The sequence below is a fragment of the Pseudophryne corroboree genome, chromosome 2 (assembly GCF_028390025.1).
Source record: "Pseudophryne corroboree isolate aPseCor3 chromosome 2, aPseCor3.hap2, whole genome shotgun sequence".
Taxonomy (NCBI): domain Eukaryota; kingdom Metazoa; phylum Chordata; class Amphibia; order Anura; family Myobatrachidae; genus Pseudophryne; species Pseudophryne corroboree.
Window position 1 is genome coordinate 772,648,480 of NC_086445.1, and position 72,089 is coordinate 772,720,568.

Sequence of the window (72,089 nt, forward strand, 5' to 3'; positions counted from 1 at the left end):
CCCAGGTCGCCTGACCAGTGGTGCAAGTAGAATTTTTTTCTTAGTGGTTCTGATAGCAAAATGGGCGTGGTCACGTGTCATGAAGGGGCATGGTCACATGAAACTAGGGGAGTGGCTACATGACAATAGGAGCATGGTCACATTATGACACACACCGTAATGCCCCTTACACATTATGCCAAACACCGTAATGAGCATTACACATTATGCCACACACTGTAATGCTTATTACATATTATGCCACACACCATAATGTCCATTACACATTATGCCACACACTGTAATGCCTATGACATATTATGCCACACACAGTTATGTCGCTGACATCATTTTACAAAAAGGCCCCTTATAAATTATGCCCCAGCGGTGGGCTGGTGGTACTGCGTACCACCACCATATTTCTTAATGGTACTCTGTACCACCCTGTACCACACTACTTTCAGCACTGCACCTGACCAGGTATTTCAACCTGAGAATAAAGAAAGGTTATTCCCGGGTTATTACTGGGTCAGGTGCTGTGTGAACGGGTTGCTCGGTCGATGTTACCCATTCACAGTATAGGCATCTCCCAGCACCGCATCCGCACCTGCCCCCGATGCTGCCTCTGTCCCTGCCTCCGATGGCAACCTGAATTGGCTTATTGCTAGGTTGGGAAGCCAGTCTGAAAAGGTCCAATATCAGTTCGCACTCGGGAAGGACCTGTTTCCAATTGTGGGAGCGACTCGGCATTTCAATGTGGACGCAGCATAATTGCACTGCAAATTATGCTGAGAAAGAGGATGCAGCTGTCTGGATCTGTAAGGTAAATAAGGACCCTGAATTGACCACTCCTTATGTCAGCCACTTTATGCAGTGCTGTAATGAGGGGTGTGCAACTGGTGCCACTACCAAAGAAAGAAGGCAGTGGGGGCAATGTGGTTGCTGCTGTGACAGAACTCTGGATAGAAACCCCACTATGTAGAAGGGAGCACAGCACATCCTTAATACATGTCCAGGATCCACCTTCCTTCTCCCAGTAGTCCCCGGCATTTCTTGATTGACATCATGACAGGGCTGTAACTAGGGTGGCATGGGTGGTGCTGCACACATAGGAGGTGATTCAGACCCTTCCGCTAATGCAGCTCGCAGTGTAGTTTGCCGATATCGACATCCACAATTTATCCCCTATGGATGCAACCTCAATGTGATTGACAGTGGTAGGTGTTTTTGGGGCAATATTGGGGGTAGGGTGGGGTGGGACGAACAGGGCTGGCCAGGACCATTTTCAGATTGGCTGCATGACGTCACATGCAGATGCTCTGATAAAAATCATGTCTGCTGTCCATCTGCCAGCACAGCCAGGCTGCGCTGCCAGGGGTCAACCCTAGATCCGATGCATTCGCAATTAAATTGCGTACACATTGGGAGGCGGCCCCACACATGCTGTGCAGCCTTGCCCTGTGCTGGATGGCCCTCAGCATGTGCAGAGATGAACACAGAATGGCTGCATATGCAGTGATCTGCATTCATCTCTGAATATCCCCCATAACGCAGATGCCCTGTGGGCAGAACTGGCCATCGCTATCATCTCTAATTGCCAGGTACCTGCTGCAATGTATATTAGTAGCGGTATGCCTGGTTCCTTCTGCTGCCTGGTCCTGAAGTTTACACTGGATGCTAGGTGGGCAGCCACTGTATGTACCTCCTACTTCCATGCTTCCAGCCATGGAACCTATTATGGGAAGAACAGTCTCCCAGCCACAGTCAGGCATAAAACTTGATAATGTGTGGTACAGTATGTGTATGGGACATTACTGTATGGCAGTGGTTCCCAAACTTTTTTGAGTCACGGTGCCCTAGAGTATCTGAATTCTTTTCACGGCACCCTTAGGTCAAAAGTTTCTTATTGAGAAATACAGAAAAAAAATATTAAATAAGTAAATTGTGTTTATAAGTCATCCTTAGTTTTAAGTTATGTGGTGAGTATTTGCTTCTGTTTGTCCACATATTTTATGATTGGCAGAGACCATCACTGGTTTTCTCTATTACATTGACCATAAATAATTTAAATTGGTCCTAGACCACCAACCCAGGGCATCCGTGCAAATAGTCTGAAGCACCCCACAGTGCCACGGCACACAGTTTGAGAACCATTGCTGTATGGCATAATGTGTATAAGGGCATAATATGTAAGGGAAGTACTGTGTGGCATGTGTATAAGGGTCATTACTACTGTGTGGTATTATGTGTATGATGGGCAATACTATTGTGTAGAATAATGTGCTATAAGGGGTACTACTGTGTGGCATAACACAAATAAAAGGTACTACTGTGCAGTGTAATATGAATAGTGTTGCACTACTGTGTGGTGTCATTTGATCTGAAGGCACTGTTGTGTGACCATGCCTCTTCACCCCATTCACCACAAAACCACATCCTTTTTTGTGTGAAATACAGGCCCTGCTATTATATTATCTCAAGTATGTTTTGTGCTGCCTGATATTTGTACATACAGTATATATATATATATATATATATATATATATATATAACCTCTTACAATATTAACAAAGGGGATGCAGTCATTATATTGACATAACAATGTCGACCCCACAATGTCAACAATATGAGAATTTCGACATGTTTACAATGTTGACATATGCAATGTTGACATGTGTAATAAAAAAAAAAAATCAGAAACATTAAGGTTATACACTAGGGGGATAGTTAGGGTTAAGGATTAGGGAGGGTCCTATCTGGAATGCTAAGCCATCAGATGGCTCCACCCATGGGCGTAAATTCATGCCAGGCACCTGGAGGTGAAATAGAAGGTGGTGTTTCCCAAGTGGTTCCAGCTTGCACATGTGCTAACGTCTCAGTAACTTGCCAATGATACATCTGGTTGAATAAAGATTCCTTATTGAAGCTAATTGTGGTGATAAGGCATCTACAGTATATTTTCAGGTGCTGGTTGCCAATGATAATACATGGAGCCCTGCAGAGGGTGGTGGTGGGGTGTTATTACAGCTCATAGAGAGATAAAATTGTGAGAGATAAAGTATCAGTCAATCAGCTTCTGCGTTACATTTCTCATACATCCTAGAGGATGCTGGGGACTCCAAAAGGACCATGGGGTATAGATGGGATCCGCAGGAGACATGGGCACTTTAAGACTTTAAAAGGGGTGTGAACTGGCTCCTCCCTCTATGCCCCTCCTCCAGACCTCAGTTAGATTCTGTGCCCAGAGAGACTGGACACACACTAGGGGAGCTCTCCTGAGTTTCTCTGGAAAATACTTTGTTTAGGTTTATTATTTTTAGGGAGCACTGCTGGCAACAGGCTTCGAGGGGAGAGAAGCAGACCTACTTCTGTGAGTTAACGGCTCAGCTTCTTAGGCTACTGGACACCATTAGCTCCAGAGGGTCTGATCACTTGGTATAGCCTAGCTGCTCATTCCCGGAGCCGCACCGTCGTCCCCCTCACAGAGCCAGAAGAAAGAAACCGGGCGAGTAACCGAAGTACAGAAGACTTCACTAAAGACAGCAGAAGACTTCAGTCTAAGCGGTACCGTGCAGCGGTCGCGCTGCGCGCCATTGCTCCCACACACAAGCGGCACTACAAGGGTGCAGGGCGCCCTGGACAGCAATAATACCTCAAGTTAAGCCTGGTAAAAGTAATATACAGTGCATAGGCACTGTATATAGAACCCCGCCAGTATATAAAAAATAGTAGGACATAAGCGCGCCATTACGGGGGAGGGGCTTGGTCCTCCCAGCTCATATCAGAGCCATTTTCTCTCCACAGTGAGCTGCAATGACGCTGGTCCCGGCCTCCTACACTTCTGTGACAAGTAACAGGGTGCTAAATGGGAAGCACAGCAAATTTGGTGTTGATTATTATTATTTATAAAAAGTGCTGACAGGTCTGGGGCATTATATATACTTTCAGACTGGGATAGGCGCTGGGTGTGAGCTTGCAAACTCCCTCTGTGTTTCTCTAATAGGCCTTATTGTGGGTCTGTCGCCTATAGCCCAGTGTGATAGTGGTGTCGGTACGAGTGTGTCGACATGTCTGAGGCTGAAGGCTCTTCCCAGGAGATGGCTTGAGTGGGGACAGAACAGTGTGGGGTAGTGAATCTGTCGGCACCACGACTGCTGATTGGGTAAATATGTTGAGTGCCTTGAATGCAAATGTGGCTTTATTAAATAAGAGATTGGTTAAATCTGAGGCTCAGCACCAAACATGGAGACTATCCATGGAAGATGCTTTATCCCAAATGCAGGCTCCTTCAGGGTCACAGAAACGGCTGTTTACCCAAATAGCAGACACAGATACCGACACGGATTCGGATTCCAGTGCCGACTATGGTGATGCCAGGTTGAATCCTAAACTGGCTAAGAGCATTCAGTACATGATTGTGGCAATAAAAGAAGTGTTACATATCACGGAAGACCCTGCTGTTCCTGAGACAAGGGTTTGTATGTTTAAAGGAAAGAAACCTGTGGTAACGTTTCCTCCCTCTCATGAACTGAACACACTTTTTGAAAAGGCTTGGGAAATTCCTGACAAAAAGTTGCTGATTCCCAAGAGAATTATTATGGCATACCCGTTCCCCTCTGAGGATAGAAAAAAGTTGGAGTCCACTCTCAATGTGGACAAGGCTCTAGCACGGCTGTCCAAGAAGGTGGCGCTTCCGTCCCCTGACGCGGCGGGCCCTAAAGGATCCAGCGGATCGTAAGCAGGAAACTACTTTGAAATCTATTTATGTCACTTCGGGTATGCTGCTCAGACCTGCCGTGGCATCGGCATGGGTGAGTAGTGCAATTGAAAAGTGGGCAGATAACTTATCATCTGATTTGGACACCCTGGATAGGGATAGTGTTCTTTTGACACTGGGTAATATCAGGGACGCTGCAGTCTATCTAAGGGAGGCTGCGAGAGATATTGGCCTCTTGGGATCAAGGGCCAATGCCATGGCACTCTCGGCTAGCAGAGCATTATGGACTCATCAATGGAATGGTGATGCTGACTCTAAGAAGGCTATGGAGGCTCTGCCGTATAAAGGTGGTGTTTTGTTTGGTGAGAGCCTCGCGGACCTGGTATCTACAGCTACCGTGGGTAAGTCATCTTTTCTACCATATGTCCCTGCACAACAAAAGAAGACACCTCTTTATCAGATGCAGCCCTTTCGGTCTCATAAATTCAAAAAAGGACGAGGGTCCTCCTTCCCTGCTGCTAGAGGTAGGGGAAGGGGAAAAAAGTCGCCGGCTGGGGCAAGCTCCCAAGAGCAGAAGTCCTTCCCGGCCGCTGCCAAATCCACCGCATGACTGCTGGGGCTCCGCACCGGTGGGGGCACGTCTTCAACTCCTTCAGTCTGGTCGGGGCTCGTTCGGCCTTGGATCCTTGGGTGCTGGAAATAGTGATCCAAGGGTACAAACTGGAGTTTCAAGAGGTGCCCACTCACCGATTTTTCAAATCGGCCTTACCAGCTTATCTTCCGGAAAGGGAAGTAGTATGCACTGCGATACAAAAGCTGTGTCTGCAGCAAGTTATTGTCACGGTCCCCACATCACAACGGGGAGACGGCTTTTATTCAAGCCTGTTCGTGGTCCCGAAGCCGGATGGCTCGGTCAGACCGATTCTGGACCCAAAATCCCTCAATTTCTTTCTAAAAAAAAATCAAATTCAAGATGGAATCTCTCCGAGCAGTGATCTCCAGTCTGAAAGGGGGGGATTTTATGGCGTCAGTCGACATAACAGATGCCTACTTACATGTCCCGATATATCCTCCACATCAAGCTTACCTGAGGTTTTCTGTTCAGGATTGTCATTACCAATTTCAGACGTTGCCGTTTGGTCTTTCCACGGCTCCGAGGATTTTCACCAAAGTAATGGCGGAAATGATGGTGCTCCTGCGCAAGCAGGGTGTTACAATTATCCCGTACTTGGACGATCTCCTGATAAAGGCGAGATCAAAGGAGCAGTTACTAAGAAAAGTTGCGCTCTCCCTCACAGTCCTGCAACAACATGGTTGGATCCTAAATTTGCCGAAGTCACAGTTGGTCCCGACAACACGGCTAACTTTCCTGGTGCATGATCCTGGACACGGAACTGCAGAGAGTGTTTCTCCCAGGGAAAAAAGGTCTGGAAATCCAGAACATGGTCAAGGAGATTTTGAAACCGGCAAGAGTGTCGATTCATCAATGCACTCGGGTGCTGTGGAACATGGTGGCAGCCTACGAAGCCATTCCTTGTGGCAGGTTCCATGCCAGGGTGTTTCAGTGGGACCTGTTAGACAAGTGGTCCAGGTCTCACCTGCACATGCACCGGAAAATAAGCCTATCTTCCAGGACCAGAGTATCTCTCCTGTGGTGGCTCCAAAGTTCTCACCTCCTAGAGGGACGCAGGTTCGGGATCCAGGATTGGGTCCTGGTGACCACAGATGCAAGTCTCCGAGGCTGGGAAGCAGTCACACAGGGGGAAAATTTCCAGGGAAAATGGTCAAGCCAGGAAGCTTGTCTGCACATAAACGTTCTGGAATTAAGAGCCATCTACAACGGCCTTCTACAAGTGGAACATCTTCTTTGCGGTCTGCCCGTCCTGATTCAGTCGGACAACATAACAGCAGTGGCATACATAAACCACCAGGGTGGAACAATGAGCAGAGCGGCGATGGCGGAGGCCACAAAAGTTCTCTGCTTGGCGGAAAAACATGCAAGCGCTCTGTCAGCGGTCTTCATTCCGGGCGTGGACAACTGGGAAGCAGACTTCCTCAGCAGACATGATCTCCATCCAGGAGACTGGGGTCTTCATTAAGAAGTCTTTGCAGAAGTGACAAATCTTTGGGGAATTCCTAAAATAGACATGATGGCATCTCGCCTCAATAAGAAGCTTCAGAGATATTGTTCCAGGTCGAGGGACCCTCAAGAAAGTGCAGTGGACGCCCTGGTGACACCGTGGGTGTTTCAGTCGGTATATGTGTTCCCTCCACTTCCACTCATTCTAAAGGAGACAAGGATCATAAGAAGAACAAGGGTTCAGGCGATACTTATTGTTCCAGATTGGCCACTGAGAGCTTGGTATCCGGATCTTCAGGAATTACTCATAGGAGATCCCTGGCCTCTTCCTCTAAGAGAGGACCTGTTGCAGCAAGGGCCGTGCGTGTTCCCAGACTTACCGCGGTTGCGTTTGATGGCGTGACGGTTGAACGCCAAATCCTAGCTCGGAAGGGTATTCCCGGTGAAGTCATCCCCACTCTACTTAAAGCTAGAAAAGAAGTCATGGCGAAGCATTATCACCATATTTGGAGAAAATATGTGTCTTGGTGTGAATCCAAGAAGGCCCCTACGGAAGAATTTCAGCTGGGTCATTTTCTCCATTTTTTGCAAGCAGGTGTAGATGCAGGCCTAAAGTTAGGCTCCATTAAAGTGCAGATTTCGGCCTTGTCAATTTTCTTTCAAAAAGAATTGGCCGCCCTTCCAGAGGTTCAGACTTTCGTGAAAGAAGTGCTGCACATCCAATGTCCGTATGTGCCCCCGGTGGCACCATGGGACCTTAACGTGGTGTTGCAGTTTCTTATGTCAAACTGGTTTGAACCTTTACGAAAGGTTGAGTTAAAATTTCTCACTTGGAAAGTGGTCATGCTATTGGCCTTGGCGTCCGCAAGGCGGGTGTCGGAATTAGCGGCTTTGTCTCACAAGAGCCCCTATTTGATCTTCCATGAGGATAGAGCGGAATTAAGAACTCGTCAACAATTTCTGCCTAAGGTGGTTTCTTCGTTTCACATGAACCAACCTATTGTGGTGCCTGTGGCTACTGAAGCCTTGGCTGATTCAAAGTCTCTCAATGTAGTCAGAGATTTGAAAATGTATGTAGCCAGAATGGCTCGTATTAGGAAAACAGAGACTCTGTTTATCCTGTATGCTCCCAACAAAATTGGGGCTCCTGCTTCTAAGCAGACTATTGCACGCTGGATCTGTGATACGATTCGGCATGCTCATTCTACGGCTGGATTGCCGTTACCGGATTCGGTGAAGGCCCATTCTACTAGGAAGGTGGGCTCATCTTGGGTGGCTGCCCGAGGAGTCTCGGGGGTTCAACTTTGCAGAGCAGCTGCTTGGTCGGGGTCAAACACTTCTGCTAAGTTCCACAAGTTTGATACCCTGGCTGTTGAGGACCTCATGTTTGCTCAATCGGTGTTGCAGAGTCATCCGCACTCTCCCGCCCGGTCTGGAGCTTTGGTATAAACCCCATGGTCCTTTTGGAGTCCCCAGCATCCTCTAGGATGTCTGAGAAAATAGGATTTTAATACCTACCGGTAAATTATTTTCTCTTAGTCCGTAGAGGATGCTGGGCGCCTGTCCCAGTACGGACTCTATATGCAGTACTTGTTGATAGTTGTTGCTTTGGTTACACAAAGGTTGTGTTGTGGTTATGTTCAGCCTGTTGCTGTTTTTGGTTCATGCTGTTAACTGGTATTTCTTAAAAGCCATGTTGTATGGTGTGTTGTGGTGTGAGCTGGTATGTATCTCACCCTTAGTTTAACAAATATCCTTTTCCTCGAAATGTCCGTCTCCCTGCGCACAGTTCCTATAACTGAGGTCTGGAAGAGGGGCATAGAGTGAGGAGCCAGTTCACACCCCTTTTAAAGTCTTAAAGTGCCCATGTCTCCTGCAGATCCCGTCTATACCCCATGGTCCTTTTGGAGTCTCCAGGATCCTCTATGGACTAAGAGAAAAGGATTTACCGGTAGGTATTAAAATCCTATTTCTCTTACGTCCTAGAGGATGCTGGGGACTCCGTAAGGACCATAGGGATAGACGGGCTCCGCAGGAGACATGGGCACTTCAAGAAAGACTTTAAATCTGGGTGTACACTGGCTCCTCCCTCTATGCCCCTCCTCCAGACCTCAGTTTACTACTGTGCCCAGAGGAGAGTGGGTGCATTTCAGGGAGCTCTCCTGAGTTTCCTGTCAGAAAGTGTATTTGTTAGGTTTTTTATGTTCAGGGAGCACTGCTGGCAACAGACTCCCTGCATCGAGGGACTGAGGGGAGAGAAGCAGACCTACTTCTGTGAGTTTCAAGGCTCTGCTTCTTAGGCTACTGGACACCATTAGCTCCAGAGGGAGTCAGAACACAGGTCTCACCCTGGAGTTCGTTCCGGAGCCGCGCCGCCGTCCCCCTCGCAGAGCCGAAAAGATAGAAGCCGGGTGAGTATGAGAAGAAAAGAAGACTTCAGAGGCGGCAGAAGACTTCATGATCTTCACTGCGGTAACGCACAGCACTGCAGCTGTGCGTCATTGCTCCCATACACCTCACACACTGCAGTCACTGCAAGGGTGCAGGGCGCAGGGGGGGGGGCGCCCTGGGCCGCATGTAAACCTCTTTTCTGGCAAAATAGGATATATACAGCTAACCACTGTATATATAAAGAGCCACCGCCAGTGTACAGTAGTATATTTGAGCGGGACAGAAGCCCGCCGTCGAGGGGGCGGGGCTTCTCCCTCAGCACTCACCAGCGCCATTTTTTCTCCACAGCACCGCTGAGAGGAAGCTCCCCGGACTCTCCCCTGCTTATACCACGGTAGAAAAGAGGGTTTTAAAGAAGAGGGGGGGCACATAATTCGGCGCAGATAATATATAACAGCGCTACTGGGTAAAACATTAAATTACTGTGTTTTTTTCCTGGGACATATAGCGCTGGGGTGTGTGCTGGCATACTCTCTTTCTGTCTCTCCGAAGGGCCTTGTGGGGGAACTGTCTTCAGATAAGAGGGTTCCCTGAGTGTGTGGTGTGTCGGTACGCGTGTGTTGACATGTCTGAGTTTTACCTAAGAAGGAGATGGAGCAAATGTGTGTGTGTGGTGTCTCCGTTGACAACGCCGACACCTGACTGGATATGTAGAATTAAGTGCTGAGGTAAATTTATTGCACAAAAGATTAGAGAACAGACAGGGAATCTACCCATGTCTGTCCCTATGTCGCAGGGACCTTCAGAGTCTCAAAACGCCCACTATCCAAAATAATAGACACTGATACCGACACGGAGTCTGACTCCAGTGTCAACTAAGATAATGCAAAGTTACAGCCAAAACTGGCAGAAAAGTATTCAATATATGATTATTGTAATAAAAGATGTTTTGCATATCACTGATGACTCATCTGTCCCTGACACGAGGGTACACATGTTTAAGGGGAAGAAAGCTGAGGTAAATTTCCCTTCTCTCATGAAGAAAAAGAGCGGGAATCTCCAGACAAGAAACTGCAGATTCCCAAAAAGAATTCTCATGGCGTATCCTTTCCCTGCTAGGGCCAGGATACGATGGGAATCTTCCCCTAGGGTGGACAAGGCATTGACACGTTTACCCAAAAGGTAGCGCTGACTTAACAGCTATCCTCAGGGATCCTGCAGATAGCATGCAGTAAAAGTACTTTGAAGTCCATTTACACACATTCTGGTACACTACTCAGACCGGCGATTGTGTCGGCATGGGTTTATAGAGCTGTAGCAGCGTGGACAGATACCTTATCAGCGGAGATTGACACCCTAGATAAGGATACCATGTTATTGACCCTAGGATATATATATATATATGATGTATATATATTAGTGATGTGCACCGGAAATTTTTCGCATTTTGTGTTTTGGTTTTGGGTTCGGTTCCACGGCCGTGTTTTGGATTCGGACACGTTTTGGCAAAACCTCACCGAAATTTTTTTAGTCGGATTCGGGTGTGTTTTGGATTCGGGTGTTTTTTTAAAAAAAACCTAAAAAACAGCTTAAATCATAGAATTTTGGGGTCATTTTGATCCCATAGTATTATTAACCTCAATAACCATAATTTCCACTCATTTCCAGTCTATTCTGAACACCTCACAATATTATTTTTAGTCCTAAAATTTGCACCGAGGTCGCTGGATGGCTAAGCTAAGCGACACAAGTGGCCGACACAAACACCTGGCCCATCTAGGAGTGGCACTGCAGTGTCAGGCAGGATGGCCCTTCAATAAAATAGTCCCCAAACAGCACATGATGCAAAGAAAAATAGAGGCGCACCAAGGTGGCTGTGTGACTAAGCTAAGCGACACAAGTGGCCGACACAAACACCGGGCCCAACTAGGAGTGGCACTGCAGTGTCAATCAAGACAGGATGGCCCTTCCAAAAAATTGTCCCCAAACAGCACATGATGCAAAGAAAAATAGAGGCGCACCAAGGTGGCTGTGTGACTAAGCTAAGCGACACAAGTGGCCGACACAAACACCTGGCTCATCTAGGAGTGGCACTGCAGTGTCAGGCAGGATGGCCCTTCCAAAAAATTGTCCCCAAACAGCACATGATGCAAAGAAAAATGAAAGAAAAAAGAGGTGCAAGATGGAATTGTCCTTGGGCCCTCCCACCCACCCTTATGTTGTATAAACAGGACATGCACACTTTAACCAACCCATCATTTCAGTGACAGGGTCTGCCACACGACTGTGACTGAAATGACTGGTTGGTTTGGGCCCCCACCAAAAAAGAAGCAATCAATCTCTCCTTGCACAAACTGGCTCTACAGAGGCAAGATGTCCACCTCATCATCATCCTCCGATTCCTCACCCCTTTCACTGTGTACATCCCCCTCCTCACAGATTATTAATTCGTCCCCACTGGAATCCACCATCTCAGGTCCCCGTGTACTTTCTGGAGGCAATTGCTGCTGGTGAATGTCTCCACGGAGGAATTGATTATAATTAATTTTAATGAACATCATCTTCTCCACATTTTCTGGAAGTAACCTCGTACGCCGATTGCTGACAAGGTGAGCGGCTGCACTAAACACTCTTTCGGAGTACACACTGGAGGGAGGGCAACCTAGGTAGAATAAAGCCAGTTTCTGCAAGGGCCTCCAAATTGCCTCTTTTTCCTGCCAGTATACGTACGGACTGTCTGACGTGCCTACTTGGATGCGGTCACTCATATAATCCTCCACCATTCTTTCAATGGTGAGAGAATCATATGCAGTGACAGTAGACGACATGTCAGTAATCGTTGCCAGGTCCTTCAGTCCGGACCAGATGTCAGCACTCGCTCCAGACTGCCCTGCATCACCGCCAGCGGGTGGGCTTGGAATTCTTAGCCTTTTCCTCGCACCCCCAGTTGCGGGAGAATGTGAAGGAGGAGATGTTGACGGGTCAGGTTCCGCTTGACTTGACAATTTTCTCACCAGCAGGTCTTTGAACCTCTGCAGACTTGTGTCTGTCGGAAAGAGAGATACAACGTAGGTTTTAAATCTAGGATCGAGCACGGTGGCCAAAATGTAGTGCTCTGATTTCAACAGATTGACCACCCGTGAATCCTGGTTAAGCGAATTAAGGGCTCCATCCACAAGTCCCACATGCCTAGCGGAATCGCTCTGTTTTAGCTCCTCCTTCAATGTCTCCAGCTTCTTCTGTAAAAGCCTGATGAGGGGAATGACCTGACTCAGGCTGGCAGTGTCTGAACTGACTTCACGTGTGGCAAGTTCAAAGGGTTGCAGAACCTTGCACAACGTTGAAATCATTCTCCACTGCGCTTGAGTCAGGTGCATTCCACCTCCTTTGCCTATATCGTGGCCAGATGTATAGGCTTGAATGGCCTTTTGCTGCTCCTCCATCCTCTGAAGCATATAGAGGGTTGAATTCCATCTCGTTACCACCTCTTGCTTCAGATGATGGCAGGGCAGGTTCAGGAATGTTTGGTGGTGCTCCAGTCTTCTGTAGGCGGTGCCAGAATGCCGAAAGTGGCCCGCAATTCTTCTGGCCACCGACAGCATCTCTTGCACGCCCCTGTCGTTTTTTAAATAATTCTGCACCACCAAATTCAAGGTATGTGCAAAACATGGGACGTGCTGGAATTTGCCCAGATGTAATGCACGCACAATATTGCTGGCGTTGTCCGATGCCACAAATCCCCAGGAGAGTCCAATTGGGGTAAGCCATTCTGCGATGATCTTCCTCAGTTGCCGTAAGAGGTTTTCAGCTGTGTGCCTATTCTGGAAAGCGGTGATACAAAGCGTAGCCTGCCTAGGAACGAGTTGGCGTTTGCGAGATGCTGCTACTGGTGCCGCCGCTGCTGTTCTTGCTGCGGGAGGCAATACATCTACCCAGTGGGCTGTCACAGTCATATAGTCCTGAGTCTACCCTGCTCCACTTGTCCACATGTCCGTGGTTAAGTGGACATTGGGTACCACTGCATTTTTTAGGACACTGGTGAGTCTTTTTCTGAGGTCTGTGTACATTTTCGGTATCGCTTGCCTAGAGAAGTGGAACCTAGATGGTATTTGGTACCGGGGACACAGTACCTCAATCAAGTCTCTAGTTGGCTCTGAATTAACGATGGATACCGGAACCACGTTTCTCACCACCCAGGCTGCCAAGGCCTCAGTTATCCGCTTTGCAGCAGGATGACTGCTGTGATATTTCATCTTCCTCGCAAAGGACTGTTGGACAGTCAATTGCTTACTGGAAGTAGTACAAGTGGTCTTCCGACTTCCCCTCTGGGATGACGATCGACTACCAGCAGCAACAACAGCAGCGCCAGCAGCAGTAGGCGTTACACTCAAGGATGCATGGGAGGAATCCCAGGCAGGAGAGGACTCGTCAGACTTGACAGTGACATGGCCTGCAGGACTATTGGCTTTCCTGGGTAAGGAGGAAATTGACACTGAGGGAGTTGGTGGTGTGGTTTGCAGGAGCTTGGTTACAAGAGGAAGGGATTTAGTGGTCAATGAACTGCTTCCGCTGTTACCCAAAGTTTTTGAACTTGTCACTGACTTATGATGAATGCACTACAGGTGACGTATAAGGGAGGATGTTCCGAGGTGGTTAACGTCCTTACCCCTACTTATTACAGCTTGACAAAGGCAACACACGGCTTGACACCTGTTGTCCGCATTTGTGTTGAAATAATTCCACACCGAAGAGCTGATTTTTTTTGTATTTTGACCAGGCATGTCAATGGCCTTATTCATCCCACGGACAACAGGAGTCTCCCCGTGTGCCTTACTTAAACAAACCACCTCACCATCAGAATATTCCTTGTCAATTTCCTCCTCAGCGCCAGCAACACCCATATCCTCATCCTGGTGTACTTCAACAGTGACATCTTAAATTTGACTATCAGGAACTGGACTGCGGGTGCTCCTTCCAGCACTTGCAGGGGGCGTGCAAATGGTGGAAGGCTAAAGCTCTTCCCGTCCAGTATAGCTGGGGGTGTGCTCTGCGCTCCCTATAATGTCTACTTGTGTATTTGAGTACCCGAGCAGCCCAGGTTAGAATAGGAAACTCTTTTCGGTTGTTTCCTTGTTTTACAATATCTAGGAGGAGGGACCAACCTTTGGCGCTACTGGTTAATACTCAGAAATGGTGGTTTATTAAAGTATAGATAGAATGCAGTTTTCTGCAAAAAATTTGTTAAATTATTACAAGTTAATAAAAAATTATTAATAATAAGAAAAATACAGTGAGATTCTGTTGTCAAATTGAGATATATATATAGTTATGCACAGTATATATATAAGTGTAGTAGATAATTAAAGAAGGCAATGGGATGTATCTAAATATAAACTTGTTTATTATGCTAATAATTCGTTTAAAAATGACAATATTAATTTATTAATTTAAACCTTTTTGCTTGAGCGCGCTCTTTGCATTATTAACATACAGTGAGAATAAAAATGAAATAAAAATATGAATAAAAATAAATTTGCAATAAACAATTAACACTTTGTATGTGATTCTAAAAAGTAATGGAGACCGGTCTCCTGCTCTTTAAGGCAACGGTGATTTGTTATGTATGAGTTCCGGCAGGACAGGCTATGTCCGCAAATGGTCCGTTTTTTACTGAGTTCCTGGTTATCCTTAATTCCAGGGTAGAGTAATAAAAGTACTTCTTTTTCAGGTGAGAAAGTTTTTTGGATCGCTTACGTGCCTTCACCCTGTCCAGGGCTGGGGGATCCGTGTGTGTCCTTCGGTGCTGCAGGTGTTTTTCTCCGTAGCCGAGGTTTGTTACAAGCGCCTGTAACCCCGGTTCTCTTGGTGTTTCCTCGCCGGCGTCTTCCAAGAGGTCGGGATCTCTGGGTTTCGGGTGAAAGAAGGGGGCGTGGTTCAACGCGTTTCACTCGGCCAATGATGCCGTGCTTCGTCAGGGACAATGTGGTGACGTGTGCCTCGGGCTCTCTTAAGTAGTGTTGAGTTTGCTGTGATTGGTCCGTGGTAGCAAATATCAATTTTAAAACGACTGTTTGTTTGGAGTTCTATCTTTAGTTTTATTAGCAGTGGTAATAGTCTAATTCTATCTTCGTCTTTTCATATATAAAGCTTTGTTAAATCAAAAAACGGAAGGAAGAGGGAAGAAAAGTTTTTTGATACATTCTGTTTTTCCGAAACATAGTGTCTAATAAGCCTTTGTGTGCAGTTACTATTTTCTAACTTCCACAGAGGTGTTTGTAATCATAATTTGCTGCATATTTGGACGACTATTGTATATAAGGAAAGGGATGAAAGAAGATGAAGAGAAGATGATTCAAATTATAAGCAGATAAAAAAATTAATAAATAAAATAAAATAGAAATAGATAAATGATATTTTATGCAGATGGGAAAATATTGTAAATAGATAGATAAATAGTATTTAGTTTATTTTCTAATTAGATGTTTCATTGGACGGTGCAGTAATATTATAGAGAATAGTTTATAATATTGGTATTGCTTAACATGGTTATAGAAAAGCAGGTTTTCGATACATTCTGTTTTTTTTAAACAATGTCTAGTAAGCCCTTGTGTGGAGTTGCTATTTTTAATCTCCACAAAGGTATTTGTAATAAAAATATGGATAAGTAGATAAATGAGTGATAATTTGTTTATTTTCTAGTTAGATGTTTCGTGGAACAGTGCAGTGATATTTATTTATCCTGTAGAGAATAGTAATTTGATTTGTTTTTGGTGTGTAGCTTGGTTTTTTATTTATTTTCATGTGGTACATAATTCTTCTTGGTTTAGTCCTAGATGTTTTTCCTGGTTGGTTAGTCCTTATTTCGTGGGGCAGTGCAGTGATATTCATTTATCCTGTAGAGAATAGTTGGTAATTTAATTTATTTTTGGTGTGTAGCTTGGTTTTATATTTACATGTGGTACATAATTCTTCTTGGTTTAGTCCTAGATTTTTTTCTCCTGGTTGATTAGTCCTTATTCCACTTGTGTCCCAAACAGGTTGCCCCATAATATCAGCGGGGTATTGCTGCATGTGATATTACTGCACCTAGGGTTCATAAATGGTCTCCCATTTTATTACTTGCTAGGCCCAACCCTCTTAACTTCCAAGTTCGGGATGGGATTGGGTGGTTTTATGGATGGTATGGCAGTATTTATTCGCATGTTTGCAGCCCCGGTGGTGTGGGTATATCCTGTTGGGCATTTTTGTGGAATTGGTTAGTCTCCCAGGAAGCTGTTGAGTTCAAAGTCGATGTTTAGGCCCTTTGGTGCTAGGGTTTGCATATTATATATCCACTTTGTTTCCTCTCTGGACATAGTTCTAATGTAGTCTCCACCCCGCCAGGGTATTTGGACTTTCTTAATTGCTATGAATTTCAAGAGACTTCCATCATGTTTATGATTCCTTTTGAAGTGGTCTGAAACACTGTGTGTCTCTACTTCTTTATCAATATTCCTGAGATGTTCGTTTATTCTTGTTTTGAGGCTTCTTGTAGTTCGTCCTATATATTGTAAGTTGCATGGACAGGTTAGGAGATAAATTACTCCTGTTGTGTCACAGGTCATCTTTTCTTTTATCTTGAACGTTTCTTTGGTTTCGTTGGATATGAAGTTATTTACTGGTTTGGTGCTTTTCTGTTTGCATGTTTTGCATGCTTTACATCTCGTGCAGTGATAGAATCCTGGTGTGGTGTCATTTATCCAAGTTCTTTCTTTTTCCTTATTGTCTTCAGGTAGAAAGCTAGAGACTAGTTCTTGTTTTATGTTTGGTGCTTTTCTGTAAATTATCCTTGGTCGATCTTGTATGTACTCTTTGATTTCCTCGTCACGTCTGAGTAGAGGCCAGTTCTTGTTGATTATTCTTTCAAAGTGTCTGTGCTGACTGTTGTAGTTGGTAATGAAAGTCACTTCTTTTAGTTCCTGTTTACTTTTCTCTTTGTATTTTAAAAGGTCGTCTCTTTTTGTTTCTTTTGCTGCTTCTATGGCTTTGTAAACGGTATCTTTGTCGTAGTTTCTATCGAAAAAATGTTCTTCTAATGTCAAAGTCTTTTTCCTCAAAGGTGATGTTTTTTGAACAATTCCTCTTGAATCTTTTGAATTGTCCACCAGGTATTCCTCTCAGCCAGTTCTTATGATGGTTGCTGGTTGCTGGTATGTAGTTGTTGCAGTCTACGGACTTGATGTAGGTTTTTGTCTGTATCGTTCTGTTTTCAATGTAGATGTAAATTTCTATATAGAAACTACGACAAAGATACCGTTTACAAAGCCATAGAAGCAGCAAAAGAAACAAAAAGAGACGACCTTTTAAAATACAAAGAGAAAAGTAAACAGGAACTAAAAGAAGTGACATTCATTACCAACTACAACAGTCAGCACAGACACTTTGAAAGAATAATCAACAAGAACTGGCCTCTACTCAGACGTGACGAGGAAATCAAAGAGTACATACAAGATCGACCAAGGATAATTTACAGAAAAGCACCAAACATAAAACAAGAACTAGTCTCTAGCTTTCTACCTGAAGACAATAAGGAAAAAGAAAGAACTTGGATAAATGACACCACACCAGGATTCTATCACTGCACGAGATGTAAAGCATGCAAAACATGCAAACAGAGAAGCACCAAACCAGTAAATAACTTCATATCCAACGAAACCAAAGAAACATTCAAGATAAAAGAAAAGAGGACCTGTGACACAACAGGAGTAATTTATCTCCTAACCTGTCCATGCAACTTACAATATACAGGACGAACTACAAGAAGCCTCAAAACAAGAATAAACGAACATCTCAGGAATATTGATAAAGAAGTAGAGACACACAGTGTTTCAGACCACTTCAAAAGGAATCATAAACATGATGGAAGTCTCTTGAAATTCATAGCAATTAAGAAAGTCCAAATACCCTGGCGGGGTGGAGACTACATTAGAACTATGTCCAGAGAGGAAACAAAGTGGATATATAATATGCAAACCCTAGCACCAAAGGGCCTAAACATCGACTTTGAACTCAACAGCTTCCTGGGAGACTAACCAATTCCACAAAAATGCCCAACAGGATATACCCACACCACCGGGGCGGCAAACGTGAGAATCAATACTGCCATACCATCCATAAAACCACCCGATCCCATCCCGAACTTGGAAGTTAAGAGGGTTGGGCCTAGCAAGTAATAAAATGGGAGACCATTTATGAACCCTAGGTGCAGTAATATCACATGCAGCAATACCCCGCTGATATTATGGGGCAACCTGTTTGGGACACAAGTGGAATAAGGACTAATCAACCCGGAGAAAAAAATCTAGGACTAAACCAAGAAGAATTATGTACCACATGTAAATATAAAACCAAGCTACACACCAAAAATAAATTAAATTACCAACTATTCTCTACAGGATAAATGAATATCACTGCACTGCCCCACGAAATAAGGACTAACCAACCAGGAAAAACATCTAGGACTAAACCAAGAAGAATTATGTACCACATGAAAATAAATAAAAAACCAAGCTACACACCAAAAACAAATCAAATTACTATTCTCTACAGGATAAATAAATATCACTGCACTGCTCCACGAAACATCTAACTAGAAAATAAACAAATTATCACTCATTTATTTACTTATCCATATTTTTATTACAAATACCTTTGTGGAGATTAAAAATAGCAACTCCACACAAGGGCTTACTAGACATTGTTTAAAAAAAACAGAATGTATCGAAAACCTGCTTTGCTATAACCATGTTACGCAATACCAATATTATAAACTATTCTCTATAATATTACTGCACCGTCCAATGAAACATCTAATTAGAAAATAAACTAAATACTATTTATCTATCTATTTACAATATTTTCCCATCTGCATAAAATATAATTTATCTATTTCTATTTTATTTTATTTATTAATTTTTTTATCTGCTTATAATTTGAATCATCTTCTCTTCATCTTCTTTCATCCCTTTCCTTATATACAATAGTCGTCCAAATATGCAGCAAATTATGATTACAAACACCTCTGTGGAAGTTAGAAAATAGTAACTGCACACAAAGGCTTATTAGACACTATGTTTCAGAAAAACAGAATGTATCAAAAAACTTTTCTTCCCTCTTCCTTCCGTTTTTTGATTTAACAAAGCTTTATATATGAAAAGACGAAGATAGAATTAGACTATTACCACTGCTAATCAAACTAAAGATAGAACTCCAAACAAACAGTCGTTTTAAAATTGATATTTGCTACCACGGACCAATCACAGCAAACTCAACACTACTTAAGAGAGCCCGAGGCACACGTCACCACATTGTCCCTGACGAAGCACGGCATCATTGGCCAAGTGAAACGCGTTGGTCCACGCCCCCTTCTTTCACCCGAAACCCGGAGATCCCGACCTCCTGGAAGACGCCGGCGAGGAAACACCAAGAGAACCGGGGTTACAGGCGCCTGTAACAAACCGCGGCTACGGAGAAAAACACCTGCAGCACCGAAGGACACACACGGATCCCCCAGCCCTGGACAGGGTGAAGGCACGTAAGCGATCCAAAAAACTTTCTCACCTGAAAAAGAAGTACTTTTATTACTCTACCCTGGAATTAAGGATCACCAGGAACTCAGTAAAAAACGGACCATTTGCGGACATAGCCTGTCCTGCCGGAACTCATACATAACAAATCACCGTTGCCTTAAAGAGCAGGAGACCGGTCTACATTACTTTTTATAATCACATACAAAGTGTTAATTGTTTATTGCAAATTTATTTTTATTCATATTTTTATTTCATTTTTATTCTCACTGTATGTTAATAACGCAAAGAGCGCGCTCAAGCAAAAAGGTTTAAATTAATAAATTAATATTGTCATTTTTAAACGAATTATTAGCATAATAAACAAGTTTATATTTAGATACATCCCATTGCCTTCTTTAATTATCTACTACACTTATATATATACTGTGCATAACTATATATACCTCAATTTGACAACAGAATCTCACTGTATTTTTCTTATTATTAATAATTTTTTATTAACTTGTAATAATTTAACAAATTTTTTGCAGAAAACTGCATTCTATCTATACTTTAATAAACCACCATTTCTGAGTATTAACCAGTAGCGCCAAAGGTTGGTCCCTCCTCCAAGATCTTCCCGTCCAGTGTTGGGAAGGTCAGGCTTCGCAACCGACACAATTGGACTCTCCTTGGGGATTTGTGATTTGAAGAACGCACAGTTCTTTGCTGTGCTTTTGCCAGCTTAAGTCTTTTCTTTTTTCTAGCGAGAGGATGAGTGCTTCCATCCTCATTTGAAGCTGAACCACTAGCCATGAACATAGGCCAGGGCCTCAGCCGTTCCTTGCCACTCCGTGTCGTAAATAGCATATTGGCAAGTTTACGCTTCTCCTCAGACGCTTTTAATTTTGATTTTTGGGTCATTTTACTGAACTTTTGTGTTTTGGATTTTACATGCTCCCTACTATGACATTGGGCATCGGCCTTGGCAGACGACGTTGATGGCATTTCATCGTCTCGGCCATGACTAGTGGCTGCAGCTTCAGCACGAGGTGGAAGTGGATCTTGATCTTTCCCTTTAACCTCCACATTTTTGTTCTCCATTTTTTATTGTGTGGAATTATATGCCAGTATCAATAGCAATGGCCTACTACTATATTTACTGTGCAAAACTAAAATGCACCACAGGTATAGAATGTAGATGGATAGTATACTTAATGGATGACGAGTGACGACACAGAGGTAGGTACACAGCAGTGGCCTACCGTACTGCTATATATAGTATACTGGTGGACACTGTCAGCAAACTGAAAAACTGTCTAAAATGCACCAAAGGTATAGAATGTAGATGGATAGTATACTTAATGGATGACGAGTGACGACACAGAGGTAGGTACACAGCAGTGGCCAACCGTACTGCTATATATAGTATACTGGTGGACACTGTCAGCAAACTGCAAAACTGTCTAAAATGCACCACAGGTATACAATGTAGATCGATAGTATACTTAATGGATGACGAGTGACGACACAGAGGTAGGTACACAGCAGTGGCCTACCGTACTGCTATATATAGTATACTGGTGGACACTGTCAGCAAACTGCAAAACTGTCTAAAATGCACCAAAGGTATAGAATGTAGATGGATAGTATACTTAATGGATGACGAGTGACGACACAGAGGTAGGTACACAGCAGTGGCCTACCGTACTGCTATATATAGTATACTGGTGGACACTGTCAGCAAACTGCAAAACTGTCTAAAATGCACCACAGGTATAGAATGTAGAGGGATAGTATACTTAATGCAGGGGTGTCAAAGACAAGGCCCGCGGGCCAAATCCGGCCCGCCAGACCTCGTCTGATGGCCCGCGGTGCCGCCGCCATGAAACCCCCTTCTCCCGAGTGCCCAGCTCGGGGGGGGCGGGGTTTCGCGAAATGACGCGATTGCGTCGTGACGTCACGGCGCAAACGCGTCATTCAACGAAACCCCGTCGGAGGAGGGAGAAGGGAGCCGCGCAGACGAGGAGGGAGAGGCGGCTGAAGAGCGGCGAGAACCGCTTCAAATGTAAGTCAGCCCCTCTCCCTTCCTCTCTTTCTCTCTCTCTCCCTCCTTCCACCACCTGCCGCAATGTGTAAAATGGGGACCTGTGCCTGCCACAATGTGTAAAATGGGGACCTGTGCCTGCCACAATGTGTAAAATGGGGACCTGTGCCTGCCACAATGTGTAAAATGGGGACCTGTGCCTGCCACAATGTGTAAAATGGGGACCTGTGCCTGCCACAATGTGTAAAATGGGGACCTGTGCCTGCCACAATGTGTAAAATGGGGACCTGTACCTGCCGCTATGTGTAAAATGGGGACCTGTGCCTGCCACAATGTGTAAAATGGGGACCTGTACCTGCCGCTATGTGTAAAATGGGGACCTGTGCCTGCCACAATGTGTAAAATGGGGACCTGTGCCTGCCACAATGTGTAAAATGGGGACCTGTACCTGCCGCTATGTGTAAAATGGGGACCTGTGCCTGCCACAATGTGTAAAATGGGGACCTGTGCCTGCCACAATGTGTAAAATGGGGACCTGTGCCTGCCACAATGTGTAAAATGGGGACCTGTGCCTGCCACAATGTGTAAAATGGGGACCTGTGCCTGCCACAATGTGTAAAATGGGGACCTGTACCTGCCGCTATGTGTAAATTGGGGACCTGTGCCTGCCACAATGTGTAAAATGGGGACCTGTACCTGCCGCTATGTGTAAAATGGGGACCTGTGCCTGCCGCAATGTGTAAAATGGGGACCTGTGCCTGCCGCAATGTGTAAAATGGGGACCTGTGCACTATAAAAGGGGGCACATGGCTGGGCACTATAAAAGGGGGCACATGGCTGGGCACTTAAAAAGGGGGCAGATGGCTGGGCACATATAAGGCAGGTGGAGCGGTAAATTTTGGATAGACCTACAGATACAACCGGCCCTTTGATGGGGACCAAACTGCTGATGCGGCCCCCGATGAATTTGAGTTTGACACCCCTGACTTAATGGATGACGAGTGACGACACAGAGGTAGGTACACAGCAGTGGCCTACCGTACTGCTACATATAGTATACTGGTGGACACTGTCAGCAAACTGCAAAACTGTCTAAAATGCACCACAGGTATACAATGTAGATGGATAGTATACTTAATGGATGATGAGTGACGATACAGGGGTAGGTACACACCAGTGGCCTACCGTACTGCTATATATAGTATACTGGTGGACACTGTCAGCAAACTGCAAAACTGTCTAAAATGCACCAAAGGTATAGAATGTAGATGGATAGTATACTTAATGGATGATGAGTGACGACACAGAGGTAGGTAGACAGCAGTGGCCTACCGTACTGCTATATATAGTATACTGGTGGACACTGTCAGCGAACTGCAAAACTATCTAAAATGCACCACAGGTATAGAATGTAGATGGATAGTATACTTAATGGATGACGAGTGACGACACAGAGGTAGGTACACAGCAGTGGCCTACCGTACTGCTATATATAGTATACTGGTGGACACTGTCAGCAAACTGCAAAACTGTCTAAAATGCACCACAGGTATACAATGTAGATGGATAGTATACTTAATGGATGATGAGTGACGACACAGAGGTAGGTACACAGCAGTGGCGTACCGTACTGCTATATATAGTATACTGGTGGACACTGTCAGCAAACTGCAATACTGTCTAAAATGCACCACAGGTATACAATGTAGATGGATAGTATACTTAATGGATGACGAGTGACGACACAGAGGTAGGTACACAGCAGTGGCCTACCGTACTGCTATATATAGTATACTGGTGGACACTGTCAGCAAACTGCAAAACTGTCTAAAATGCACCACAGGTATACAATGCAGATGGATAGTATACTTAATGGATGACGAGTGATGACACAGAGGTAGGTACACAGCAGTGGCGTACCGTACTGCTATATATAGTATACTGGTGGACACTGTCAGCAAACTGCAAAACTAGTCTAAAATGCACCACAGGTATACAATGTAGATGGATAGTATACTTAATGGATGATGAGTGACGACACAGAGGTAGGTACACAGCAGTGGCCTACCGTACTGCTATATATAGTATACTGGTGGACACTGTCAGCAAACTGCTAAACTAGTCTAAAATGCACCACAGGTATACAATGCAGATGGATAGTATACTTAATGGATGACGAGTGACGACACAGAGGTAGGTACAGCAGTGGCCTACCGTACTGCTATATATAGTATACTGGTGGACACTGTCAGCAAACTGCTAAACTAGTCTAAAATGCACCACAGGTATACAATGCAGATGGATAGTATACTTAATGGATGACGAGTGACGACACAGAGGTAGGTACAGCAGTGCACGCTGCACTGTACTACTCCTATATAATATTAATTATACTGGTGGTCCCCAGTCCCCACAATAAAGCAGCACACTGTGAGCACAGATATGGAGTGTTTTTCAGGCAGACAACGTATACTGGTGGTCACTGTCAGCAAAACTCTGCACTGTACTCCTGCTATAGCTGCTCCCCAGTCCCCACAATTAAGCAGTGTGAGCACTCAGCACAAATATATCATGCAGCACACTGAGCACAGATATGGTATGGAGCGTTTTTTTCAGGCAGAGAACGGATAAAAACTGGTGGTCACTTATCAGCAAAACTCTGCACTGTACTCCTCCTAACAGCTGCTCCCCAATCCTCCCCACAAATAAGAAATAAAGTAAACCAATCAACTTCTACAATAAACGGAGAGGACGCCAGCCACGTCCTCTCCCTATCATCTCCAATGCACGAGTGAAAATGGCGGCGACGCGCGGCTGCTTATATAGAATCCGAATCTCGCGAGAATCCGACAGCGGGATGATGATGTTCGGGCGCGCTCGGGTTAGCCGAGCAAGGCGGGAAGGTTCGAACCTGCCTCGGACCCGTGTGAAAAAGGTGAAGTTCGGGGGGGTTCGGTTTCGGAGAAACCGAACCCGCTCATCACTAATATATATATAAAAGATGCTGTCTTATATATAAGACATGCCCAAAGAGACATTGGTCTACTGGGTTCTAGAGTCAACGCTATGTCGATTTCTGCTAGACGTGTCCTGTGGAACATGCAATGGACAGGTGATGCCGACTAAAAGAGGCATATGGAGGTTTTACCTTACAAGGCTGAGGAATTGTGTGGAGAAGGGCTCTCGGACCTGGTCTCCACAGCTATAGCTGGTAATTCTGATCTTTTGCCTTATATTCCCTCACAGCCTAAGAAAGCACGACATTATCAAATGCAGTCCTTTCGGTCGCAGAAAAACAAGAAAGTACGCGGAGCGTCCTTTCTTACCAGAGGTAAGGGGACAGGGCACAGCTAGTTCCAGGAACAGAAGTCCTCCCCGGCCTCTACTAAATCCACCGCATGACGCTGGGGCTCCGCTAAGGGAGTCCGCCCCAGTGGGAGCACGTCTTCGACTCTTCAACCACATCTGAATTCACTCACAGGTGGATCCCTGGGCGATAAATCTCAGGGTTACGAGCTGAAATTCGAAGAGGTGCCTCCTCGCCGGTTTTCCTTATCGGACCTACCGGCTTCTCCCCCAGAAAGGGAGATAATATTAAATACAATTCACACATTGTATCTCCAACAGGTGGTGCTCAAGGTTCCCCTCCTGCAACAAGGAAGGGGATATTACTCAACCTTGGCTGTAGTCCCGAAACCGGACGGTTTGGTCAGACCTATTTTAAAATTAAAATCTCGGAACCTATATTTGAAAAGGTTCAAATTAAAAATGGAATCGCTCAGAGCGATCATCGCCGGCCTGGAAGGGGGAGATTTTATGGCGTATCTAGACATAAAGGCTGCATACCTTCATGTTCCCATTTATCCACCCCATCAGGCGTACCTGAGAATTGCGGTACAGTATTGTCATTACCAATTTCAGGGTAATTGGCGGAAATGATGGTGCTCCTACGCAAGCAAGGAGTCACAATTATCCCATACTTGGACGATCTCCTAATAAGGGCGAGATCAAAAGAGCAGTTGTTGAACAGCGTGTCACTTTCGCTGAAGGTGTCACAGCAACACGGCTGGATTCTAAATATCCTGAAGTCACAGTTGGTTCCTATGACTCGTCTGCCCTTCTTGGGTATGATTCTGGATACAGACCAGAAATGGGTTTACCTTCAGATAGAGAAGGCCCAGGTACTAATGACTCTGGTCAGGAACCTGTTCAAACCAAGACAGGTGTCAGTGCATCACTGCACTCAAGTCCTGGGAAAGATGGTGTCATCATACGAGGCCATTCCCTTCGGCAGGTTCCATGCGAGGACTTTCCAATGGGACCTACTGGACAAGTGGTCCGGGTCACATCTACAGATTCATCAGTTGATCACCCTATCCCCCATGGTCAGGGTATATCTCCTGTGGTGGCTGCAGAGTGCTCACCTTCTAGAGGGCCGCAGGTTCGGCATTCAGGACTAGATCCTGGTGACCACGGACGCGTACCTCTGAGGTTGGGGAGCAGTCACACAGGGAAGAAATTGCCAAGCTCTTTGGTCAAGTCAAGAGAATTGTCTTCACATCAATATCTTGGAACTAAGGGCCATATACAACACCCTACGTCAAGCGGAGACCTTACTTCGCGACCAACCGGTTCTGATCCAATCAGACGTCACCGCAGTAGCTCATTTAAATCGCCAAGGCGGCACAAGGAGCAGAGTGGCGATGGCGGAAGCAACCAGAATTCTTCACTGGGCGAAGAATCATGTAAGCGCACTGTCAGCAGTGTTCATTCCGGGAGTGGACAACTGGGAAGCAGACTTCCTCAGCAGACACGACCTACATCCTGGAGAGTGGGGACTTCTTCAGGAAGTTTTCGCACAGATTGCAAGTCGGTGGGGATTGCCACAGATAGAGATGATGGCATCCCGCCTCAACAAAAAGCTACAGAGGTATTGCGCCAGGTCAAGAGACCCTCAGGCAGTAGCGGTAGATGCCCTAGTGACACAGTGGGTGTTCCAGTCAGTCTATCTATTTCCTCTTCTTCCTCTCATACCCAAGGTGTTGAGAATAATAAGGAAAAGAGGAGTGAGAACAATCCTCATTGTTCCAGATTGGCCACGAAGGACCTGGTATCCGGATCTACAGGAAATGCTTACAGAAGATCCGTGGCCTCTTCCTCTAAGACAGGACCTGTTGCAACAGGGGCCATGTCTGTTCCAAGACTTACCGCGGCTGCGTTTGACGGCATGGCGGTTGAACGCCGGATCCTAGCGGAAAAAGGCATTCCGGATGAGGTCATTCCTACGCTGATAAAGGCTAGGAAGAACGTGACAGCTAAACATTATCACCGTATATGGCAAAAATATGTTTCTTGGTGTGAGGCCAGGAGTGCTCCTACGGAAGAATTCCATCTGGGCCGTTTCCTTCAATTCCTACAAACTGGAGTGAATTTGGGCCTAAATTTAGGCTCCATTAAGGTTCAGATTTCGGCCCTATCCATTTTCTTTCAAAAATAATTGGCTTCTCTCCCAGAAGTTCAGACTTTTGTGAAGGGAGTGCTGCATTTTCAGCCTCCTTTTTGTACCTCCGGTGGAGCCTTGGGACCTTAACGTGGTGTTAAGTTTCCTTAAGTCACACTGGTTTGAACCACTTAAAATGGTAGAGTTAAAATATCTCACTTGGAAGGTGGTCATGTTATTAGCCTTGGCTTCGGCTAGGCGAGTGTCGGAATTGGCGGCTTTGTCACATAAAAGCCCCTATCTGGTTTTCCATATCGATAGAGCGGAATTGCAGACCTGTCCTCAATTCCTGCCAAAAGTGGTTTCATCCTTTCATATGAACCAACCTATTGTGGTGCCTGTGGCTACACGTGACCAGTGGCGTCACAAGGCGGGTGCGGGGGGTGCGGCCCGCACCCGGGTGTGACACCTGGAGGGGGTGACACCAAATGTCAGCTCCTCCGCAGTGACAGGAGCCAGGTGCTGCAGTGTGAAATTCCGTTACAGCACCCAGCTCCTGTCATAGCAGAGGAGCCGACAGCACACTGAGACCGTCTCTGGGGGAAGCCCAGCATCTCCGGAGATGCTGGGCACGCCCCCAGAGTGACGATCCCGGTATCCCCACGAAGCCACGCCCCCTAGCTGTAAGGCCACGCCCCCTTTTTGCCGCGATCGCGGCAGTACATCAGGGGTGCGCACCGGGTGTCACCACACCTGGTGACGCCTCTGCACGTGACTTGGAGGATTCCGAGTCCCTTGATGTGGTCAGGGCTTTGAAAATTTACGTGGCCAGAGCGGCTAGGGTCAGAGAAACAGAAGCACTGTTTATCCTGTATGCGACCAACAAGATTGTTGCCCCTGCTTCAAAGCAGATTATTGCTCGCTGGATCTGTAACACGATTCAGCAAGCGCATTCTACGGCTGGATTGCCGTTACCAAAATCGGTCAAGGCCCATTCCACTAGGAAAGTGGGCTCTTCTTGAGCGGCTGCCCGAGGGGTCTCGGCACTACAGCTGTGCCGAGCTGCTACTTGGTCGGGGTCAAACTCCTTTGCAAAGTTCTATAAGTTTGATACCCTGGCTGAGGAGGACCTCCTATTTGCTTAGTCGCTGCTGCAGAGTCATCCGCACTCTCCCGCCCGTTTGGGAGCTTTGGTATAATCCCCATGGTCCTTACGGAGTCCCCAGCATCCTCTAGGACGTAAGAGAAAATAAGATTTTAAACCTACCGGTAAATCTTTTTCTCGTAGTACGTAGAGGATGCTGGGCGCCCGTCCCAAGTGCGGACTACTTCTGCAATACTTGTATAGTTATTGTTTAAATAAGGGTTATGTTTTAGTTGCATCGGTTTTGAACTGATGCTATGTTGTTTCATACTGTTAACTGGGTAGCTTATCACAAATTATACGGTGTGATTGGTGTGGCTGGTATGAATCTTGCCCTTGGATTAATAAAGATCCTATCCTCGTACTGTCCGTCTCCTCTGGGCACAGTTTCTCTTACTGAGGTCTGGAGGAGGGGCATAGAGGGAGGAGCCAGTGCACTCCCAGATCTAAAGTGTTTCTTGAAGTGCCCATGTCTCCTGTGGAGCCCGTCTATCCCCATGGTCCTTACGGAGTCCCCAGCATCCTCTACAGACTACGAGAAAAAGATTTACCGGTAGGTTTAAAATCTTATTTTTTACAAGCTGTGTTTGAAAAATGACAGGAATGGATTGGTTGGTACTTTATCTCTCAGACTTGTATCTCTCTCCAAGATTTAATAAATACCCCCCTAAAAGTTTTTATTATAATAATTAGTGTATTTTCTTAAAACCAACTTCTGCTTTCCTTTCTTTCCTCTTATAAGACATAGCAGCAGAACTGTAGATCATCGTACACACTTTGATCTGTTATCAGACACATTCCAGACTCTTCAGCTGAAGGGGTCTTCGAAGGAGGTTTTTGAGCTTGGACAGCAGTCAGCAGTGACTGCAGCAAGTCACTATGAAATGATTGGAGAGAACTTTTATAGTTCAGAAGCCCCCTTGGTCTTTCTTCCTTTCTTATGACCCCTCTGACAGCTGGATCCCGGTTTCAAATGTCTCCATTGTCTCTAGGAGTTGCGCCATTGACTCACATGACTGCTGAAACCTTGAAGATGCCTCTGGAGCCAATGTACCCATCAATAGCAGATAAGTGGCATCACTTAGGGAGACATTGGGGGCTGATAGTGTAGGCATTGGGCTCACGCACACAGCACTGGTCGCACCTCCTGTGATTCTCCCAATAGGTATTTGATATCAGTTTCTATCTATCTTTCTATCTATCTATCTATCTATCTATCTATCTAACCTGTAAGTGTATGTGTATGTATATATATATATATATATATATATATATATATATACCGTATTTTTCGGACCATAAGACGCACTTTTTCTCCACAAAAATGTGGGGGGAAAAGTACATGCGTCTTATGGTCCGAAGGATACATATGCAGAGCAATAAAAACCTTATGGAGCGCTCTCAATGCGCTGGGTGGGAGCGCACTGGGTGGGAGAGGCAGCAGTTATCGAGTGCGGGTAGCGCCGGCATCACGTGACTCCCCCGCTCCCTCCCCTCACCTCCTCCGAGTCCTGCTGCTGCTGCTTTGCCGTCATCTCAGAGCCCGTCATTTGAGGGCGCGGCAGCAGAGCGCCGGCATCACGTGACTCCCCCACTCCCTCCCCTCACCTCCTCTGAGTCCTCGGGCAGCGTAAACTGACAGGCTGGATGCGGGGAACCTTGTATACACAGTACATGTATAATATTTGCCACAATAAAGTGACTCCCCCCCCCCCCTCACCTCCTTCTTCCTCAGAGTGCTTTGGGCAGCGTAATATTTGCCGTAATAAGGTACCCATATACTACCATACAGTACTGGTATATTAGTGGTAGTAAGTGAAGAGCCATGATGAGCAATATTTCTGCTGCTTCAATTTATAATGAATGGGGATTTTTTTTTAAGTTCCTTATACTGTATGTTGTGAGGTAAAAAGGTTCTCATCTGCCTTAAAAAGCTGCTCTGTACTGTGACTATGGCTGTGCTTGTGTGGCTGCCTCTGTCACACACTGTCCCAGAAAAATCTTATATTACACTATTTGGTTCAGAATATTTTTTTTCCTGTTTTCCTCCTCTAAAAACTAGGTGCGTCTTATGGTCAGGTGCATCTTATGGTCCGAAAAATACGGTATATATATTATTAGCTGTATTTTCCTTTGTAATGGTATATAAAGGTAAGCTACACAGTGGTGCACTGTATTATGTTTTTATATTTGAAATCTATTGTATTATTTAGCTTGGGCCACATTTACTGTTCAAACCCCACTTCCGGTCAACATTGGTGAGGTGCAGGACCTAGACAATGTCCTCTGCTATAAAAAGGGTATATACAGATGGGTCCAAGGTTATCTTGGCTAGTTTGCTGCGCCTAGGCACAACATGGTTTTGTAATACCCTGGAACTGCAAGCACAAATCAACTGTGGCACTACAGGTGCCAGCATGGCTGTGTAATATAGAACAGAGCCAGCAGCCTACAGCTTGCAGCACAGAAGGAGTTAACAGCCCAGCTCACAGCAATACAGATCAGTCTGCAAAATGCAAAGGGCATGACTCACCCATTTGCAGACTCAGAGCGGGAAACTGAGAGCGGGAAATTCAGAGCGGGAGATCCCAGATGGAATGTGTCCATGGGAATGCAAGGTTATAAAAAGGTTGTCCTGCAGTGAGAGAGGACACAACCTCAACTACAGCAGAGAACAGAGAGCAGACAGACAGTGAGGAGACAGTGAGGAGAAGCATGTGTATTAGCTAGCAGAAGTGTGGTGGATTAGCTAGAAAGATGTAGCCCCAGTGAGGGCTCCCCACATGTTTTGGTGGGGAGTGATGCCAGCCACAGCAAGGCACTTGACAGAGGGATACATCGCAGTGTGAGAGCAGCAGTATTCAGAATGCAGTGAAAGGGTGATGCCAGGAGAAAAGTGTGCTAAAGGTGTGAGTCTCGAGAGGTATCTGGGTGAAGTGGTCGGAAGCCACGCGGCGTGATTAAAAGCCCCCATGGAAAAGAATCTCTGGAGGTATCTGGGTGAAGTGGTCGGAAAGCCATGCAGCGTGATTAGAAGCCCCCCATGGAAAAGAATCCTCGCTAAGTAAAAGAGAGAGAGAGAGAGAGAGAGACGGCAACCTGATGTGTAGCACTACTGGTCACAGAATGCCCTGGTACGTAATGCTGTTCGCCCTGTTTATGCCGCTGCGACTAAGCGATGCGCTGGAGGAGGTGCCCTGATATGGGATCCACTGTAACTGTTATGCTTTGTGCTGGAGGAGTGTTCACAAGTTATCCCTGCAATATCCCTGTTTGATGTTAAAATAAACTTTATGCTGTTTTTCTGAGATGGCCTGGCGCCCAATTCTTTATGCGCTGCACCGACACCTGTAGTCCACACCCACAATGCACTTGTAATTAAACACCTGATTATTCAGGGCGCCCTCTGGTATCCGTGCCTGAACCCATGACCAGCCGGGGCAGAGTAAGTGAGATGCACTATACACAGTGACTGCAGATTGAGCATACTTACTACCAGTGGGGTGTTACATTTGGCGCCCAACATGGGGCTCTAAGGGCAATATTTGTGGAGGTGGAACTCATGTCACAGGACATCGGAACTATGCAGTGCACCCGGTCGGAGCAACACCCTTGGGGGCACTGTGTTTGGCCATTTCTGAGTGTCCGAAAGAGCCAAGGATCGCAAGGGGAATGGAGTCCCCTATATATTTTCTAAAAAGTTGAAGAAACTTGTTTATTGGGAGGGGCCCACGAGAGCCACCTGTCTCTTTTGACCCAGGCGGGGGGAGACATGGGCAGGCAAGGGCAGGTTCTCTGTGTTTGGCGCAATTGCCACAAGATGTCTGGAACATTTTACTATCACATGTGACTCTGGACTGTAATTCGTTTGAAAACTGCAACTGAATATGTGATTTGTATGTAATGTGATGTTTGACATGCCATGTTTTCCTGCATATGTGATTGTTGTTCTTTTGTCACCTGTACTGCCATTATGTGTTATGTTGTTAAAAATTGCTGTTGCGTGAGGACACGCAAGATTTTAGCAGGGGTGTATGTAATACCCTGGAACTGCAAGCACAAATCAACTGTGGCACTACAGGTGCCAGCATGGCTGTGTAATATAGAACAGAGCCAGCAGCCTACAGCTTGCAGCACAGAAGGAGTTAACAGCCCAGCTCACAGCAATACAGATCAGTCTGCAAAATGCAAAGGGCATGACTCACCCATTTGCAGACTCAGAGCGGGAAACTGAGAGCGGGAAATTCAGAGCGGGAGATCCCAGATGGAATGTGTCCCTGGGAATGCAAGGTTATAAAAAGGTTGTCCTGCAGTGAGAGAGGACACAACCTCAACTACAGCAGAGAACAGAGAGCAGACAGACAGTGAGGAGACAGTGAGAAGAAGCATGTGTATTAGCTAGCAGAAGTGTGGTGGATTAGCTAGAAAGATGTAGCCCCAGTGAGGGCTCCCCACATGTTTTGGTGGGGAGTGATGCCAGCCACAGCAAGGCACTTGACAGAGGGAGACATCGCAGTGTGAGAGCAGCAGTATTCAGAATGCAGTGAAAGGGTGATGCCAGGAGAAAAGTGTGCTAAAGGTGTGAGGCTCGAGAGGTATCTGGGTGAAGTGGTCGGAAGCCACGCGGCGTGATTAAAAGCCCCCATGGAAAAGAATCTCTGGAGGTATCTGGGTGAAGTGGTCGGAAAGCCACGCGGCGTGATTAGAAGCCCCCCATGGAAAAGAATCCTCGCTAAGTAAAAGAGAGAGAGAGACGGCAACCTGATGTGTAGCACTACTGGTCACAGAATGCCCTGGTACGTAATGCTGTTCACCCTGTTTATGCCGCTGCGACTAAGCGATGCGCTGGAGGAGGTGCCCTGATATGGGATCCACTGTAACTGTTATGCTTTGTGCTGGAGGAGTGTTCACAAGTTATCCCTGCAATATCCCTGTTTGATGTTAAAATAAACTTTATGCTGTTTTTCTGAGATGGCCTGGCGCCCAATTCTTTATGCGCTGCACCGACACCTGTAGTCCACACCCACAATGCACTTGTAATTAAACACCTGATTATTCAGGGCGCCCTCTGGTATCCGTGCCTGAACCCATGACCAGCCGGGGCAGAGTAAGTGAGATGCACTATACACAGTGACTGCAGATTGAGCATACTTACTACCAGTGGGGTGTTACAGTTTATTAACATAAACCCTTCATCTATTGTTCTCCGCTGCAATACAATACAGAGAACAATACAGCAGGGGATTAAGTCATTACAGCAGGGGATTAAGGTCCTAATTCTGAGTTGATCGCAGCAGCAAATTTGTTAGCAGTTGGGCAAAACCATGTGCACTGCAGGGGGGACAGATATAACATGTGCAGAGAGAGTTAGATTTGGGTGGGGTGTGTTCAAACTGAAATCTAAATTGCAGTGTAAAAATAAAGCAGCCAGTATTTACCCTGCACAGAAACGAAAATAACCCACCCAAATCTAACTCTCTCTGCAAATGTTATATCTGCCCCCCATGCGCTGCACATGGTTTTGCACAATTGCTAACAAACTTGCTGCTGCGATAACTCAGAATTACCCCCTAAATCCGACTGCCCAGTCTCAGTTAATCCTATTAAAGGTCAAGATAAACATGGACCCATCTGTACTATTAAACCTTAAAGCAGTCCTACTAACTTTTTGTGTCAATATCACTAGGCAGGGAAGGGATGACACAAACTAAAACTGACAGGAGTTTTAAAAAATTGAGCATTTATACAAAAACAGCCACTTATACTGTGTCAGACAATATTATTTCATGCTGTTTAAATCAGTTGGTGTAAATAATTGTCCCTTACGTTAGCTAATAGGCCATGACATTAAATCATCGTTGGTTTACCTATCATGACAGCTCTCTACAACTGTAAAAAAATAAAATAAATTATGCTAGTAGTAATGTAATGCCTGCCATGAAAATCAAAAAACATAAATTACATGTGTATACAGTACTGTATGTATAAAAGAAGAAAATTGCTGCATGTAACATACATACTGTATACATAACTGTAGTGCAGCCACGCAACATGTATAATTCATGTGGACATGGCTAATTTAGTAAAATGATCACCATGTAAATTATGTAACAGTATGCAAATTACATGTAAAGATAATTAGTAACCTTTCTGTCTATATGCAAAGCAATTATTAAACCATATTTTCGAGTCACAAATCATGGCACTTTAAACACAAATTATATCAAGTGAATTTCACTTACTACAAAGTGACTTTTACCTACAATGGGGTCAATTCGATTGTTATCATGGCCGCCACTAGAGGGAGCCCAATGACAGCAATTCAATTGTTCTGCCGTTTGGGCGCCCAGCGGCAGCGAGGTCACGTTTTCTCTTGCAGCAGGTGCTGGGGTGGGAATGATGGTGACTGTGCTGTCTGTCTATGGAGGAGCGGTACTGGGGTATTTCAAGAATCTGAACGACCTATAAATGTTGAACCTTATTTTCATGAGGGATGATTTTGTTAGTTTGATGTCTCTCATGTTTAATAATACCTTATACCTAAATTAAAGTTTAATTTTATCAGTTGCAACACTGACATCTCCAAAATGACCTTCACAATGTTGTTCTCATGAAACAATCTTGTAATTTATTTGGCAGAATGGAAAACAATATTTAAGCATATCAAATTCTCCATTAGCAATCCCCAGCTCTAATATAATACATTTTATTTCTCTGTTAGATTATCCAGTTTGTCCAGCATTGATCACTCTACTCACCGGAATATGCACCTTTAAAAACCAAAGTTTCACCCCAGCTCTATATTGATTGATGTGAAATCTATGTCTTCTTCTCACTGAATCAGACCCTCTTTCCCTGTCTAGCCCAGGTACTCTGATTAACCTGTTTTTAATGCAGCCCCATGTTGAAGTCTGCTGGCAGGAATTAGAGTAGAATCTCTTTAAGACACCTACAGTATGTTAAGGGGTCTATTTATTGTACTAAGCCATGGAAAGAGAAAAAGTGAACAGAGATAAAGTACCAGCCAATCAACTGCCAACTGCCATGTTGCAGGTTCTGTTTGAAAAAACAGGATTTTAATACCTACCGGTAAATCCTTTTCTCCTAGTCCGTAGAGGATGCTGGGGTCCATTTCATGACCATGGGGTATAGATGGTTCTGCAGGAGCCATGGGCACTTTAAGACTTTTCAAGGGTGTGAACTGGCTCCTCCCTCTATGCCCCTCCTCCAGACCTCAGTTATAGGAACTGTGCCCAGGGAGACAGACATTTCGAGGAAAGGATTTACTTTTATACTAATGGTGAGATTCATACCAGCTCACACCTCAACCATGCCACACAACATGGCATTCAACATAACACACGCCAACAGGCATGAAATATTTACAGCAACCTGCTGAAAACAAATGTAACACACTTGTGTAACTAACTGAACAAAACTGCAGGTAAAGTACGCACTGGGTCGGGCGCCCAGCATCTTCTACAGACTAGGAGAAAAGGATTTACTGGTAGGTATTAAAATCCTGTTTTCTCATACGTCCTAGAGGATGCTTGGGTCCATTTCATGACCATGGGGTTTATACCAAAGCTCCAGAATGGGCGGGAGAGTGCGAATGACCCTGCAGCACCGGTTGACCAAATTTAAGGTACTCATCGGCCAAAGTGTCAAACTTATAAAATTTTGCAAAAGTGTTTGACCCTGACCAAGTAGCTGCTCGGCAAAGTTGCAATGCCGAGACCCCATGGGCAGCCGTCCAGGACGAGCCCACCTTCCTAGTAGAATGGGCCTTCACCGACATAGGTAATGGCAATCCAGCAGTAGTATGAGCATGCTGAATCATTCCTCTGATCCAGCGCACAATAGTCTGCTTAGAAGCAGGACACCCAATCTTGCTGGGAGCATACAGGACAAACAGAGCCTCTGTTTTCCGTAACCGAGCTGTTCTTGCGACATAACTCTTCAAAGCTCTAACCACATCTAGAGACTGAAGCTACTGGCACCACAATAGGTTGGTTTATGTGGAAGGATGAAACCACCTTTGGAAAAAATTGTTGATGAGTTCTCAACTCTGCCCCATCTTCATGGAAGATCAAGTAAGGGCTCTTGTGAGACAAGTCCCCCAACTCAGACACCCACCTTGCGGATGCCAAGGCCAAAAGCATCAACACTTTCCAAGTGAGAAACTTCAATTCTATCTCCTGCAAAGGTTCAAACCAATCTGATTGAAGGATCTGCAACACCACATTAAGGTCCCATGGTGCCACTGGAGGCACAAATGGATGCTGGATGTGCAGAACCCCTTTTACGAACGTCTGAACTTCTGGAAAGGAGGCCAATTGTTTTTGAAAGAAAACTGATAAGGCCGAAATCTGTACCTTAATTGACCCCAATCTGAGGCCCGCATCCACACCAGCCTGCAGCAAATGGAGAAAACGTCCCAACTCAAACTCTTCCATAGGAGCCTTCTTGGATTCACACCAAGACACATATTTTCTTCAAATACGGTGGTAATGTTTAAACGTTACTCCTTTCCTGGCCTGAATAAGAGTGGGGATGACTTCCTTGGGAATACCCTTTCGGGCTGGGATCCAGCGCTCAACAGCCATGCTGTCAAATGTAGCCACGGCAAGTCTTGATACACACACGGCCCCTGCTGTAGTAGGTCCTCTCGAGGAGGAAGAGCCTGAGGATCTTCTATGAGCAACTCCTGAAGATCTGGATACCAAGCCCTCCTTGGCCAGTCTGGGGAAATGAAGATTGCTCGAACTCTTGTTCTTCTTATTATTTTGAGAACTTTTGGAATCAGTGAAAGTGGAGGAAAAACATATTCCGACCGAAACACCCACTGGGTCACCAGTGCATCCACTGCTATTGCTTGAGGGTCTCTCGACCTGGAACAATATCTCTGAAGCTTCTTGTTTAATCGAGATGCCATCATGTCTACTTGAGGAACTCCCCAAAGACTTGTCACCTCTGCGAAGACTTCTTGGTGGAGGCCCCACTCTCCTGTATGGAGATCGTGTCTGCTGAGGAAGTCTGCTACCCAGTTGTCCACTCCCGGAATGAAAATTGCTGGCAGAGCTCTTACATGTCTTTCTGCCCAGAGGAGAATCCTTGTCACCTCTGCCATTGCCACTCTGCTTTTCATTCTGCCTTGCCTGTTTATGTACGTGACTGCTCTTACATTGTCCGACTGGATCTGCACGGGATGACCTTGAAGATGTACCGCTTGTAGAAGGCCGTTGTAAATGGCTCTCAATTCCAGAACGTTTATGTGAAGGCAGGCTTCCTGACTTGGCCCTTTTCCTTGGAAGCTTTCCCCCTGTGTGATAGCTCCCCAGTCTCGGAGACTTGCATCCATGGTTATTAGGACCCAGTCGTGAATTCCAAACCTGTGTCCCTCACTCGAGGGACACAGGAGCGAAATCCTGCGATGTTCTGCACCAACTGTTCCCTGGATCTCGCTTTTATCAGGAGATCGTCCAGATAAGGATTATATTGACTCCTTTTTGATGAAGGAGGACCATCATCTCCTCCATCACCTTGGTGAATACCCTCTGTGCCATGGAAAGTCCGAATGGCAACGTCTGGAACTGGTGACGGCAATCCTGTACTGCGAATCTCAGATAAGCTTGGTGAAGAGGATAAATGGGAACATGAAAGTAAGCATTTTTTATGTCTACTGACACCATGAAGTCCCCCTCCTCCAGACTGGAAATCACTTCCCTCAGGGATTCCATCTTGAAATTGAACCTTTTCAGGTAGAGATTCAGATCTTTCAGGTTTAAAACCGGTCTGACCAAGCCGTCTGGCTTCAGAACTATGAAGAGGCTTGAATAAAAACCTTCTCCTTGCTGTGACAAGGACAATGACCTGATACTGACATAATTTTTGAATTGCCATTGTCACTGCCTCTCTTTCTGGAAGAGAAACTGGCAAGGTCGATTTGAAAAATTTGCATGGGGGGACGTCTTGAAACTCTAGTTTGTATCCATGGGACACGATTTGGAAGACCCATGGGTCCTGGCCAGATTGAATCCAGATTTGACTGAAAAGTTTCAGACGTGCTCCCACCCGAGCGTACTCCCGCAAGGAATTCCCAGCGTCATGCTGCAGATTTGGCAGAAGCAGGGGTGGACTTCTGCTCCTGCGATCTGGTAGACACTGTTGATTTGTTTCCTTTTCCCATTCCCCTACCTGCAAAAAAGGGGGAACCTTTGGCCTTTTTGTATTTGTTGGCCGAAAGGACTGCATGTGAGAGTGATGTGTCTTTTTCGCTGGTGTAGGAGCATAAGGCAAGAATGATGACATAACTGCGGTAGCCGCCGAGACTAACGCATCCAGCCTATCACCAAACAAGGTCTCACCTTTATACGGGAGAGCCTCCATATTTCTTTTGGAATCTGCATCAGCATTCCACTGGCTAATCCACAACGCCCTCCGAGCCGATACTGCTATGGTAGCGGTTCTTGATCCCAAGAGACCAATATATTTCATGGTTGCTAGTATGTATGCAGCAGCGTCTTTGATATGACCTAACATTAGGAGTATCTCGTCTCCATCTATTGTGTCAATGGTGGTCATTCCGAGCTTTTCGCTATTTTTTTCGTTCGCACAGGGCAAACGCAAAATTGCGAACACATTGCACAATAGTGAACATACACCCCCAATGTATTTTTGCAATCTCGTACGCAACAATACACAAAGTAGGCGTATGCCAAAAGACATCGCAAGAATGCGCTCCTATCGCATTACCACAAACTCCATCATTAAAATCCGAACTCCTCATAAATTTGCACAATCTTCACAAAATTGCACACGCTATGTACTTTTGCTAAAACACGCACAGCAATATTTTTTTTAAAATAAAATTTCAACACCTTTCAGTTCAAACTCTTCAAGCCTTCATCAATTAAGATTCCAATTAATGTAATGAATTATAATGGTCATGACCAATTAAGTCTACAAAGAATACCTGCAGAAAACTTTGTAGGCATAATTGCCCATTAACATGTTGTTTTTAAAAGAAGTGTTCTAGATGTTGAAACTGTGCCTGGCCTAATGTTAAATTCCTGCTTTTTGTGTAGAGGTGTAGTGTGTGAATAAATGTGTTTACATGTTTTTCTAAACAATAAGCTCCTGTCATAAATCAATCTGTTTTTGTTAAAGAAAATATAAATACTATTCTTAAGTAAGATGTGTGAAATGTTTAAGGTAACCAATTTATGGTCGCCAATCTGCTGTTCCTTTATTGCATTAATAAACACCTGCTTAATTTGAAAAAAAAAAAATTATTTATTTGTTTTTTTTTTAAATAAACTTTTTTTAATAAAACATTTTATTTATTTTTTAGAATTTTTTTTCTAGTTTTTCTATATCAGCCAGAAAGTCCCTCAAATTGCTCTTTAGGCTGGCCAGAATGCCAGGAATACTTGTGGAATCTCCAACTGCAACATCTGAAATGAAGAGCCAAAAGAAACATTACTAACTTACTCACATTACCTATTATACAAGTAGAGATGAGCGCCTGAAATTTTTCTGGTTTTGTGTTTTGGTTTTGGGTTCGGTTCCGCGGCCGTGTTTTGGGTTCGACCGCGTTTTGGCAAAACCTCACCGAATTTTTTTTGTCGGATTCGGGTGTGTTTTGGATTCGGGTGTTTTTTTAAAAAAACACTAAAAAACAGCTTAAATCATAGAATTTGGGGGTCATTTTGATCCCATATTATTATTAACCTCAAAAACCATAATTTCCACTCATTTTCAGTCTATTCTGAATACCTCACACCTCACAATATTATTTTTAGTCCTAAAATTTGCACCAAGGTCGCTGGATGACTAAGCTAAGCGACACTAGTGGCCGACACAAACACCTGGCCCATCTAGGAGTGGCACTGCAGTGTCACGCAGGATGTCCCTTCCAAAAAACCCTCCCCAATCAGCACATGACGCAAAGAAAAAAAGAGGCGCAATGAGGTAGCTGACTGTGTGAGTAAGATAAGCGACCCTAGTGGCCGACACAAACACCGGGCCCATTTAGGAGTGGCACTGCAGTGTCACGCAGGATGTCCCTTCCAAAAAACCCTCCCCAATCAGCACATGACGCAAAGAAAAAAAGAGGCGCAATGAGGTAGCTGACTGTGTGAGTAAGATTAGCGACCCTAGTGGCCGACACAAACACCGGGCCCATTTAGGAGTGGCACTGCAGTGTCACGCAGGATGTCCCTTCCAAAAAACCCTCCCCAATCAGCACATGACGCAAAGAAAAAAAGAGGCGCAATGAGGTAGCTGACTGTGTGAGTAAGATTAGCGACCCTAGTGGCCGACACAAACACCGGGCCCATTTAGGAGTGGCACTGCAGTGTCACGCAGGATGTCCCTGCCAAAAAACCCTCCCCAATCAGCACATGACGCAAAGAAAAAAAGAGGCGCAATGAGGTAGCTGACTGTGTGAGTAAGATTAGCGACCCTAGTGGCCGACACAAACACCGGGCCCATTTAGGAGTGGCACTGCAGTGTCACGCAGGATGTCCCTTCCAAAAAACCCTCCCCAATCAGCACATGACGCAAAGAAAAAAAGAGGCGCAATGAGGTAGCTGACTGTGTGAGTAAGATTAGCGATCCTAGTGGCCGACACAAACACCGGGCCCATTTAGGAGTGGCACTGCAGTGTCACGCAGGATGTCCCTTCCAAAAAACCCTCCCCAATCAGCACATGACGCAAAGAAAAAAAGAGGCGCAATGAGGTAGCTGACTGTGTGAGTAAGATTAGCGACCCTAGTGGCCGACACAAACACCGGGCCCATTTAGGAGTGGCACTGCAGTGTCACGCAGGATGTCCCTTCCAAAAAACCCTCCCCAATCAGCACATGACGCAAAGAAAAAAAGAGGCGCAATGAGGTAGCTGACTGTGTGAGTAAGATTAGCGACCCTAGTGGCCGACACAAACACCGGGCCCATTTAGGAGTGGCACTGCAGTGTCACGCAGGATGTCCCTTCCAAAAAACCCTCCCCAATCAGCACATGACGCAAAGAAAAAAAGAGGCGCAATGAGGTAGCTGACTGTGTGAGTAAGATTAGCGACCCTAGTGGCCGACACAAACACCGGGCCCATTTAGGAGTGGCACTGCAGTGTCACGCAGGATGTCCCTTCCAAAAAACCCTCCCCAATCAGCACATGACGCAAAGAAAAAAAGAGGCGCAATGAGGTAGCTGACTGTGTGAGTAAGATTAGCGACCCTAGTGGCCGACACAAACACCGGGCCCATTTAGGAGTGGCACTGCAGTGTCACGCAGGATGTCCCTTCCAAAAAAACCCCCCCAATCAGCACATGATGCAAAGAAAAAAAGAGGCGCAATGAGGTAGCTGACTGTGTGAGTAAGATTAGCGACCCTAGTGGCCGACACAAACACCGGGCCCATTTAGGAGTGGCACTGCAGTGTCACGCAGGATGTCCCTTCCAAAAAACCCTCCCCAAACAGCACATGACGCAAAGAAAAATAAAAGAAAAAAGAGGTGCAAGATGGAATTGTCCTTGGGCCCTCCCACCCACCCTTATGTTGTATAAACAAAACAGGACATGCACACTTTAACCAACCCATCATTTCAGTGACAGGGTCTGCCACACGACTGTGACTGATATGACGGGTTGGTTTGGACCCCCCCCAAAAAAGAAGCAATTAATCTCTCCTTGCACAAACTGGCTCTACAGAGGCAAGATGTCCACCTCATCATCACCCTCCGATATATCACCGTGTACATCCCCCTCCTCACAGATTATCAATTCGTCCCCACTGGAGTCCACCATCTCAGCTCCCTGTGTACTTTGTGGAGGCAATTGCTGCTGGTCAATGTCTCCGTGGAGGAATTGATTATAATTAATTTTAATGAACATCATCTTCTCCACATTTTCTGGATGTAACCTCGTAACCGATTGCTGACAAGGTGAGCGGCGGCACTAAACACTCTTTCGGAGTACACACTTGTGGGAGGGCAACTTAGGTAGAATAAAGCCAGTTTGTGCAATGGCCTCCAAATTGCCTCTTTTTCCTGCCAGTATAAGTATGGACTGTGTGACGTGCCTACTTGGATGCGGTCACTCATATAATCCTCCACCATTCTTTCAATGGTGAGAGAATCATATGCAGTGACAGTAGACGACATGTCCGTAATCGTTGTCAGGTCCTTCAGTCCGGACCAGATGTCAGCATCAGCAGTCGCTCCAGACTGCCCTGCATCACCGCCAGCGGGTGGGCTCGGAATTCTGAGCCTTTTCCTCGCACCCCCAGTTGCGGGAGAATGTGAAGGAGGAGATGTTGACAGGTCGCGTTCCGCTTGACTTGACAATTTTCTCACCAGCAGGTCTTTCAACCCCAGCAGACTTGTGTCTGCCGGAAAGAGAGATCCAAGGTAGGCTTTAAATCTAGGATCGAGCACGGTGGCCAAAATGTAGTGCTCTGATTTCAACAGATTGACCACCCGTGAATCCTTGTTAAGCGAATTAAGGGCTCCATCCACAAGTCCCACATGCCTAGCGGAATCGCTCCGTGTTAGCTCCTCCTTCAATGTCTCCAGCTTCTTCTGCAAAAGCCTGATGAGGGGAATGACCTGACTCAGGCTGGCAGTGTCTGAACTGACTTCACGTGTGGCAAGTTCAAAGGGCATCAGAACCTTGCACAACGTTGAAATCATTCTCCACTGCGCTTGAGACAGGTGCATTCCACCTCCTATATCGTGCTCAATTGTATAGGCTTGAATGGCCTTTTGCTGCTCCTCCAACCTCTGAAGCATATAGAGGGTTGAATTCCACCTCGTTACCACTTCTTGCTTCAGATGATGGCAGGGCAGGTTCAGTAGTTTTTGGTGGTGCTCCAGTCTTCTGTACGTGGTGCCTGTACGCCGAAAGTGTCCCGCAATTTTTCTGGCCACCGACAGCATCTCTTGCACGCCCCTGTCGTTTTTTAAATAATTCTGCACCACCAAATTCAAGGTATGTGCAAAACATGGGACGTGCTGGAATTTGCCCATATTTAATGCACACACAATATTGCTGGCGTTGTCCGATGCCACAAATCCACAGGAGAGTCCAATTGGGGTAAGCCATTCCGCGATGATCTTCCTCAGTTGCCGTAAGAGGTTTTCAGCTGTGTGCGTATTCTGGAAAGCGGTGATACAAAGCGTAGCCTGCCTAGGAAAGAGTTGGCGTTTGCGAGATGCTGCTACTGGTGCCGCCGCTGCTGTTCTTGCGGCGGGAGTCCATACATCTACCCAGTGGGCTGTCACAGTCATATAGTCCTGACCCTGCCCTGCTCCACTTGTCCACATGTCCGTGGTTAAGTGGACATTGGGTACAACTGCATTTTTTAGGACACTGGTGAGTCTTTTTCTGACGTCCGTGTACATTCTCGGTATCGCCTGCCTAGAGAAGTGGAACCTAGATGGTATTTGGTAACGGGGGCACACTGCCTCAATAAATTGTCTAGTTCCCTGTGAACTAACGGCGGATACCGGACGCACGTCTAACACCAACATAGTTGTCAAGGCCTCAGTTATCCGCTTTGCAGCAGGATGACTGCTGTGATATTTCATCTTCCTCGCAAAGGACTGTTGAACAGTCAATTGCTTACTGGAAGTAGTACAAGTGGGCTTACGACTTCCCCTCTGGGATGACCATCGACTCCCAGCAGCAACAACAGCAGCGCCAGCAGCAGTAGGCGTTACACGCAAGGATGCATCGGAGGAATCCCAGGCAGGAGAGGACTCGTCAGAATTGCCAGTGACATTGCCTGCAGGACTATTGGCATTCCTGGGGAAGGAGGAAATTGACACTGAGGGAGTTGGTGGGGTGGTTTGCGTGAGCTTGGTTACAAGAGGAAGGGATTTACTGGTCAGTGGACTGCTTCCGCTGTCACCCAAAGTTTTTGAACTTGTCACTGACTTATTATGAATGCGCTGCAGGTGACGTATAAGGGAGGATGTTCCGAGGTGGTTAACGTCCTTACCCCTACTTATTACAGCTTGACAAAGGGAACACACGGCTTGACACCTGTTGTCCGCATTTCTGTTGAAATAGTTCCACACCGAAGAGCTGATTTTTTTGGTATTTTCACCAGGCATGTCAACGGCCATATTCCTCCCACGGACAACAGGTGTCTCCCCGGGTGCCTGACTTAAACAAACCACCTCACCATCAGAATCCTCCTGGTCAATTTCCTCCCCAGCGCCAGCAACACCCATATCCTCCTCATCCTGGTGTACTTCAACACTGACATCTTCAATCTGACTATCAGGAACTGGACTGCGGGTGCTCCTTCCAGCACTTGCAGGGGGCGTGCAAATGGTGGAAGGCGCATGCTCTTTACGTCCAGTGTTGGGAAGGTCAGGCATCGCAACCGACACAATTGGACTCTCCTTGTGGATTTGGGATTTCGAAGAACGCACAGTTCTTTGCGGTGCTACTGCTTTTGCCAGCTTGAGTCTTTTCATTTTTCTAGCGAGAGGCTGAGTGCCTCCATCCTCATGTGAAGCTGAACCACTAGCCATGAACATAGGCCAGGGCCTCAGCCGTTCCTTGCCACTCCGTGTGGTAAATGGCATATTGGCAAGTTTACGCTTGTCCTCCGACAATTTTATTTTAGGTTTTGGAGTCCTTTTTTTACTGATATTTGGTGTTTTGGATTTGACATGCTCTGTACTATGACATTGGGCATCGGCCTTGGCAGACGACGTTGCTGGCATTTCATCGTCTCGGCCATGACTAGTGGCAGCAGCTTCAGCACGAGGTGGAAGTGGATCTTGATCTTTCCCTAATTTTGGAACCTCAACAGTTTTGTTCTCCATATTTTAATAGGCACAACTAAAAGGCACCTCAGGTAAACAATGGAGATGGATGGATACTAGTATACAATTATGGACGGACTGCCGAGTGCCGACACAGAGGTAGCTACAGCCGTGAACTACCGTACTGTGTCTGCTGCTAATATAGACTGGTTGATAAAGAGATGTCGTAGTATGTATGTATGAAGAAGAAAGAAAAAAAAACCACGGTTAGGTGGTATACAATTATGGACGGACTGCCGAGTGCCGACACAGAGGTAGCCACAGCCGTGAACTACCGTACTGTACTGTGTCTGCTGCTAATATAGACTGGTTGATAAAGAGATGTCGTAGTATGCATGTATAAAGAAGAAAGAAAAAAAAACCCACGGTTAGGTGGTATACAATTATGGACGGACTGCCGAGTGCCGACACAGAGGTAGCCACAGCCGTGAACTACCGTACTGTACTGTGTCTGCTGCTAATATAGACTGGTTGATAAAGAGATGTCGTAGTATGTATGTATGAAGAAGAAAGAAAAAAAAACCACGGTTAGGTGGTATACAATTATGGACGGACTGCCGAGTGCCGACACAGAGGTAGCCACAGCCGTGAACTACCGTACTGTACTGTGTCTGCTGCTAATATAGACTGGTTGATAAAGAGATGTCGTAGTATGTATGTATAAAGAAGAAAGAAAAAAAAACCACGGTTAGGTGGTATACAATTATGGACGGACTGCCGAGTGCCGACACAGAGGTAGCCACAGCCGTGAACTACCGTACTGTACTGTGTCTGCTGCTAATATAGACTGGTTGATAAAGAGATGTAGTAGTATGTATGTATAAAGAAGAAAGAAAAAAAAAACACGGGTAGGTGGTATACAATTATGGATGGACTGCCGAGTGCCGACACAGAGGTAGCTACAGCCGTGAACTACCGTACTGTGTCTGCTGCGACTGGATGATAAATAATGATATAAAAAATATATATATATCACTACTGCAGCTGGACAGGTATATATATTATATAATGACGGACCTGCTGGACACTGTCTGTCAGCAGAATGAGTTTTTTATAGAATAAAAAAAAAACACCACACAAGTGAAGTCACACGACGAGTGTTTAACTTTTTCAGGCAATCACAATATAGTATACTACTAACTATACTGGTGGTCAGTGTGGTCAGGTCACTGGTCAGTCACACTGGCAGTGGCACTCCTGCAGCAAAAGTGTGCACTGTTTAATTTTAATATAATATGTACTCCTGGCTCCTGCTATAACCTATAACTGGCACTGCAGTGCTCCCCAGTCTCCCCCACAATTATAAGCTGTGTGAGCTGAGCACAGTCAGATATATAATATATACATAGATGATGCAGCACACTGGGCTGAGCAGTGCACACAGATATGGTATGTGACTGTCTTGTACTCCTGGCTCCTGCTATAACCTATAACTGGCACTGCAGTGCTCCCCAGTCTCCCCCACAATTATAAGCTGTGTGAGCTGAGCACAGTCAGATATATAATATATACATAGATGATGCAGGCATGCAGCACACTGGGCTGAGCAGTGCACACAGATATGGTATGTGACTGAGTCACTGTGTGTACCGTTTTTTTCAGGCAGAGAACGGATATATTAAATAAAACAACTGCACTGCTGGTGGTCACTGTGGTCAGTCACTAAACTCTGCACTCTCTTCTACAGTATCAGCCTCAGGTCAATCTCTCTCTCTCTCTCCTAATCTAAATGGAGAGGACGCCAGCCACGTCCTCTCCCTATCAATCTCAATGCACGTGTGAAAATGGCGGCGACGCGCGGCTCCTTATATAGAATCCGAGTCTCGCGAGAATCCGACAGCGTCATGATGACGTTCGGGCGCGCTCGGGTTAACCGAGCAAGGCGGGAAGATCCGAGTCGCTCGGACCCGTGAAAAAAACCATGAAGTTCGTGCGGGTTCGGATTCAGAGAAACCGAACCCGCTCATCTCTATATACAAGCAAGGCACAAAGCACACTTTAATGGCAAAGTGACTACATCATGGTTGTTTTAATGATAAAACAGTAGCAGCCCAACACACGGGTTCACTACGGCTGGCCGGCGGTCGGGCTCCCGGCGACCAGCATCCCGGCGCCGGGAGCCCGACCGCCGGCTTACCGACAGCTTGGCGAGCGCAAATGAGCCCCTTGCGGGCTCGCTGCGCTCGCCACGCTACGGGCACGGTGGCGCGCTACGCGCGCCACACTATTTTATTCTCCCTCTATGGGGGTCGTGGACCCCCACGAGGGAAAATAATTGTCGGTATGCCGGCTGTCGGGCTCCCGGCGCCGGTATACTGAGCGCCGGGAGCCCGACCGCCGGCAAACAGAAGACCACCCCAACACACAAGCATGATCAGCAATGTTTTTATTTTTTTTAAAACATGGTAAAAGTGTAGCACACCATGCTGGGATTCATTCACATCTGGAGTGACCCAGACTTGCCTTTTTTGGGGCTGGTCCTGTCTCATCACACTGCATATTAACATCTTCAGAAGGACTACATATACTAGCATGCCCACACTCCCTGAAAGCCTGCCTTACTACATAAGGTGAAACAGGTCTTGTTGTTATGTTTTGAAAAACAACATTTTTGAAGTGACACTTTAACAACACATGTCCCCAGACTTGGACTGTCACACTGGGGTACAGGCGAAAGCACCAGTAGCCCTAATTTCATGCATGAACAGCCTAAGGATCAGGTTCCAGACTGTGGTCTTGCCTGTTGCATTTTGGTGGTCCTAAACATTGTCGACCCACACACTGTCGATCTAATGATCCACACCCCTTACATGTTACACTGTATATTTTATGATTGTTTTTGGAACACACTATTGTTAGGCAGTCATTTTTTAGTTATCTTTGGATGGACGTCAGCCTCTGTAGGTCAACATGTGCTAATTCTAAATGTCACAAGATCAACATGTTATGTATGGATACCTGACAAATGTGTAAGTTTATTTTCACTTCATGCGGCACGTGTACTCCAATTGCAATGGAAATTGCTTATGATGTAAGCGGTAGTGTAGTGACTCACCTTGTCCTAAGCCTGGCAAACAAAATGAAGCATGCGAGTTGACTGTGCAAATATTGGGATACCCAGGCACTCTAAGTTAAAAAGGACAACAACATACCAAAATACCCTCAGGTCTAACTTTTTAGCTGACAACCTAGCACATATAAACCCTGTTGTCCTGGCAACCCTGTCGACCTAATGAGTGTCGACCTAGAGTGGACAGCATAAACATTGTAGACATAGACACTGTACATCTAATGATCCTCACACAAATGTAAATGCAACATCCATACCATGATGAAGAAGACAAACATTTTTCCTTGGGCCAAGATTGGCCTCAGTACAACACTGCATGTAATTGTAATTGAAGTTAAAGTAGCTAACAAATAAAATTTAAATGTGTAAAAACTTACTCTCATCTGCCACATGCCCAGCACCCTGAAACTCCTCAGGGGCCTCTGCTGCTCATTCAGTGGGTGGTGAAAGAGGCTGGATTGGGGAAGGAGGCTTGATTGGGAAAGGAGGCTGGATTAGGGAAGGAGGATGGAAGGGTGAGTTGTTTATAGAGGGTGGGTCTGATTGAGAGGGGGAGGGGGGCGGAGAGGGGTTTGGGACAGAGAGGGGGAGTGGGGCTGAGAGGGGGTTTTGGCCAGAGAGGGGGACTGGGGCTGAGAGGGTGTTTGGGCCAGAGAGGGGGAGGGGGGCTGAGAGGTGGGTTGGGCCAGAGAGGGGGCGGGGGGCTGAGAGGTGGGTTGGCCAAGAGAGGGGGAGGGGGCTAAGAGGTTGGTTGGGCCACAGAGGGGGAGGGGGGCTGAGAGGTGGGTTGGGCAAGAGAGGGGGAGGAGGTTGGAGATGGTGATTGTGAAAGAGAGAGTGAGGGGGTTCGAGATGGTGATTGTGAAAGAGAGGGGGGGTGGGTTAGAGAGGGGGGTTGTGAAAGAGAGGGGGAGGGGGTTCGAGAGGGGGGTTGTGAAAGAGAGGGGGAGGGGGTTGGAGAGGGGGAGGTTGTGTATGAGGAAGGGGAATTGTGTTGTTGGGGTTCAGGGTGTTGATGGGGTGAGGGAGTTTGGGGTGGGGAGGAGGCTGGTGGTGATGCAGCTGCTTGCCGTTGTGCTTGCCCTAGAATCACATATTAAAATTTAAATAAATAAATAAATATCCATGTGCATTACAAAAAAACTTTGTTCTGTTCATTTTAAAATACACATTCAAAGTTAGTTATGTCTCCAGCCTACAGCCTGTGTGCCGACTCACCACAACAATAAACATTATCCCCTAAGCACTCTGCTCCCCAGTCTGTACTGCAAGCCCTAAGCACACACACTCTGTAAACTGGTTAAGTGTGGTATGTTTTGGGTACTATGGTTTAATAAGGTCTGATAATAATCTCACTTTATCACATCTAAGCAAAATTTGGAATTGGAATTTTTCTTTTTGTTAGTGCTACTAATCACAGTTTAATAATCATGTGAACACATTTTAATGCGTTTAACTTACTACGTCTGCGGCGTCTGCGGATTTGCTGGCGCAGCTGCACCAGAAACTCTGGCTGTCGGCGGCGGAGGTTGCTCCACTGCCGCTCTAATTGTATAATGGAGCGCCGTGTCCTGGTCTGCGAGCGCAATATGCGGCGGACCTCTGCGTAGGCCGCGCGCTTAACACAATTTGGGAGATACGGTCCCGTGCGGCCTATGCGGCGGTCCATTACTGCCGTGAGCACCCGCAGCTCGCGGTGGGTGAAACGCGGATGCTCGCATGGTGCCTATACATGGGCATATATTTATAGTGTGTGCTCGCATTTCATTGGTTGAAATATCATGGTGTCATCTTGATTTAATTTTATTGATCTGGGTACAATATTGTACAAACAAGTTGATGTGATCCCTTTAGTTTGCATCAGCGATTATTCGCAGCACCAAATAATAATTTCTAAACACATATTTTACACTACAAATCCTGCTTCACAATTTCCTTTATTGTTAGTTTTTGATTAAATTACAAATGATCATAACTTGAAAATGTTTCTCTCTCACTCTCTCTCTCTCTCTCTCTCTATATATATATATATATATATATATATATATATTTGGAAAATATTTATATATATATATATATATATATATCTATCACACAAAATAAATATATATATATATATATATATATATAGAGAGAGAGAGGGAGAGAGAGAGAGAGAGAGAGATACTCAAATATAAATATATATATATATATATATTTACATATATAAATATATAGAGAAAAAAAAAATATATATATATATATATAGAGAGAGAGAGAGAGAAACAGAGAGAGAAAAAAACACATATATAGATATATCTTTAGGAGGACACTAAATAGACTAATTACATTAAAAAAATGTAACGAAATAAAACATAGACAAAGAGAAAATGCAACACACAGAGATAGTTTGATCCAGTTTACTCACCACATTTTGCAGTATCAATCAGCTACACACAGTCACAAAGTAGAGTTTTATTGGGCAGATGTTGTGGCATTTGGTTGGTAAACAGAGCCAAACAAATATGGTTTGAAAAAAACACAAATATTGTTAAGGGTGGTATCATTTTTGATTGAGAACACAATTACACATTTAAAAAAAAAAACATTTAGTATTTTAAAATTGGCACGTCCACAACTGCATATAATCAAACAGAATGGAACAGTAATCCCATTGATGAGAACTTGCACATAGAGATACACATGATAAGGAGAACAGTACTGAACAAATCTGTACTCAAACACTTTATCAAATACTCAGAATACAATAGCAACACACTCAAATCTTAATAAAGCAAGCAAAATGGCATCATTCCAAAATACCCTACACGTAAAGACAGATTGCCCCCCCAAAAAAGTATACTACTATCATAACATAAGCATACCTGAAATACTCCTGTACAATTCTCGCCCTTACGGCATGACCCCGCTGGCTTATACTGCAGCCACGGAAGGCCTGTCCAACCCCTGGCTCCTCATCCGGTAACTCCTCCGACTGTGGAAGCTCAAGTCGACTCCTTACAGCAATGTTATGTAGTATAGCGCACAGGACCACAATTTTACTTACCATCTCCGGCGAATACATGATGTCGCCACCAGTGCGGTGGAGCACACGAAAACGCCCTTTAAGAACCCCAATCGTGCACTCCACCAGCTGTCTAGTGGCAGTAAGCGCGGAGTTAAATGCCGACTGTGGTCCTGGCCTGGGTTTGCTGTAAGAAGTCATGAGCCAGAGGGTGCAAGGATATCCATGATCTCCTGTTTTAGAATATGAGAAGAAAAAAAGGAATAAATAAAATGTAAAATATGTAATTATAACAATATGACTGTTCAAAAACACCAAATAAAACACTCACCCAATAGCCACATGTCTTGGCCTTCCATCATTCTTAATCTATGCCAGATCCCTGATTGGCGAATCACATGTGCGTCATGGGAATTCCCGGGGAACATAGCATTCAGAGACAGGATCTGGAGGGATGGGCCACAAACAACCATGACATTCAGAGAATGAAACAGTTTCCTGTTTCTATAGATTTCTTCATTATGTTTTGGTGCAACAATGGCAACATGTGTCCCATCCACAACCCCAATAACGTGTGGGAAGCAACTACCCCCTTCCTGAAATTGCCACTTCACCACAGCCATGGCCCCAGCATCCAAAGGCATTGCTATGAACTGCTTCACTCTGGTGAGGAAAGCTTGGATGACACGTCGCAGAGCCTTACTGAACTGGCCCTGCGACATGCCAACCAGATCCCCAACTACATGTTGGAAAGATCTAGTGGCCAAAAAATGTAACACAGCAAGGAACTGTGTCAATGCTGGTATTGCTGTAGGATACCTAATTGATTGTTCTAGATCACTCTCTATTATGGAGAGAGTGTCTAGGATGAGATGAGGTGGCAGCCTGTATCTGCGGACAACCACATCATCAGGCATCCCAAAAAGGGTGACACGGGTACGGTAAATTGGTGGCCTTGCACGCCTCCGTTGCCTTGGAGGATGAGGAGCCGGTTGGGGTGGGAGGGCTTCCGCAGCCACATATATGGCCATCTGCAACTTCAAATGAAGGTAGGAAACATTAAAACACACAATCAATTAAAAACACACATTTCCAAAATAAAAATTCTGTGTATGGCAGATCAAACACTTACTTCAGGAGCGTACTCCATATCTACATGATGAAAAACAGGAACAAAAACAATATAAATTTAAATTAAACCACATTTACCTACGTAGCTACAACATTGTTTTCCATGTAACCAACAAAAAAAAAAGAAAAAACAACACATGCAAAAAGTTTAAAACATTTACTAGTTTTACATACTCAACAATATATGATTAACCTACAAAGTATGGACTACTAAAAAACAAACTTATCAAATTAAGAAAGCAATGGCAATGACATGTAAATTGCAAAATAAACTAATATTTCTGCAAAGGAAGAACAAAACAAACTGCCTACTTTGGCACACCAAATGTTGAAAAAAAAAAGATAAACAATATCACTATGATAATAGGCCCAAACACACTGTCACCCCTCCAACACTAGCCCACCAATGGACAGGCTACTTACCTGCTCAGAAAAATAAAGAAAGTCTGTTTTTTTAACAAACAAAACTGGCCTACTTTGGCATTTTCCAAATAAACTCAAAAAAATAAAGAAGGAGCAACCTACAAGAGAGAGAAAAAGACACTAAGAATAGGCCCAAACACACTGTCACCCCTCCAACACCAGCCCACCAATGGACAGGCTACTTACCTGCTCAGAAAAATAAAGAAAGTCTGTTTTTTTAACAAACAAAACTGGCCTACTTTGGCACTTTCCAAATAAACTCAAAAAAATAAAGAAGGAGCAACCTACAAGAGAGAGAAAAAGACACTGAGAATAGGCCCAAACACACTGTCACCCCTCCAACACCAGCCCACCAATGGACAGGCTACTTACCTGCTCAGAAAAAAAAGAAAGTCTGTTTTTTAACAAACAAAAATGGCCTACTTTTTCAAAATTGTGTACAAATGAAAACGCAACCTAAAAAAAAAAAAAAAACTCTGAGAATAGCCACAAACACACTGGGGAATATTTACTAAAGTCCCGATTTTGACCGAGTTGGTGTTTTTTCTTCAAAGTGTCATCTCGGGAATTTACTAAACTCAAATCTCGGGCGTGATGAGGGCATTCGTATTTTTTGGGCGGCCCAAGTTCAGAAATACGAATGAATACACCATCGGCCAAACACGGCTGTTTAGGTATAGAACTCGGTCATTTACTATTCATTCATATTTGTAATTTCCACCGTGAAAGTGCATTTGCGGTCGTAAAAATATACAATTCGTAAAAAAACACGAAAAAAAAAGTAGACCAGCTTTTGAGAAGCGTGTTTACATGTGTTCCAGCTTTATCATTAATCACACCTGCATTTTTGGCCCTTTAAAAGGTGGGCCAGCACATTTGTCAAATCAATCACTCTGAAATGGCTGCTGCCGTGTGTAGCAGTGAATTTGGTTTTGCTGTGGGATTCCTGAGACTGCTCCATGAGGCTACAAGAAACCAGGGCCCGGAAACTGAACATGGTTAGCAGGTTGTACAGGTGCCGCAGAGGATGCGTAGGCCTCATTTTTTTAGGGGGCATTTAAACTTAAACGTATTGGCCGATGACCAGGTTATACAGATGTTCCGGCTAAATAGGAACAACAATTTCCGTCTGTATGACCTAGTCAAACTGGACCTAGACCCTGAGACAGCACGCTCTCACTCTGTCTCAGGCCTGCACAAACTCCTGGCTGTGTTGCACTTTATGGCTACTGGCAGCTTTCAGGCTGTGACAGGCGATGTAATAGGAATCTCACAGCCCACCTTTTCAAAATATTTAAATCAGATGAGGCAAACCATACATACTCCTCTATGCCCCATTTTTGTATTGTGTAATGTAAATTTATACAGTATATTTGAACAAAGTGCTTACCTCACCTTATATTTTTGAATGTACACTCAGGTTTTGGATGCATTGGAACCCCACATAGATGCCTCTATCTGCTTCCCTACCCATGAGTCTCAGTGGCATGCATGCAGGGTAGCTTTCTATGAGCTTGCTGGCATGCCAAATGTGCTGGGTGCCATAGATTGCACACACGTTGAGCTGAAACCACCTAGGGGCAGGCAATATATTTATATAAATAGACATCTTGGCCAATCAACTAATGTCCAGGTGGTTTGTGATGCAAATCTCAAAATTATGAGTGTTGTTGCGGGTTACCCTGGCGGCAGCCATGACTCCTTCATCCTCAGTCAGTCATCCCTCTTTGATAAATTTGAGGCTGGAGAAATGCCAGATGGCTTACTGCTGGGTATGTACCAAGTATTTGTGTTAAATTTTGTGTTTACCTCAACCTGCACATTATGTTAGCACTGTGTCTGTGCATCAATATTTTTCAATGTTGCCAATCTCTGTTTTTCAGGTGATGGGGATTATGGCTGCTACTCTTGGCTTCTGACTCCCTTGTCCGTCCCTGATTCCCCTGCTGAACACAATTATAATCATGCACATAAGTCTACGTGGAATGTGATAGAACAATGTTTTGGTGTACTGAAATCAAGGTTTCAGTGTCTGGATAAGTCTGCCGGGCTTTTGTTGTATAGTCCCTTAAAGGTGACTAGGATTGTGTTCTGCTGCTGTTTTCTTCATAACATGTTTGCAGCAACATCTGCCACATGATGATGATGATGATGATGATGATGAAGAAAACAGTCAGCAAGCAGAGGAGTCAGAAACATCTGGCGACACTGTGAGTACAGATATAGGGAGGCAGGTAAGGCAAGACCTGATTTTGGCACATTTTAGCGGTAAGTAAATTTGCCTGTGTGCTTTGTATATGAACAATTGAGGCACACCAATGTATTTTCTGTAATAATGTGGCTCTTGCTCCCTCTCGAGCTTTTCAGCTGAGTGTTGTTAATTTGCTTTATATGTGTTTATGTCTAACTGTTGGGTATCAGTTACTTAGCTATTTGTATATAGATTTTTGTTAGTAATTATGTGTTTAGAATGTTAAAAGTTTATTTTTCCAATTCTAAGGTAATGTTTGCCACAATACTACTTAATAAATTAGTATGCCCTAACAACCATTTTTGTTTAGCCTATTGTTTGTGTTTGTTGTGTGTAGACTTTCTTCTGAAGCTGTGTTTTAAATATGTAACCTCATTACCGCAACAATGGACACTGAGTAATGTGGGCCAATTAGCCAAACATACATTGCCTAACACCAACCTTACAAAATTGTTTACACATAATTATGCCTGTGATGTGGAAAACCTTAATGTTAGTAATGACGCTAGAATAGTCCCAACACATGTGAGTGATAACTCAATGAATTATCCTGTTACACTGACAGTTATTTTCACATAAAACATTGCACATCAATCATTTCCCACATTTATTACTGTACAACATGTGTTTTCATTTCATATAAGTGCTATTTTGTTGGCATAGGATTGTGAACAATGTGTCTCCAGCTGCAGGGTTGGTTATTTCTTAGGCTGTTCTTTGGTGGCTGACGTGGGTTTGGTTTGGACAGTGGAGCAGGTACGGCTTGATCTTCGAACTGGTGATTAAATTGGGGTCTGTGTAGGTGTGTTGGTCCCTGAGCTGGAACCTTGTTGGTGTTGTGCCAACAAATTATTATTTTGACTTAGGTTAGCCAGGGTTGCGGTAAGTTGTGTTGTGGCTGTTGTGTTGTTGTCTGTGATGCGGGACATGGTTTCTGATATAATTTGATTATTTTGAATTAACTGAATAAGGGCTTGTTGATGGCGGTGTTGCTCATCCATTATGCGCTGAAAGGTAACAATAAGTTGGCTGTTATCTGCTCTTATCTGCTCCATACTGTTTGCGACTCTGCATAGCTGGACATTGAGCCTGCTTGTGTTTCTACACAGTCTCGGTAGATGATGGGGCAGACTGGTTAGGTATTGGGTGTGTGTGCGTAGGCAATCAATATTCTGTGCCTGTTATTGGTTCCATGTTACCCAAAATGATGGGTCAGGTTGTTGCGGGGGGTTGTTTGTCTCAATTGTGGGTGTGGTGACATTTGGGGTGGCGGGGTACTTTCCTGAGGGGTGGTAGGTTGGTTAACGTCTATTGCTTGCAGATGGAGGGTGTATGTTTCCTGATGTTCAGATTCCTGCTGGGCTTCCGGGGGCATGATGTCTGGTTCTGTATGGGGTTTAAGGGGACAACATTTGAGAATCTTTTTTACTTATGTTGGTTTTATTATTTAGTTTAACTTTCTAGACTTGTTTGTCAAACATTTTTCAAATGAAAATTAGGATGTTCACCAAGACTCGAATACACAATCAACAAGGCCAATTATGTAGTTTTGTATGAAGAAAAAATTTACATCAAAACAAAAGTGGACACATGTTTGACTTTGACAAAGACCACACTTACGAAACAAACACAGAGGTACAAAGTTTACCCCATGAAAAAAAGTGATTTGTCATCCGCCATATCGTACTTGCATTAAAATTTCAAACAGTAAATGACAATATGAATTCTATCATCATTGTGAAAGGGTGTGAATCTACCTGAAGCACCATTTTTTCCTATTCTATTAAATAATGGCAACACAATACTACTGTAAGGCGCAAGAGAAAACTCTAAATTTGCGCTACTTTTATAGTGGAGATTGGGTCGTTTTTATTTTGCAAGCCATGTGCTTGCTGCTGTGGATAAGTACTAGGATTTTTTATATTTTTTGCTGATGTGTATTTTGTGTGCAAAAACCGTGTGTAAGTATGTTATTTGTAATTTTTGTTTTGTGTTTACTCACCAGACAGCTGAGGGGAATGTGGTTCCGGTGATTGAGGACTCTCCAAAATGTGTTCTGGTGGCTGAGGCAATACAGTTGAAATATGACGTGGAGGTGGGCTTAATGCTGGTGTTGGTGCGACATCAGGACGACGTCTCTTGGTAGGCCTGCTCGTGTGGCTGCCAGACCCCTGTGAAGGACGTCTTTGTGGACTGTGATGTGATGTTGAAGTTCCTATGGATTAATGCAAACATTAGATTGTTTGTACATTTTGTGGTGGCCACATTAACTGGTGTCAATTTTGCGTTATCTGTATTGCCAGCATCCACAGCTCTTGACAGTGTTGCTTGTGTTCTGGAAGTGGTGGCTTGCTTTCATACTGTAAAAATGATAAGTTGGTGTTTATGACCTTTAATTACAGTGTGTACTTTTGTAAGCAGCAACATTTAGTGATGTGGCCATATGATTACCATTATGAGTATACTTTCTACCAATACATTTTTTAAAAATGGGTTGCTTCATTGTTTGTGAAAAGGCTAATAAGGTTCCATTTCCAAAGACAAAAACATAGCCAAGTAGTCTAATTTTCCATGGCCAACAGCTGAATATACACCCATGTATTACCATTTTTTTGAGTATTACATTAATCTGAAAATATGTCATTTAAATTTAAAATACCCAAAAAATTGCAAAGTGAATATAAAGTAAACATACAATACTTAGCCATCTACACTAACATATTGCCCACAAAAACAAGTAAAATACAACATACATTAAACAAATAAAAAAAAATCCCCAAAAATTACATTCTAAACAACACATGACTCACACATAACTAATGTCCCTTAACAAATAAAGCCATCTATACAAGAATTTACAACTTACAAAATGGACCAAGCAAAATAATAATATACACAAAACCATTACTACCTAACACCTCACTATACAAACACAAAATCATTAAAAAACAAACACAAATAGCTAATCAATTTATAACATAAAAATATATTAACAATACAATACCAAGAAAAAAATACTAATTAGGCATAAACACATATGCAGATATAACACATTTAAAAAAAAAACCTCACCATCATGCCTAGGACGATCAGAATCCCGCACATTAGTCGCGACAACAACTTCATGCGGAAAAAGGGTCCGCACAGGTTCCTCCCACTCCCGATAAGACGCTAAAAAGGGATGGCCACTCCCTGTTTGCCAGGCTGACTTAGCCTCCTTTGCCATCTTTGCCTTGACATGGCGCTTGATGTCGTAGAATCTCTTCCGACACATGACCTCGGTCCTCTTCACCACACCCTCACTGTTTACTGCCGCTACTTCCTTCCCCCACAGAACAGTTTTCCTGCGTGAAGGCACCTTGGCCGCATCACGCCCAAACAGCTGGCGATGATGGCGCATCAACTCATACACCAAAGCCATATTTTCCGCATAGCTAAATTTAATATTGCTGCCCGTCTTGGTTGTGGTGCGTGGCTGCGGAGCAACACCACCATCACTGTCACTATCACTCGAGGCCACAGCAGCAACCTCACCCTCCTTTACCTCACTAACCTCCTCCCCCTCACTCACCTCCTCCACCTCACTCACCTTCTCCACCTCACTCACCTCCTCCCTCTCACTCACCTCCTCCCTCTCACTCACCACTGACTGGGACATAATAATGGCAAACAACAAATAGCACTAATAAAAAAGACACAAAACACACTCCTCCACTACCACTACACACAACACACCACACAACACACACACACACACACACACACACACACACACACACACACACACTCACAAACAAACAATGACAATAGACTGTAACTAAAATGCACAAACACTAAAAATGACACAAACTTTAAAGAGACTACACAACAATTATCACAAGACTACTTACACACACAATACTGCACTCAACAATCGCAAGAAACCTCCAAAACCGACCAACAAATCACCAACTCCAAAACACCAACTTCCTTTCACCTCTCCACTAGCTAAACCCACGAGGTGCGGCTGGTTGGGGGCGTTTTTATACTAATGAGCACAGACACTCCTCCATGACAAACACAACCAATCACGGACGAGTGATGAAAACGAAAGTTAGAAAATAACGCGGCCGGGAAGCGACAAAAACACTGACATTAAAAATTAATTTACGAATCTGTAAAAACTCACCAAAATACGACCGCAAATACAAGATTCGGCCGCGTTCACATAAAATGGATGACATCGACAACGAAAAATACGAAAACACAAAATACGAAAGCTTAGTAAATGAGTCGTAAAAAAAAAAAGTTGCAAATTAACACTACCGATGTCAGTCGTGTTTAAACTAGAGATGTGCACTTGAAATTTTTCGGGTTTTGTGTTTTGGTTTTGGGTTCGGTTCCGCGGCCGTGTTTTGGGTTCGACCGTGTTTTGGCAAAACCTCACCGAATTTTTTTTGTCGGATTCGGGTGTGTTTTGGATTCGGGTGTTTTTTTTAAAAAACACTAAAAAACAGCTTAAATCATAGAATTTGGGGGTCATTTTGATCCCAAAGTATTATTAACCTCAAAAACCATAATTTCCACTCATTTTCAGTCTATTCTGAATACCTCACACCTCACAATATTATTTTTAGTCCTAAAATTTGCACCGAGGTCGCTGGATGACTAAGCTAAGCGACCCTAGTGGCCGACACAAACACCTGGCCCATCTAGGAGTGGCACTGCAGTGTCACGCAGGATGGCCCTTCCAAAAAACCCTCCCCAAACAGCACATGATGCAAAGAAAAAAAGAGGCGCAATGAGGTAGCTGTGTGAGTAAGCTAAGCGACCCTAGTGGCCCGCACAAACACCTGGCCCATCTAGGAGTGGCACTGCAGTGTCACGCAGGATGTCCCTTCCAAAAAACCCTCCCCAAACAGCACATGACGCAAAGAAAAAAAGAGGCGCAATGAGGTAGCTGTGTGAGTAAGATAAGCGACCCTAGTGGCCGACACAAACACCTGGCCCATCTAGGAGTGGCACTGCAGTGTCACGCAGGATGTCCCTTCCAAAAAACCCTTCCCAAACAGCACATGACGCAAAGAAAAAAAGAGGCGCAATGAGGTAGCTGTGTGAGTAAGATAAGCGACCCTAGTGGCCGACACAAACACCGGGCCCATCTAGGAGTGGCACTGCAGTGTCACGCAGGATGTCCCTTCCAAAAAACCCTCCCCAAACAGCACATGACGCAAAGAAAAAAAGAGGCGCAATGAGGTAGCTGTGTGAGTAAGATAAGCGACCCTAGTGGCCGACACAAACACCGGGCCCATCTAGGAGTGGCACTGCAGTGTCACGCAGGATGTCCCTTCCAAAAAACCCTCCCCAAACAGCACATGACGCAAAGAAAAAAAGAGGCGCAATGAGGTAGCTGTGTGAGTAAGATAAGCGACCCTAGTGGCCGACACAAACACCTGGCCCATCTAGGAGTGGCACTGCAGTGTCACGCAGGATGTCCCTTCCAAAAAACCCTCCCCAAACAGCACATGACGCAAAGAAAAAAAGAGGCGCAATGAGGTAGCTGTGTGAGTAAGATAAGCGACCCTAGTGGCCGACACAAACACCGGGCCCATCTAGGAGTGGCACTGCAGTGTCACGCAGGATGTCCCTTCCAAAAAACCCTCCCCAAACAGCACATGACGCAAAGAAAAAAAGAGGCGCAATGAGGTAGCTGTGTGAGTAAGATAAGCGACCCTAGTGGCCGACACAAACACCGGGCCCATCTAGGAGTGGCACTGCAGTGTCACGCAGGATGGCCCTTCCAAAAAACACTCCCCAAACAGCACATGACGCAAAGAAAAAAAGAGGCGCAATGAGGTAGCTGTGTGAGTAAGATAAGCGACCCTAGTGGCCGACACAAACACCGGGCCCATCTAGGAGTGGCACTGCAGTGTCACGCAGGATGGCCCTTCCAAAAAATACTCCCCAAACAGCACATGACGCAAAGAAAAATTAAAGAAAAAAGAGGTGCAAGATGGAATTGTCCTTGGGCCCTCCCACCCACCCTTATGTTGTATAAACAGGACATGCACACTTTAACCAACCCATCATTTCAGTGACAGGGTCTGCCACACGACTGTGACTGAAATGACGGGTTGGTTTGGACCCCCACCAAAAAAGAAGCAATTAATCTCTCCTTGCACAAACTGGCTCTACAGAGGCAAGATGTCCACCTCATCATCATCCTCCGATATATCACCGTGTACATCCCCCTCCTCACAGATTATCAATTCGTCCCCACTGGAATCCACCATCTCAGCTCCCTGTGTACTTTGTGGAGGCAATTGCTGCTGGTCAATGTCTCCACGGAGGAATTGATTATAATTCATTTTAATGAACATCATCTTCTCCACATTTTCTGGATGTAACCTCGTACGCCGATTGCTGACAAGGTGAGCGGCGGCACTAAACACTCTTTCGGAGTACACACTTGTGGGAGGGCAACTTAGGTAGAATAAAGCCAGTTTGTGCAAGGGCCTCCAAATTGCCCCTTTTTCCTGCCAGTATAAGTACGGACTGTGTGACGTGCCTACTTGGATGCGGTCACTCATATAATCCTCCACCATTCTTTCAATGGTGAGAGAATCATATGCAGTGACAGTAGACGACATGTCCGTAATCGTTGTCAGGTCCTTCAGTCCGGACCAGATGTCAGCATCAGCAGTCGCTCCAGACTGCCCTGCATCACCGCCAGCGGGTGGGCTCGGAATTCTGAGCCTTTTCCTCGCACCCCCAGTTGCGGGAGAATGTGAAGGAGGAGATGTTGACAGGTCGCGTTCCGCTTGACTTGACAATTTTCTCACCAGCAGGTCTTTGAACCCCAGCAGACTTGTGTCTGCCGGAAAGAGAGATCCAAGGTAGGCTTTAAATCTAGGATCGAGCATGGTGGCCAAAATGTAGTGCTCTGATTTCAACAGATTGACCACCCGTGAATCCTTGTTAAGCGAATTAAGGGCTCCATCCACAAGTGACACATGCCTAGCGGAATCGCTCTGTGTTAGCTCCTCCTTCAATGTCTCCAGCTTCTTCTGCAAAAGCCTGATGAGGGGAATGACCTGACTCAGGCTGGCAGTGTCTGAACTGACTTCACGTGTGGCAAGTTCAAAGGGCATCAGAACCTTGCACAATGTTGAAATCATTCTCCACTGCGCTTGAGACAGGTGCATTCCACCTCCTATATCGTGCTGAATTGTATAGGCTTGAATGGCCTTTTGCTGCTCCTCCAACCTCTGAAGCATATAGAGGGTTGAATTCCACCTCGTTACCACTTCTTGCTTCAGATGATGGCAGGGCAGGTTCAGTTGTTTTTGGTGGTGCTCCAGTCTTCTGTACGTGGTGCCTGTACGCCGAAAGTGTCCCGCAATTCTTCTGGCCACCGACAGCATCTCTTGCACACCCCTGTCGTTTTTTAAAAAATTCTGCACCACCAAATTCAAGGTATGTGCAAAACATGGGACGTGCTGGAATTTGCCCATATTTAATGCACACACAATGTTGCTGGCGGTGTCCGATGCCACAAATCCACAGGAGAGTCCAATTGGGGTAAGCCATTCCGCGATGATCTTCCTCAGTTGCCGTAAGAGGTTTTCAGCTGTGTGCATATTCTGGAAAGCGGTGATACAAAGCGTAGCCTGCCTAGGAAAGAGTTGGCGTTTGCGAGATGCTGCTACTGGTGCCGCCGCTGCTGTTCTTGCGGCGGGAGTCCATACATCTACCCAGTGGGCTGTCACAGTCATATAGTCCTGACCCTGCCCTGCTCCACTTGTCCACATGTCCGTGGTTAAGTGGACATTGGGTACAACTGCATTTTTTAGGACACTGGTGAGTCTTTTTCTGACGTCCGTGTACATTCTCGGTATCGCCTGCCTAGAGAAGTGGAACCTAGATGGTATTTGGTAACGGGGGCACACTACCTCAAGAAATTGTCTAGTTCCCTGTGAACTAACGGCGGATACCGGACGCACGTCTAACACCAACATAGTTGTCAAGGCCTCAGTTATCCGCTTTGCAGCAGGATGACTGCTGTGATATTTCATCTTCCTCGTAAAGGACTGTTGGACAGTCAATTGCTTACTGGAAGTAGTACAAGTGGGCTTACGACTTCCCCTCTGGGATGACCATCGACTCCCAGCAGCAACAACAGCAGCGCCAGCAGCAGTAGGCATTACACTCAAGGATGCATCGGAGGAATCCCAGGCAGGAGAGGACTCGTCAGAATTGCCAGTGACATGGCCTGCAGGACTATTGGCATTCCTGGGTAAGGAGGAAATTGACACTGAGGGAGTTGGTGGGGTGGTTTGCGTGAGCTTGGTTACAAGAGGAAGGGATTTACTGGTCAGTGGACTGCTTCCGCTGTCACCCAAAGTTTTTGAACTTGTCACTGACTTATTATGAATGCGCTGCAGGTGACGTATAAGGGAGGATGTTCCGAGGTGGTTAACGTCCTTACCCCTACTTATTAAAGCTTGACAAAGGCAACACACGGCTTGACACCTGTTGTCCGCATTTCTGTTGAAATACTTCCACACCGAAGAGCTGATTTTTTTGGTATTTTCACCAGGCATGTCAATGGCCATATTCCTCCCACGGACAACAGGTGTCTCCCCGGGTGCCTGACTTAAACAAACCACCTCACCATCAGAATCCTCCTGGTCAATTTCCTCCCCAGCGCCAGCAACACCCATATCCTCCTCATCCTGGTGTACTTCAACACTGACATCTTCAATCTGACTATCAGGAACTGGACTGCGGGTGCTCCTTCCAGCACTTGCAGGGGGCGTGCAAATGGTGGAAGGCGCATGCTCTTCACGTCCAGTGTTGGGAAGGTCAGGCATCGCAACCGACACAATTGGACTCTCCTTGTGGATTTGGGATTTCGAAGAACGCACAGTTCTTTGCGGTGCTTTTGCCAGCTTGAGTCTTTTCATTTTTCTAGCGAGAGGCTGAGTGCTTCCATCCTCATGTGAAGCTAAACCACTAGCCATGAACATAGGCCAGGGCCTCAGCCGTTCCTTGCCACTCCGTGTGGTAAATGGCATATTGGCAAGTTTACGCTTCTCCTCCGACAATTTTATTTTAGGTTTTGGAGTCCTTTTTTTACTGATATTTGGTGTTTTGGATTTTACATGCTCTGTACTATGACATTGGGCATCGGCCTTGGCAGACGACGTTGCTGGCATTTCATCGTCTCGGCCATGACTAGTGGCAGCAGCTTCAGCACGAGGTGGAAGTGGATCTTGATCTTTCCCTAATTTTGGAACCTCAACATTTTTGTTCTTCATATTTTAATAGGCACAACTAAAAGGCACCTCAGGTAAACAATGGAGATGGATGGATACTAGTATACTTATGGATGGACTGCCGAGTGCCGACACAGAGGTAGCTACAGCCGTGGACTACCGTACTGTGTCTGCTGCTAATATAGACTGGATGATAATGAGATGAAATCAATATATATGTATATATAATATCACTAGTACTGCAGCCGGACAAGTATATATTATATATTTATTATGTAATGACTGATGACGGACCTGCTGGACACTGTCAGCTCAGCAGCACCGCAGACTGCTACAGTAAGCTACTATAGTAGTATGTATAAAGAAGAAAGAAAAAAAAAACAACCACGGGTAGGTGGTATACAATTATGGATGGACTGCCGAGTGCCGACACAGAGGTAGCTACAGCCGTGGACTAACGTACTGTGTCTGCTGATAATATAGACTGGATGATAATGAGATGAAATCAATATATATGTATATATAATATCACTAGTACTGCAGCCGGACAGGTATATATTATATATTTATTATGTAATGACTGATGACGGACCTGCTGGACACTGTCAGCTCAGCAGCACCGCAGACTGCTACAGTAAGCTACTATAGTAGTATGTATAAAGAAGAAAGAAAAAAAAAAACACGGGTAGGTGCTAGGTGGTATACAATATTATATATATATTATATACAATTATATATATATATATATGTATATATATATATATATTAAACTCATAAACTGGTGGTGATTATTAAACTGGTGGTCAGGTCACTGGTCACACTATCAGCAACTTGCAAGTAGTACTCCTGAGTCCTAAGCAGACAATCACAATATATATTATACTGGTGGTCAGTGTGGTCACAAACAATGGCAGTGTGGCTGGCACTCTGGCAGCAAAAGTGTGCACTGTACGTTATATGTACTCCTGAGTCCTGAGTCCTGCTCTCAGACTCTAACTGCTCCCCACTGTCAGTGTCTCCCCCACAAGTCAGATAATACAGTCACACTATCTCTCTCTATCACTTCAGCAAGTACTAGTACTCCTCCTAATGCTCCCCAAAATTACTACTGTGTCTCTCTCTGTCTCACTCTCTTCTCGAATCTCTATAAACGGAGAGGACGCCAGCCACGTCCTCTCCCTATGAATCTCAATGCACGTGTGAAAAATGGCGGCGACGCGCGGCTCCTTATATAGAATCCGAGTCTCGCGATAGAATCCGAGCCTCGCGAGAATCCGGCAGCGTGATGATGACGTTCGGGCGCGCTCGGGTTAACCGAGCAAGGCGGGAAGATCCGAGTCGCTCGGACCCGTGTAAAAAAACCTGAAGTTCGGGCGGGTTCGGATTCCGAGGAACCGAACCCGCTCATCTCTACTTTAAACTTCAACCAAATTCGGAACATTACGAATCTTAGTAAATATACCCCACTGTAACCCCTAGCACTGCAAATTACATGTTAAGCAACTATTCGATACTAAATATATCTACAGAAATTAGCCAAAAAATAAATAAAAAACAACATAAACTGATCAACCAAAAAAAACAGCATTGGTCACCCTTACATGCTCCTTGTTTTTATATAACAACTATTTCAACCCATTTTTTGGATTAAAGAAAGCACGGCGTCCGCTACATAACATTTACAAATTAGCAATATAGCAAACGCACATTAGTTTGCAATGTACAGCTAAAAAACTTACACAAATCACTAGCTATTTTGCAACACATCCACATACCTTCTCTCCAGCTTCATGCCATACACCCACAAACACAGGCTGCATGCATGGCGTTTAAATAGCCAGGACTGCAATTACTGGAAAAATTAGTGTAATTAGAACCTGTGCGATTTTCCGCACTACAGAACACACACAGCTATAAATCGTCAGACAGCTGTGCCAACGCACATGCCATCAGCAACATGGCTACTCCTGAAGAAATGGCTGCAGAGTTAAGCCTGCTGCAGCAGCAGATGTCCACCATAACAGCCAGAAGAATAGTGCTGCGTCAGCAGATGCTAAGAGCTGCCAGTGGTGATGGAGAAATAGCAGGACTCAGTACTGGGGGAACCCCATCTACTGACCAAAACACACAGGGGTCTGCTGTGAGTCCCCTGCCAGACACAGATACAGGGGAAACTGAGGTAGATTCAGGACTAATAACACAAACCCAAACAACCCAACCAGCAAGTGAAGAGGAAGATGGTGAGCAGGTACAGGACGAACCCTCACAGACTACAACCAAAAAGAGAAGGTGATAGCCCGCATTTTCTAAGAGGGAGCTCTGAGTTATGGTCACACAAGCCATGGACAAAATACATAGAGGCAGCAAAAACATGGGTGCTGCAACAAAAGATTGCATCTAGAGGGACATTACAGATTCTGTAAATGAAGTCGGATCAATTGTCCGCAACCCAGAGGAAATTAGAAGACGGTAAGTGAATATTGACACGCATTTTTTTTTAAATACAACATGGCTATATGTGATGTTGCCTATAGCAACCAAATACATAACATGTGTACAAGTAAGCCAAGCAAGTATTTATAAGTGTTATGTCCCTTACCCCTAATTTTAATCACATATGTAGTTGGGCCGACTTCAAGTCCCGCCTGAAGGGCACGAGGTCTGCGGAGTGGAATGCCTCGAGGGCAACAGGGGGAGGTCCCGCTGCCACTGTGGAGTATACAGACCTGGAGGAGCTGGCGATGGACTGTGTGAGCTACGAGGAGGCGGGTGGGGTGTCTTGGATGGACACGGACCTGCCTGAAATTGTCAACCTACATGACTTGCCAGGTAAGTTTACACACACAAATAGAATGTACTTTTTTTTAGTGTTTTTTACAAACTTGTGACTTTTTTTTCTGTCCTTTTGTCTCTCATTCTTCTATTTCCTTTTCACCTAACACAGCACAGGAGGTTGAGCATAGTGAGTCAGAGGAGGGGTATCCAGCTGAGGCTGAGGTGGGGGGACCTAGTGAGTCCTCCAGTGTGGGTGGGCCGATTCCACCTGGCCAGATTCCAACTGGCCCCCCCACCCAACCCTCTGCTATCCCAGGGATTCTGTCTGAAATTGCCAGTCATGGTGAGAGGCTGACACAATTTCAGGACCAGATGATCCGGGAGGTAAGCCAGATATCTGTCCGGCTCACTGAGCACACGACCTGTGTTGGGTAAGGAGTGGCTCAACTCTGCCAAGGTCTGGCAGAGATCAGGCAGGGCCAAGCCGAACTCGCCTCCTCTGTACAACAACTCTCCAGCTCTGTTGTGCAAGCTCTACAGGATATCGCTGGCTGCTTGCCCACAGTGGCAGGGAGCCTGGCACACCTGCCCCCTCCCCTACCCCAGCCCAGGAAGAAGATCCCACTGGGCAGGGCCCTTGATGGTCACTTTGCAGACATAGCAGTGACCAACCACGTCAGGCGGGGCAAAAGAAGAGAAAGTAATGTCTCTCCAGATGTGTCAACATTGCCCAGCACCCATGTTTTCCATGTTGCCTTTATGTATTTGTTTTGGCTTTTGTGGCCAGAATGGACAACTCCCTCATGCTGAAAGGGGGTTGTTGTGTTCTCTTTTGGTTTGTAGTCTGTGAGTTTTTTTCCTGTACACGTGATCCGTCTTCCTCTTCCAAGCGTGCTGTGTCTGTTTGGGTTTGTGGATTTTGCCCAGAATCTACCTCAGTTTGCACAAAAGTATCCTGTGGCTGGGGGTTCACAACATATTTTTTGTTATAATTAAATTTTTCTTTGGCCAGTAGATGGGGGAACCAGAGTACTGGCTTCTGTTATGCCAGGGGTGGGGAACCTCAGGCCCGCAGGCCGTATAAGGCCCGCAAAGCCACTTGATCCGGCCCTCCCAGGCTCACTTAACCAAGGGAGATGCTGAGCGCCCGCTGAGATTTTGTTACTAGCGGGCGCCCCTCAGCAGCTCACTCCTGAGCTCTGGCTTCCGGCTCTGGCAGTGTGCGTGTGTGCCTGTGCGGTGCTATGGGAGAGATGTCATGACGTCTCTTCCATAGTTCTGAGGAGCATTAAGCATGCCATGTTTTCTAGATTGTAATCTTCCTTTGGACATACATAACAACATGAGCCACATAATGCAGCCTACGCTTAATGATACTTACTAACACACTTATTATTGTTTTGGAACATGTGACCATTTAGAATACTATGGCATGTTGTTCCTAGTAACCCAAGTTGTTTTCAAAGTTAGTTTTTTTTCTAGGCACAGTTAACTGTTGTAACAGCAAACAATTTGGCAAATAAGATTATTTTATGTTTGTTCCCTTGGTCCACAAATGTAAATATGCTATGTAACAGTTTACTCTACACATTTATCAAGAATGCCTAACCTTAAAATAAACACACAGTCAAGTTTTTTGCACATTTATTTTACTTAAGAAAATAAATAAATGCAATAAAAAAACATGTGCATATTACAAACATATACAAATATTTTCTTACATAGCAACAAACAGCTGCCAGTGGTGATTTTGGCATAACACATGGGTGGGGAACTTTTTTTCTACCAAGGGCCATTTGGATATTTATAAAAACTTTTGGGGGCCATACAAAAATTTTTGCATTAAGCAGATGTAGTTTTTAAGTTGGTTTATTCACACTTGATCAAGGAGAATATTTGTTAACAAAATAAAAAACATGCTGTTAACAGCAAACTTTAAAACATTAATAAAAAAAAAAATCAGTACAATATTTGTCAGTGTGTCTGATTTTGACATGGTAAATAAGGCATGTCCAAACTGCGGCCCTCCAGCTGTTGAGAAACTACACATCCCAGCATGCCCTGACACAGCTCTAGCATTCTCTGACAGCAAAACTGTGTCAGGGCATGCTGGGAAATGTAGTTTCACAACAGCTGGAGGGTCGCAGTTTGGACATGCCTGTGGTAAATGATAAATTGGTATGTGTTACAACAATTGCTGGTAAGAGTCATTTGTAACTGCAGTGTTTTCCAATTAATTGCTCAACAGGTGACTTAGTTTGCCAATTAACTGCTAAATAGGGCAGACACACTTGGAGCAGAAGTTCGCAAGGTGTGAGTAGCAGGGCCGTCTTTTCGTATGGGCTCAATGGGCTCTTGCCCAAGGGCCCCAGAAGTATAAGGGCCCTAAGCTGATAGCTGAGAGTCCCCTCTTTCCAGAGGTATAACATTTTTGAAAATCGGCCATAGGGAACCAGAGATATCCGACTTCAAAGCAGTGGTCTACATCACAGCCTGTTAATTGCTCTTGCCAGCCAGATATCTCGGGCTCTGTATGATGTAGAGTTTTTCTGATGGTACATTTCAAAAGCTGGGACTCTCTCCTTTCGGTGGACACTGGCAGCTTGTCTCTACTGTGCCCAGAACCAGAGATACCAGCCTTCAAGCAGCTGGTCCCTGCTCCAGCTCCACACGCCTAATATGCAGTTTTATATATTCGTTGTTGGATTGCTCTGGCTCCTGAACTCTGATCCCCAAGTCCCCAATACCTCCTGACAGGTGAGACGCTCTAATTTTTTATCCCATTCAAAGCTAAGAAATCTTTTTCCAGGAACTTGAGATATCTGCAGTCACGCGAGCTGCCTTCCCACCAGAACCACCCCTCCCCTGTGTATTAAACACCCCCTACCACCCTGGAAGTGATGTACTGGGACCCCTTCATTCATCCCAATGCTCCCTTCTACAGTTTAGTGTTCTCCTTCCTTCCTTCCCCATCTGTGCAGTAAAGGAGTAATTAGCAGAAATTACTGCTCTAGGTCCTACATGCTGAGCAGAAGATGGTACACCCCCTACCGCCTGCGGGACATCAAAGCTGCCGCTGATAGCACCCTCCCTGGAGGATGGGTAGGGGCCCCAGTGCATTGCTGTGCCCAGGGGCCCACACTGCTGTTAAGACGGCCCTGGTGAGTAGCTGCAGACTTACTCCTAGGCTGCGTTCAGCTAGCAAACATTTCTTGTGTACTTATAACCATCTGCTACGCATTTCTGCACAAAACACGCCTACTGCTGTTTGCATACTCCCACACTAGCCGCCCACTTTCACGCCCATTTTGTTAGATAGCGAAGCCAAGCCTCTGCACTGCCTCCGTCACACCCTGTTTTCGTTAGAGTAGTACGAACTGAAAATCCATTTGTATTTTTGCACAAGCATCATAACACTGGCTTTGCGCACGCGCATTGTAAGTTTCGCGCATGCGCAGTTTGCAACTTTTCGCAGATTGTGATGTGATGAACTGCTGCGAACAACTCGGAATGAGGGACAATGTCTAATGACAAGTTTTCTGACCACTTCTCAATAGCACTACTCACCCACGCACAGACAATGGTAGGCCTGAGTAGTGTCCCATTGGCCACATCAATAGATCACTTCACTCACTTGCGCTTGTCAGCTCCTTAAGTGAAGCCATTCCAGGTGCAGGGAGAAACACCTTTTCTCTTTTATGACAGGGCCCTGTCTAAAATGCTGGGTGACTCCCACCTTTTGGAAAAAGGAAAGCTGCCCGAATTCCTTTTGGGAATCTGAAATTTCTTTTCAGGTTAAATCAGACTCCCTCCAAGAGACTGTTCCTGAGGTGGAGGGAAAATTACATTACTTCTCTACTAAAGTAAACCCTCTCCTTATGGTAAAAGAGGGGCTTCGTAACTTCTAACACCACCTTTATAGCTAAAACATATTTTGAATGCTTTATTTGCTAATTTAGGAACTATTCCCCTGGAATCACTAGTGTCGACACAGGAAACAGAGTCCGTGTCGGTATCAGTTTGTACTACTTGCAAATTTGTATGTGACCCAGTGGGGTACCTGTGGATGAAAGGCAGAACTATTAAAAATCACATCTTCAACAGATTATATTCAGTTTTCTGTATGATTCAGTAGTGATTCACACTATCATGTAACCTTTCACCCAGTCAGGCTCTTGGTGTCATATTACACCTCTGTGTCTCTAACATGTCTTCCACAGAGGAAGAAATTCCCTGCCACAGACACACGTGCTCAACCACACCACAGACACTACGGGACTTATAGGGGACAGACCCACAGTAAAATCTGTCAGAGGGACACAGATAGGATTTGCCAGCTCACAACCCAGCGCCAGTAACACAATGTCTGTGAACACAAAATGCCCACTGACATGCAGCGCTTTTATAATGCTAATCACACAATTATATAGCACCAAATTCCCTGTTTTGCACCCTGATACTTGTTCAGTAGTTGAGGAGGACCAGCATTGTCTCTGCAGCCTGAGGAGAGAGAGAAAATGGTGCTGAGCAGTGTGCTGGCTGACTGAGGAGGAAGCTCCACTCTTCAATGGTGTGTTTCTCCTCAGCTTTTATGAGGTAATTTTTTATACTGGTGGGGGTAGGACTGTGCCTCAGTAACTTATGCCCCTTATTTATGCCAGTTTCCATAGGTTTCATGCTGCCCAGGGCGCCCCCCCCCCGCCCTGCACCCTGCAGTGCTTGTGTATGTGTGGGCAACATGGCACACTGCGCTCCTGCCAGCCGCGCGGTACCTTTAGCCGTCACTTTCTTGATTGAAGATCTGTCTTCTAACACTCACCTGTCTTCTGACTCCTGGCTCTGTGAGGGGGGTGACGGCATGCTGTGGGAGTGAGCATCTAGGCACGGCTAGCTTTCAGTTCCCTTCAGGAGCTAATGGTGTCCTGTCAGGCAGAAGCAGAGCCATGAAACTCTTTAGGAAGTTTGTTCCTACTTCTGCCCCCTCAGTCCCACGAAG

At 45.2% G+C, this 72,089-nt stretch overlaps 2 pseudogenes; one reads left to right on the forward strand and one right to left on the reverse strand.

Moving 5' to 3' along the window:
- Nucleotides 1-16,241: 16,241 nt before the first annotated feature.
- On the reverse strand, nt 16,242-16,361 carry LOC135052071 (5S ribosomal RNA; annotated as a pseudogene).
- Nucleotides 16,362-18,300: 1,939 nt separating this feature from the next.
- On the forward strand, nt 18,301-18,420 carry LOC135052214 (5S ribosomal RNA; annotated as a pseudogene).
- The last annotated feature ends 53,669 nt before the right edge of the window (nt 18,421-72,089 follow it).